At 40.7% G+C, this 72089-nt stretch overlaps 1 pseudogene across 1 annotated transcript; it reads left to right on the top strand.

Annotated features, from left to right (window-relative positions):
- The first annotated feature begins 23134 nt into the window (after nucleotides 1-23134).
- On the top strand, nucleotides 23135-36480 carry LOC311491979 (annotated as a pseudogene). The gene is made up of 2 exons: nucleotides 23135-24797; nucleotides 34092-36480. The product of its transcript is annotated as an uncharacterized misc_RNA (transcript).
- Nucleotides 36481-72089: the final 35609 nt, after the last annotated feature.

The raw sequence follows: 72089 nt of genomic DNA, 5'->3' as shown, positions 1-72089 counted from the left end.
AAATGACTTTCATGAGTTCAGAGGTTAAAATCAGTTATTTACTGAAACCTACTGGCCAGAGGTATTTACTGCAGTCAAACAGTTTTCATTGAGCTCAGTAAAACAGTCACTGGTTTCCTTTCTGTTAAAATTCTGCCTTGTTTTAAGTTCATGTTTTAAACATTTCCATTGTTTTGAACTGAATTGTATATTTATTGTAATGTTTCGGTTTTGCAAACAAAGCAAATGAAGCAACAAGTTTTTATTAAAATACCCTAAAAGTCAAGGCTGTGTGTTTATTGGAGGACTTGGGATTGTTAACTGTCTGTCTACAGCATTGCTACAGTCAACGCTCTGCCAGGGCAGCACAATCATTCTTTTAAAGTCTCTTTATATTTAGTTGAAAGTCATCTATCTGTCACCATGTGGGCAGTGTGTTTGTTGTTTGTGTGTGTGTAGAATGACAGTGTGAAAGTAAGAGTCTACTTCTCAACACATGTGTATCAGCCATAATCCAGATGTTTATTTGAATTTAAGCATTGACTCAGTTTCTATGACAACATGAGCTCTGGATGTTTGAATCCAATCAAAGAAAAGAGACTCATTTAGTTTAAAAGTTGTGAAATGTGTTGGAGGAACACTGTAAAAAGAGATCTGGTTGTATTCCCATATTTATCACACACTGACATTTGTTGTTTCTCTGCAGCAGCTCATAAACAGAGAGCTCCCCCTGGTGGTGAGAGGACACGACAAGTTCAGTGAGTCTGCAGCACAGATAACCTACAATGATGTGTTCATTATTCAGGGAGTTTGCAGGATCATATTGTCTCCTCATGGTCCAGTAGTAAATGGTTTGTTGTCTGGTACTGGTCCATGACCTGCTAAATGAGGACCTCTGATTTAAAGGCTCATTTGAGGCCAGAAGGTCAGAGTTTTTCTCCATCATCTGCTGCTTTGATAACGTAAACATCACATACTCAGAACTTGTGTTAGTTCACTGTCTCTTGAAGACGTTCCAGCACTCATCCAAGGCTTCTTCAGGTACAAATCTGATCTGTTGTGAAATGTGATGAAGACCACAAGAGGGCGCCTTCATCCTGCTAACCAGGGATGTAGTGGAGGTTAAAGCTCCTCAACTCACTTTGTCCACAGTTTGACTTCATCACATGTTATCAGGGAGATCAAACCACATTTAGAAGCTGTGAAATGATCTGGTGCATTCAAGTCCCGTGGGATAAAACACTTTTATAAATCTACTCATGTCCATATGTGTTTGGACACTGTTTCTGTTGTTTTACCTGTTGAAAAGAACATATTCAAGTTACAGTTCTATAATGAATCTGGGATTAAAGTGCAGACTCTCATCTTTAATTTGAGGATATTCACATACAAACTGGAGGAATTACAAGCCCAGTCCACGTCTTCAACATATCTACAATCTTCAGTTGCTGAGGACTAAACGTGTTCACCGTCAAACTTTATCCAATTCATCTGAAGTCTTTTCAATGTTTTTAAACATCAACAATGAACAGAAACACATGAGACTACCAAGGATATATATTTATTATATAGCTTAAAATTACAGGGAGCATGCACATTAATTAACATATGCAAATGTAATTTATGCCCATGCAGCGGAAGAGAAACAACAACATACAAACATATCAACTAGGGCTGGGCGATATGGACCAAAAGTATCCCGATATATTTAGGCTGAATATATACGATACGATATGGAGCTTGTGCCACTGCAGCTGCAGCTTGTGCCACTTTTTTAGGTGGTGAAAAAGATTTGTAGTGCTTCCACCCCTGGCTGTAACTTGTTTATGGCACAACCTACTGTATAACCAGGGGTCGCGTTAACCAAATATTTTCCCCCATTGACCGTTTTTTTTAAAACTGTGACGGAAAAATCTGAAGGCCAGCTGTCATTTTGACAGATTGCAATTCACACCCCTGACTACATGGTGACATTATTAATTGTCTCTTGTCTCAGCTAACGGCTACCAAAATGGAGGAATCGGATGAAAGCACGTTGCTAGGACTGATGAGTTTTTGTGCAAATTGTGCAAAATAAAAGAGTTTGGATACCACCGAAGCACTTCAACCCTACAGTGCCATCTAAGAGCTGTTAGCCTAGCAGTCCCGGTCCAAGTACGGACAAGACGTGTCGGTAGCCCAAACTTTTGTTTTCCCGCAGACGTTGTTGCGCCCCTCTTCTATGCATGAAAGGGGAGGGGCCTGTTCGCGGGGAGCAGTGCAGAGAGCTCCGGGTCAGCAGCTTGATAGAGCAAGGATCACAGGTCAAATCTGAACTATATCGATATCGATATGGTCTAATTCCATATCGCATTAAAAAATATATCGATATATTTTTTAATGCGATATGTCAGGGTCTGTTTGATCTTGATGGGTCTTTTCTTTGACAGACACTCAACATCTTGCTTAGTCTCTTTCCGTTTTGTTGAAATCCCTGAGCAGTCAAAAGTATAAAACAGAGACCCAGCAGTAGTGCGGCTACTGTTGATGCTATCAGTTGATGATATGTCCTCCTCCTCCTTCTAGTCTCTGGTCCTAGACTCAACGTTGGTCTCTGAGTTTGAGGTTGAGCAGCAGCTGCTGGAAAGAGAGAGGTAGAGAGAACATTAGAAGAGGACAAATGAAAAGTTTAATTATCAGGTTTCATTCTGAGAAAAGAACACCTTGGTGAGCAGACTGTTTATTAAAATAGTTCTATATACATAGTTTTACATACAAAATACTGTACATACACTGATCAGGCATAACATTATGACCACCTTCCTAATACTGTGTAGGTCTCCCTTGTTGTGACTCATCAGAGAATGGACATGGGCCTTCTGAGGCTGTCCTGTGATGTCTTCTTGATCAGTTTGGGATCTAGTGAATTTGGAGGCCATTTTTTTTGTTTGTTTGTTTTTTTTAGTTCCTAAAGCGTTTTTGTGTGTGTGTCTGTGTCAGGCTGCATCCTGCTGGGGATGTCTGCTGCCATCAAGGAGTGTCATTGCTATGGGGTGGGGGTGCCTGGTCTGGTCTAGGTGGGTGGTACATGTCTAAGTAACATCTACACCAATGAATGAATGCCAGGTCCAGAAGTTTCCCAGCAGAACACTGAGTCATAATGTTGTGGCTAATCGGTGTATATACAGTACTGTATCAACTTACCAGTGACACTGAGTTCAGATCTGCCAGATCTGAAGCCATAATCTGTGTTCACGTCACACTGGTACAGACCAGAGTCATCAGTCCTGAGTCTGGTCACATGGAGTCTGATTCGTCCTTCTCTGAGGACGTCTTTGTCTCCCTGGACTCGTCCTGAAAACTGTTCATCCTGAGACTCTGACGCCTCAGCACCTTCATGGAGACGATACAGGACAGAGACTTTCTTATCAGTTATCATGTAACAGAGGATGTCAAGTGAAGTGAAAGACATGTCAGGTTTGGTGGTGAAGGTCCACTCCAGGGTGATGTTGTGGTTCTCCTCTGCCTGATAGGAGCTCTGTGTCACATTCACTTCAAATGTTGCTGCTGAGGAGACAGAGAGAGAAAGAGAGGAGCAGACACAATGAGAACTGGAACATGGGAGTCTTTCAACTCCATCATTGAAGACTGAGAATTGATTTGGACTTCATCAAGTCAATTTCTAAACTGACCACAGACACATGAGTTGAGGATGATGAGCAGCAGGATCCTGCAGATCATCTTCTCCCTGTGAGAGGAGACAGAGGTGAAGAGTCATGAACACATGAGGTCAAAGGTCACTCTCTGCAGATACAACAAGGACAATCTACAGTCTGACTTCATTCAGTCGTTCCAACATCTGATCCTGTTCTTCATCCCGTTTGTTCCGAACCACCGACCAAAGAACTTTCTGACTAAACTCCATCAACTCCAACCGCTGCAGTGGAAGCAGTCACTAGAAAAACCTGCTGTTTGTTGAAGTTTTCTCTGATCAACAAATGTGTTTCTGTCACTGATGCACTAAAGAGAAATCTTCAAGTTCCAGATCAGGTTCTGTTCACCATGGATCAACAGTAAAAGTTTAAAAGAACATTTATTTACTGCATTTAAAAATAACATTTCAAACAGAGAGCATGTGAAATGTTGTATCTTCAAATAAAGTGTTTCTGTTTATTTCAACTATGAGAACATGAATAAAGCCTTTGTTTCATTATTGCTGCTGATCATTGTTAACTGTTAGAAGATAGAATTATTAGTCAAGTAGAACAATCAGAGCTCATAACCTCCATGGAAGAAGTTATTAAGAATAAAGTGGAACAGTGCACAGTTACCAACATAGAGAAGATTCATGACTGTTCACCTAAAAACAAACTAAGAAACTAAGAAATAACCCAACCCCAACCTACTAAGCACAAACACTCTGGCATCTGTCCAGAGATAATATCTGTCAGGACATGCAGCAGAGATTTTGTTTTCCACTCAAGGAGGAGTGAAAAAATCTCTTTTGCATGTCCTGACGAGCCCATGAACTCAGACTCCTGAAGGACTGTGCAGATCAACTCTGTGGGATTTTTCTGCACATCTTGACTTGAGCATTAGTCTGGAGAGAGTTCCGCTCCTGTGGAAAACATCCTGCGTGGTTCCAGTTCCCAAGACTGCGCGTCCCATTGAGCCGAACCACTTCAGGGCAGTAGTCCTGACTTCTCATCTGATGAAGACCATGGAGAGGATCATCCTGGGCCACTTCCGTCATCTGGTGAACGACAACATCCAGGCATAGGTGTGGAAGACGCTGTCATCTACCTGCTGCACAGATGTCTTTCTCACCTAGAGGACACCGGTAGCACTGTGAGAGTCATGTTCTTCGACTTCTCCAGTGCTTTCAACACCATCCAACCATCACTGCTCAGGGGGAAGCTGGAGGGAGCTGGAGTTGACAGTAGCCTGGCTGCATGGACCACTGACTACCTTTTCAACAGGCCGCAGTATGTGAGGCTTCGCGACTGTGTGTCTGATGTGGTAGTCTGCAGCACGGGGGCGCCGCAGGGTACTGTGCTCTCTCCCTTCCTCTTCACCCTGTACACATCAGACTTTCGACACGGACAGCTGCCACCTCCAGAAGTTTTTCTGACGATACGGCCATTGTCGGGCGTGTATCTCAGGGAAACGATCTGGAGTACCTGGAGGTCATCGCCAACTTTGTGGACTGGTGTGCTCTGAACCACCTGCACATCAACGCCAGCAAGACAAAGGAGGTGGTGATCGACTTCAGTAGGAAACCACATCTGACTGCACCGGTGAACATCCAGAGCTTGGACATTGAGGTCGTGGAGGAATACCTGGGTGTTAACAACAAACTGGACTGGACACACAACACAAACGCCCTGTACAACAAGGGCCAAAGTCGTCTCCACCTGCATAGATGACTGAGGTCCTTTGGAGTGTGCATGACAATGCTCAGGACTCTTTATGACTCTGTGGTGGCTTCTGGCATCCTGTATGCAGTTGTCTGCTGGAGCAGTGGAAGCTCAGAGAGGGACAGGAAGAGACTGAACAAGCTGGTCAGATGGACCGGCTCTGTCCTGGACTAGTCTCTGGACTCCATCGAGGAGGTGGGTGAGAGGAGGATGTTAGCCAAGCTGACATCAATCATGGACAACCCCTCTCACCCACTGCATCAGACTGTAGGAGACCTCAGCAGCTCCTTCAGCAGCAGACTGCTGCATCCACGCTGCAAGAAGGAACGCTACCGCAGGTCCTTCACCCCAGCTGCCATCAGGCTGTACAACACCAGCCTGAGTCTATAATAACTGTACTTTTGCACAAACCATTACCTCACCATCACATTTTTTTTTTCTTCAAAGTTTAAGCAGTTATTTATTTGTAAAGTTTATTCCACCACCACACTGTATATACAGAATGTCTTTATATTTCTATTTTTTTCTATATGTATTTTTCAGAGTATTGATATTTTTTGTATTGTATTTTTTTGGTAACTCTTTTCCCTGATGAAGTCGTCACTGTTTTCTGCACATATTTTTTGCCAAATTCCGTGCTACTGTGACAAGGAAATTTCCCATACGTGGGATTAATAAACATGTCTTATGTCTTCAGTTCATGTTTTCCACAGAGTGTAACAAGGACTTTGACTTGTTCCAGCAAAAGAAATGTAGCTTTGTAACTGAGACACTTCTGGTTTTCCTGCTTGGAAACTAACTTTCACACGTACCTTGACAGTGTGTTCAGCTCCTCTTGACTCGTCTGGTCATTTCTTCTTTCAGTCTACATTCTTTCTGCTCTGGATAGACGATGAAAACTATCACAACACCTCGTCTAAACCCACAGTGAACACAAAGTTTACTCAATAAAATAAAAACAGACTCACCAAAAGAGGAAAGACACAAAAATAGTTAAGGACAAACTGCTGTTGTCTCCATCATGTTACAGCCTCACAATTCTCCACACTTCTGTCCCTCATGTGAGTGTGACTGGTTTTAAAGTCGGAGTAGGAGGTTTCAGCAGTCGGGTTGAGCCAAAGCTCAGCCACGCCTACCGACTGTATTGTCATACCTGAAAAAACAATTATAAATACCTGCAGATTGTACTTTGAGTTATTGAGGTAACTCTCAGGAGAAGTGAAGAAACATTACAAATAAATCTGGGTCTGTAGTTATTAAATCAACATGGCTGTTATAGACAATAAAAGCAGCCAGTAGCGACAGCTGGGATAGGCTCCAGCAGACCCCCGTGGGGCGGCACAGTGGCGAGGTGGTTAGCACTGATGCCTCACAGCAAGAAGGTCACCGGTTCGAATCCATGGGCCGGCTGGCCTTTCTGTGTGGAGTTTGCATGTTCTCCCTGTGTCTGCGTGGGTTCTCTCAGCTTCCTCCCACCATCCAAAGACATGCTCATTAGGTTAATTGGTGATTCTAAATTGGCCGTAGGTGTGAATGTGAGTGTGAATGGTTGTCTGTCTCTGTGTGTGGCCCTGCGATGGACTGGCGACCTGTCCAGGGTGTACCCCTGCCTCTCGCCCGATGACAGCTGGGATAGGCTCCAGCAGACCCCCGTGACTCTTAACAGGACAAAACGGGTATAGAAGATGAAGATGCAGCCAGTAGCACACACATGAACGTCATTGGTAAAGGGAGGAAAAAATAGCGCCATTTTAAAACAGTAAACATTAAACTATAGTGGAAATGAACCGATTGAGTGAAGATGGACTAGGGAATAAATATAAATATGGGGCTTATTGCACAACAGGAGAGGTAGAAGCTGTTTTTTAATCTATTAGCTGTGGATTTGTTGACTTTGTGTCTCTTCCCAGAGGACAGAGTGGTGAACAGACTATATCCAGATGTGACTGGCTTTGTTTTGGCCCGTGTAGAAGACAGGGTGCAGCTGCCCTCTGTGACGCAGTATGGTGTTGCATGTTCAAGTGACTGGGATAAGGTTTATCTTGGTGCTACAGTGTACATGGAGCATAATTCAAAGACCCTTAGAGGATATAGGCTACAAGAAGCAGTGATGCACAGAAAGACTTGGAAGAAAAGTCAAATCTAGGTGAATACAATGAGACAGAATCAGTGAAAGCTGCATGGATTTGTCTTTGTTGCTGATGTAGACCTGATCCATTCTGCTCCTCACCCATTGTCAGCTAAAATAAACCATTCAGTATATACAGGTATGGATGGAAGAAAAAACTTAATCCTCCGTAGAGCCAGTTTACACTGTGAGCCACGTCTGAATTCAGCTTCTCCCACCTGCTTATTTTTAAAGTAAGCTACTTAGTAATGTCATCTTTTCTGTCTCTAATCGCTTCTGCTGCTTCTCACTCGGTATGTCCTGGACCCATGCAGGGTTCATACTCAGACAAAAAGGACTCCACCACCCCACCCTCTTAAATACACTAGCAGGAGAGTATATGCAGAAGGAGAGGGGAAAGGAAATCTTCCGTTTTACTTGTTTCCCAACAGTAGCGGGACTGGAATGTCAGCAGCTGCTGACTCACAATGGGCCTCATTCACGAACCGTTCTTAAGAACAAATTTGTTCTTAAGTCCTACTTACGAAGTTTTTACGAAGATTGTGGCATTCATGAATGTTTTCTTATCTTGCCTTTGTTCTTAGGTAAGAACAAATCCTACGAACACTCAGCAGTACTCTTACGCACATTTCAGTGCCGACATGTTGGCATGGTTGTGTTGTCTTCTTTTGTGCAGTTCATTAAAATACGATACTACGGTGATATTTCTGTCATATTTATTTATTAATTTATTCATTCTATTTCTTGGTTAATTTACAGAGCATTTTTTATTTTAAAACACACAACATCGCCATGAAGCGTGGTGTGCCTCTCCCCCCTGAGCCACCACACCGTGAAGATGTGCGTCCTGACGCATTGATGGGACCAGACTGCAGGCGCGCTATTCAAGTTCGGGAGCAATTAATTGCCCGTTTGTAAATAAAGTCACATTAATTACAGCTTGAATCCACCAGTCTGATTCACTTAAAAAATGAGGACGGACCAGTTTCTGTGCACATCTTTATTTCTTTAAATTTTCATTCATTTCTTTTAGTGTGTTGGATATGGTTGTTAGCGTTGAGGCAATTTTATCTAGAGTGTCCGCTATCCTTCGTTGATTGTTCAACACCGCTTCTGTGATCAGGCGTGGAGAGGCACGGGACCGAGTACGGGTGGAGGTATTGCTGCAGGATGGTTCTAGTTCTGTCGTTATTTGGCTCTGCGGGACTTCATCTGTGAATAAATAATAAATCAAGCCATTGTAGCGACACTCAGTCCAATACTAAGACGTATTTTGATCTTACACACACTATGACAAACTCCTGCCTTTAGGTCACACGTTTAAAATAACTTTCTTTCAGAAAATAAATAAATTACCTCCCGATTCCTCTGGAGTACCAGCAGCACAGGGAGGGGATGAAAGCGTTGCCTCGGGGCCAAGGTCTGTATCTAGACTCTCAGTCGATGGTACTCCTAAAAAGTAAGTGGGAGAAATTAAACTATCAATTAAATAAATGAATTTAAGAAAAGTGATTTAGAGTTTTCCCATATAGTCTAGCTACCTGAGAGTGCAGTCTCCCCGATGATGGCCCCGATGCGCTGGTCCATCTCAGACTGGTTTTGGGTCTCTGATGTTCCTCCTCCAGTCTGCTGCATCTCCCGTCGAAATTTTGCTATATTTTTCTTGGTTTCGGATTTTAGGTCAAACCATTTTTTTTTTAACTTCCTCTATTGTCCGTCCTTCTCCAGATACTGCTTCTACTGCGTGTGTGACTGCCTCCCATGCTTCCTTTTTGTGTGTGTTGGTGTAACTTGTACTGAGACTACTGAATATAATTTTTTTTCCTGCGGGTTATTTCCTGCAGCAGTACCTCCACCTCTGAATTACTAAAGTTTTTTTTTTCGCTTTGCCTGCTGCGCTCCAATTGACTTACGTTTTACTTTAGGCATTTTTATTGTAGTTTCCTCTGTTCGACATCTGTGTCAACTCACGGCCCTGCAGTCCCTTTTATGGGCATTGATGGGCGGTTACATATGCTAATCCTATGTTAATTAGACTCACCTGGCACGCGCTCTCAACTTACGAGGAAATGGCATTCATCAATTTAAGAACACAGCTGCGAACAATTCTGCGGCTTAAGAACACGTTGATGAATGCGACGTAGAGTTTTCTTAAGAATCTTCTTACGAACAGCTTAAGAGAGAATCTAAGAAGATTCTTAAGAAGATATTGGTGAATGAGGCCCATTGTGCTTAAGATAACAATTGTTCATACATGTGTTGTGTCCTCTACCACTGGTTGTGTTTATAATGCTAGAGGGTGAATTCAGGTTAACTAGGACAGCGTGAGAAAACAACAATCCACTTGTCCTTGAAAAGTCAAATCAATTGTTGCTGAGACCTTGCTGTGGAAGAACATCACGCAGTCACATGACATAACTGTGGTCTGTAGCTGAGGTGTGCTAGCACCTGAAATCCCCCGGACAACTCCAGTCTTATACTCACCAGAATCACCTGAAATGAAAACATGGAACATGAGCACACTTTGATCAATGTGGGAAGATTAGCTGCCTACCTCAAGAGGCAGTTGCACTGCGCATTCAAATCACAACCACAAACAATGAGGCCACAGCTGATTTGGCACTTGAACAGGTTTCATTCCACGAGACTTAAAAATGTTGAAAAGACTCCAAATGAAGTGGGTGAAGTTTGGTGGTGGACACGTTTAGTCCTCAGCAATTGAAGATAGTAGATATGGTGAAGACGTGGAGCTGATGATGATTTATGGGACATCTGACTGAACTGTACTCTCAGACCAGCGTTAGCTTTTAGTAGCACCACAGAGGACAAAAAGCCCCAGACATGATTATAAGAACAAGGGGGAGTCAACAGCCTCAACAAGGTAATTGCACTTTCTTCATGTAATATTTATCAATATTCATTCAGGTCAATGCATTGCATTCTTGTGTGAAATGAGAATTCATTTTTGAATGATTAGCTGTTTATTACTATTGTTGCAGGTCACCAGTGTATACAGCTGTAAACAGATTGCAGACCCCGTCAGGGACCAATGAGTTGTCACACACTCTGTCATGCACTGTTTTTCTGTGTTTATTATTTCATAAAGCAGGTCAAAGGTCAAAGAAGGAGTTCTTAAAATAAATGCTGCACTTTGTGAATTATATTTCTTTGCTCTCTTCTTTATAACAACAATCGCATTGCACGTCATCATCTGCATTACAGGGCGCCTGTGGCTCAGCAGGTAATTCAGACTCAGTCACCACCTTCAAATCTCAGCTCAAAACTTATTTATTCAGACAGGCCTACTCCATTCCATAGTCTCACTTCTATCTCCCATTCTATCTGTCATTTGTATGTAACTATATGTTCGATATGTATGCTTGTGTGTACTTTAATTGTGTTTTATTTTAAACTATTTTGTACGATGACCTTGAGTGTCGTGAAAGGCGCCTATAAATGAAATTTATTATTATTATTATTATTATTATTATTATTATAGCATGTTGTCCACGAATGGTTTGACAGAAAATGAATGAATGAAAGAGATGAACTTATCATCATGATAATGTCAAACAGATAAAACATTCGATACTGCAGCTACAAATATAAACTAGATAACAGTCATGTTGATTTAATAACTACAGACCCAGATCATTGTTACAGACTGACTGCTCTTAGAGATATTTATGTTGGTTTTGATAGAAAGACTGAGGCAGTGTTACAAGACTCACCCCATGCCGTTGCCAGCTAGACACAACTTGCCCGTGTTCCTCGCTGAAACATAGCCCCGGGGTAGCAGGTCTGAAGAAGGAGCCCGTTTCAGTATGACACAATAGTTCAGATTGAAGATCAGAGGTTTAGAAATGCAAGATTTAGCAATAACGAGATTTGATCCTATGTGACTGGCCTTGTGTTGAAGCTGGCCCGTGTAGAAGACAGGGTGCAGCTGCCCTCTGTGACACAGTATGGTGTTGTATGTGACTATGGACTGGCCAACAATTCAAATGAAAAGGTTTATCTTGGTGCTACAGTGTATACGGAGCATAATTCAAGGACCCTTAGATGATATAGGCTACAAGAAGCAGTGATGCACAGAAAGACTTGGAAGAAAAGTCAAATCTAGGTGAATACAATGAGACAGAATCAGTGAAAGCTGCATGGATTTGTCTTTGTTGCTGCTTATTTTTTAAAGTAAACTACTTAGTAACGTCATCTTTTCTGTCTCTAATTGCTGCTGCTGCTTCTCACTCGGTATGTCCTGGACCCATGCAGGGTTCATATCCAGACAAAACAGACTCCACCAGCCCACCCTCTTAAATACATTCGCAGGAGAGCTGCAGAAATCTGCATACACATGAAAGGGGGAAGGAAGTATGGTGTAGTGCAAAATGCTGTGGCTCTCAGACAGGGTCCACCTCTGTTTCACATAACACTTGATCTACAGTTAGTATGACTCATAGTGTACATAAACCAAGATTGTTTTCTGGTGAGACTGGGGGGCTGAGATTGGCCGTCCCCGCGGTCACTCCACCTTGCTTGCACACCTGTCTGCTAGTCTGCGGTCAGGAGTCCTTGTTAACCTGCTGTAAGTTGGGCGTTTGTCCTGCCTGGGTCACGTCAGCTAGAAGGATTGTAATATCAGAGGTTTCATTTTCATTAACCTTTGAATCGGTGTCCATGTGCGTATGTGCGTGCATGTGTGTATATGTGTGTTTGGTAATTAGGCGCCAGGATGTCTAAGAGAAGAAAAGTGGACATAAGAGACTTCTTTAGAAGTCAAAGTTACTCAAAGAAATGCGGTACAGTCATCCTGCAACACCTTCACTGGCTCCAACCAAGCAGCATATCCACTTCAAGATCCTCCTCATCATTTACAAAGCTCTCAATAATCTTGTAAATTCTATTAGTTTTATTGAAAGTGCTGATAAATAAAATGTATTATTATTATTGTTATTATTAAAAAAGGGGAAAATACATTATATAAAAATGTGATTTCACACATCCAAACTCATTCCTCATTTCCTCCATAACAGTATCATCAAAATTGATGATAGTTGCACCCCAAATTGTCCCACTGTCATGCACCTCCACCTCTGAAATCAAAATTTCATCCGTGATCCAGCTTAACTAGGACAGCATGAGAAAACAGGAATCCACTTGTCCTTGAAAAGTCAAATCAATTGTTGCTGAGACCTTGCTGTGGAAGAACATCACGCAGTCACATGACATGATTGTGGTATGTGGCTGAACAAAACATTCTAGCAGGACGTGGCGATACATGCCGGTGACTTTCTGACGTGGGTTTTCCCACGCAATCAGTGAGGGAGAATGTTGCAACCCATAAATAGGATTATCCTGTTGACTTTGTGTTCATTTTGGTTGCTGTGGGCTGCATTTCATTTGTGATTTTTGTATTATTAGACATTATTAGATTGTTAATTTAATTCTTTGATTTCTTTCGTGATTAAGAACAATTCTGTTTCATGTTTCATTCCTAACCTGTTGCTCTCTGGTGTTCCCCATTCTTGCTGATTTGGTGAGAAGAGTGGGTCTATCAGAGGATCTATCAAACACAGTATCTAAACAGAAGTTTAAGTCTCCTCCAACAAATGAAACCTAGGCGCGTGGGAGACCTGAAGAAAGACCTCCTGCATAAATAGATGAACGGCAAAATTAGGTGCAAAAATGTTCATAAAAGTCCAGGATTCTGAAAACATCTGCCGTTGTACCGTGATATATCCACCTGAAGGGTCAGGTACAGTTTTAGTAGCAACAAAGGGGATCGCTGTTCCTCTCGACTTTGAACTAAATGATGAAAAGAAAACTTGACCTACCCAACGCCTTTACAGCTTTTTATGCTCGCTGTCTGCTAGGTGTGTTTCTTGTAGGTAAACAATGTCAGGTTTTAATTTTTTGAGGTAAGTATAGACTCTTTTTCTTTTGATAGGGCTATTCACTCCTTTGACATTGTATGTTACAAATTTGAATGGACTTAGCGTGAGCTGAAATTGTTCTGAATAGTAACCAAACTATTATCCATTTTATACCAACCAATGCTACAATGGAGAAAAGATGTTCTAAGTATATGTCTCTCTGATAGGTATGGAATAAAGATACAAAACTAAACAAAACAAAATAAAAAAAATAAAAAAAAACAATAAAAAACATATACACCACTCTTCTTCTTCTAGTCACTATACTAAGGCTTGCTCTGGAGGTTACAGGCTGGATGTTGTAAAGCGTCTTGAGACAGTTTGTGTTGTTATTGACGCTATATAAATAAAACTGAATTGAAATTGTTATCTAGTTTATATTTGTAGCTGCATTATCGACTGTTTTACCTGTTTGATTCTATCATGATGATAATTATCAGTTCATTTCTTCTTATCAGTGTTGCTATGTTACGTCTGTCTGCACCTCCCTGGATGTGCAAGTGTTTTTGGATTGTGCTTAATCACCTTAACCAGCCACACCTAAGAAGACTGAATAAAGGGCCTTGTTGAAGAGGCGTAGCAGTAACACTATTTATGACTCGTTGCCTTTTTGTTTTCTTTGGAATTAAATAAACCCTTATTTTTCCTAACTCCACCATGCGTCTCTACTTTATGTTGCACCTCTCAAGCCAGGTCGTAACAGCAGCGTCAGAGAATATTTGACTCGTCTCTAAAACACAGTCCCTCCAGACGGCAGGCATTCACACTGATTCTACACAAAGATAAAGAGAAAGGATGTCAGTGTGCGTGTCTGTGCCCAACGTCGACGCATTCCTCACCTGCATGCAGGTAACCATCCTACAAGGACGTGCTGCATCTCGCTTGTGTGCTTGTTTCTGGCAGCCACACAGAGAAGGAACAAACATATTCAGCCAGAGTTCGTACAGAAAAGAAAGAAATGAGCTTTATTGACTAAGCAAAACTGTGGAAGAGTGTGAAAAAAAAAAAACAAATGTCAAATGTATGGATTAGGTGGGAAAGACTTTTACAGGTACTTACAGTTTTATGATTATTTTTGTAAAAAACCAAAAGGTTGTAACCCAGCAGATCCACCAGCGGTTATCCATATATTCATGGATGCATACAACTCTGGGAATATTAAAGGACTTATAAGCAAGTTATACCATGGCATCACCTCATTGAATAAGGACTCTACAGACTATGTGAAACATCGATGGGAAAAACAGTTGAACATCATGATAACAGAGGACATGTGGCTGAACGCATGGGAAACACAGTAAACTTCCACCAACTCCTGGGCTTGGAGAGACTTTTGTTGGGAAAGATTAATTAATTTTTTTTTATATAACTCCCAAACAGAAATCCAAAACAGACTGGCACACAACTAGCCTGCTGGAGAGAATGTGGAGAGGCCTCCGCTGATCAGGCCCATGTTTTTTTGGTCTTGCCTCTCCATCCAATGTATTATTGACAACTCCCTATCTTGGGAATATGCCAGATGGATTGAGTAAAGCTGATATGTACCTTCTTAGGGTCTTTCTGGCTGCGAGTGAAAAGGCCATCACAAAATGTTGGCTCCAGAAAAATGTCCCCACTACAGATACCTTTGTTAATATTGTAAAACAACTACATGCACTAGAGCAAATGACTTACTCAATCTGACTCCATAAAGATCTAGGTGAAAAACAATGGCAGCAATGGTAAGCTTATTTGGCCAATGAGTGAGACTGTATGCACGTAGTGTGTATGATATTTTGTCTTTTGGATATACTGATCACCCCTAGACTTTGAATATGAGTAATTGTTTAGTGTTTTGTATTTTGTTTGACCTTTTTGGACTAAAAGATGAAAATTTTCTTTAAAAAAAGAATCAGAACAGGTGGGAGAGCGAGAGTCATGCGTGGATCCCTGGTGGGAGCATAAACCATGACTATCAGCTTCAGGACAGAGGATGACGGTATGTGTTTCTCTTCTCTTCTCTGACTCTGAGTCTAACTTCTTCTTCCAGATCTGTGTCCTGTGTTAACCTGATGTTAAATGCTGAGCAGTAACAAAGTGTCTCTGTGTGTTTTTCTTTTGTTTTCCAGCTGCTAAGATCTTGACTGGTTTCTGATCATGCTGCTCATTGGTTCCATTAGAAATTAAAAACAGAAAAATGTTTTCAAATGTTTAATGTCAGTGTTTGAAATCTGATTAAACATGTTTTGAAGTATCTAAGCTGTGAATAAATGCACCATCTTTACAAAGAGGCAGAGTGGCGCCACCTTGTGACGGAACAGTTCAATAGATTGTCCTTGTTGTATCTGCAGTGAGTGACCTTTGACCTCATGTGTTCATGACTCTTCACCTCTGTCTCCTCTCACAGGGAGAAGATGATCTGCAGGATCCTGCTGCTCATCATCCTCAACTCATGTGTCTGTGGTCAGTTTAGAAATTGACTTGATGAAGTCCAAATCAATTCTCAGTCTTCAATGATGGAGTTGAAAGACTCCCATGTTCCAGTTCTCAGTGTGTCTGCTCCTCTCTTTCTCTCTCTGTCTCCTCAGCAGCAACATTTGAAGTGAATGTGACACAGAGCTCCTATCAGGCAGAGGAGAACCACAACATCACCCTGGAGTGGACCTTCACCACCAAACCTGACTCTTCCTACAAATATCTCTTTATCATCTGTAGCTTGATAACCAATCAGAAGGAGTTGGTTCTGTATCATGTACATGAAGGTGCTGAGGTGTCAGAGTCTCAGGATGAGCAGTTTTCAGGACGAGTCCAGGGAGACAAAGACGTCCTCAGAGAAGGACGAATCAGACTTCATGTGTCCAGACTCAGGACTGATGACTCTGGTCTGTACCAGTGTGAAGTGAAGACAGATTATGGCTCCAGCTCTGGCAGATGTGAACTCAACATCACTGGCAAACTGATACACCATTGTATATACACCCATCAGCCACAACATTAAAACCACTGACAGGAGAAGTAAATAACATTAACCATCTTGAGACCAGACACCCCCACCCCATAGCAATGACACTCCTTGATGGCAGCAGCCATCCCCAGCAGGATGCAGCCTGACACAGACACACACACAAAAACACTTTAGGAACAACTAAAAAAAAAAACATGAAGAACAGCACAAGGTGTTGACCTGGCCTCCAAATTCACTAGATCCCAAACTGATCAAGTATCTGTGGGATGATCCACAGAGGCCCCCCCCCTCAAAGGCCCCCACTAACAACACTGTGTTACCAGACACCACAGGACACCCTCAGAAGGCCCATGTCCATTCTCTGATGAGTCATATTTCTCTTCTGCTGGTTCCTCTTCCTTCAGAGGTGACTACATTAACCAATCAGTTACTGTTTGCCCAAGTTCAGACCAATCACATGCCATCGTTACCAGGCAAGGTATGGATTACACACTGCTCCACCAATGAGGTTTTGAACAGTGACATGATGATAATCTCTTAGATTTTTTCATCAGCATAGTTTTTAAATAGTTGAGTTCTTAGTGTCACTTTAATTTGCATTAACCTATCAGATTTCTGAGAAAGCTGAACAAGCTAAACCACACCGTGTCTCTCCTTCACATGTTCAGAGTCTCAGCTTAGCTTTTTAAAACCACACAGCTCATTGTGGTTTGAACACTGAATGTATTATAAAAATGAAACTAACATGAACTAAAACAGAACAACCAGGTTTTAAAAGTGAGCTTTTTGAAGAAATGTATCTGATCAGGGCATTATGACAAAAAAAAATGAACACCTCACACACCATCTACTCCACCTGGTCTCTGCCAGAGCTTCTTCTAATACGGACAGTCTTGCTCCATAACATTATGACCACCTTCCTAACACTGTGTAGGTCTCCCTTGTGGTGACTCATCAGAGAATGGACATGGTCCTTCTGAGAGTGTCCTGTGGTTCTTCATGTTTTCTTTTTAGTTGTTCCTAAAGTGTTTTTGTGTGTGTGTCTGTGTCAGGCTGCATCCTGTTGGGGATGGCTGCTGCCATCATCCTACTATCCTATCAAGTCAAAATGTGCACTGAAATTGTAAATAGACAAACGTTCTCAGCTAGTAACCTCCATTTTTTTGGTCATAATGTTGTGGCTGATGGGATACATTTCCTCAAAAAACTCACTTTTAAAACCTGGTTGTTCCGTTTTAGTTCATGTTAGTTTAATTTTTATAACGCATTCAGTGTTCAAACCACAATGAGCTGTGTTGTTTTAAAAACGAATCTGAGACTCTGAATGTGTGAAGGAGAGACATCGTGTGGTTTAGCTTCTTCAGCTTTCTCAGAAATCTGAAAGGTTAATGCAAATTAAAGTGACACTAAGAAACTGGACTTCCTCTTTAGGCTGAGTTTATATTGGAGGAGGATCATCATGCTGTTACTGCTGCTGTGAACACAGAGAGACAAGGTCAAGAGATTTTCAGGAAACCTTCATGACGGTGAGTTTTTCTTCAGTTTCAGTTTATTTTCTCCTTGTGTCTGTAATTCAGTGAATACAAACACAGAGCACAAGTTACTGAGACATTTTTATTTTATTAAGAATTTTCTGAAATCCTTATCCAGACTAAACTGAGTCTGTTAATACAACTGACATAATCACCAACACATGTCACTTATATGTGTCAATGCATTGGCACATTTTTCGCCTGTCAATTTAACACCATTTCCCATGGCAACAGCTGACAAAAACTCAGTGATTAGATAAACTAATTTAATATGATTTCCCAAAACATTATGTTTGAGGGCAGACCCTCAAGCCCAGTTTTGTATTTTTATTTTCAAAATAAAAGTACAAAAGCTTGTAACACCAACCAAAACCTAATAAAGAGGCCGTATAGAAGCTATGCCTTTCAAAAGAGAACTGAGTTGGAGGGCAGACCCCACACACAAGTTTAATAGAACTTAAGTCAGCAGCAGCAGCATTGGCTCAGTCAAAATTTCTTCTAACACATGACTAATTAATAATTAACACGTCTTCATAGAGGTTGATCCACAGTTTCATCAAATAAAGAGTGAATATAGTGTGAACAATCATGGGTTTTCAGTTGATCAGTTCATTTAACTTTAACTTAACATGCAACAAACTATAATACACTGATATTTATTTATTTTTTACAGTGATCCACCATGACATTACTGAAGGCTCTCCTGCCCCTCGCTGCTCTCCTCCTTCTGTCCGTCGTTCCCACAGAAGCTGAAGTGGTGAACTCGATAGCAGAGTGTGATGAATTCTTTCTTAACGATAATCCACCAAATATTACAGGAATCTTGGAGGGAGGGAAGATCCTGGACCAGAACAGATACAAACCTATTTGCCAGACTTTGAACAACATCAGAACCTTTGTGACGCTTTACGACATCGAGAACAGGATCCCAGTGTTTTCTGCTGCAAAGTTCAGAGGGAGTCATGGCAAAAAAAAGAAACTTTGGATGATTGAACCACAGGTGAGCTTTTTAACAAAGAAAATACCATAATACTAAAGTATTTGTAGATGTTTTTTGACAAGTCTCATTTTATTTGACATCAGTTAAAAGTTGTTAATCAGTTGAAAATACATGAAATAAACTGTTATGATGCTGCAGTGCATTGCCTCAGTGTCAGTTACTCTACCTGACTTTTTGGACATTGTTGAGACCAAATTATTGTCTAAACTCTCAATCTGAATTTACTTTGAAAATGAAGCAAAAGCACCAAAAAATAGTCTTGTTTACTTCCTAAGGATAATTATGTGGAACCAAATACTAACTTTACTTTGAATCTACTTTGATGTAACCTTGTATGAAACAGTAATTTAGTTTTTAATTGTTACAGCTTGAGGATCCAAATGACAGCTACAACATGACACCAGCAAAAGATACGCAAACCTACAACCACCAGGCTGTGGACACTGACTACGAAGAGGGTTTAAAGCAAGGTTTTAACAGAGGCCATTTGTTACCAAGCTCTTATGGATTCGATGTAAATGAAATAAAATCCACCTTTACCCTGACCAACATTGTTCCACAAAACAGAAAATTCAACAAGGGAACCTGGGGCAACTTGGAACAATGCATCAAATGTGTTATGGAGAAATACTGCATCAACAACAATAACAAAATAGAAGGTTTTGTAGTAATCGGAGCACGGCCCAGCACCAACAATACCCTCAACAACAGGGTTAATATTCCCTCCATGCTCTGGTCAGCGTTCTGCTGCTACAACAAAGAGAACAGATGGTTAGCAAGTGCACACTGGGGCGAGAACAGGAAAATTAAAGAGAAATATCTGCAGCCTAAGACTCTGGAGGAGCTCCACAAGGAACTGGGAGTAAAAGTGTTTCCTGGACCAGAATGTCCTCTCGACACAACTATCAAACAGGTTGACCCAGAACTTATAAGTGACTGCAACTGCCCAAAGTAGGTGTACGACTACTACTGGTGTGACTATCAAATGATTCCGAGGTCAAAGCAGCAATGACATCAGAACAGCTTACAGATGCATTAACATGTCAATATATAGCTTGTGCAGACGCCGCTGTTACTCTCCCTAGTACATCTCTTCCTTTCAGCTTTCAGCTCCTCATCAAACTCCATCAAACTCACCTCCTTCTCCAACCTCTAACCCTCCTTTTCCTCCCTCTAACACAATTCTCTCTCCGTCACCAGAATGTCCTTTCCTACTACCAGTAACAGAATAACAGCTAGCTCTGCTTTGTGCTGACCTATTTGTATATCCGTAATCTAAAACACACTTGTGTCTTTGTGTGATCAGTTGAAATCTGTATTTTATCCTGAAATAAAAGTGGCACAAGGAAAACCCACGTCTCAGAGTGTCTTACTTCTCAATATACATCTCCAATAGAAAACACCAGCTTTGTTAAAAATGGGAGTTTCACACATATCAACATCTAGACTGATGGGAAAGTTGGGACATTGTCATCAACTAATAAAAAGACTTCTTTGTATTGCTTCAGGTGCTTTATTCATTTATTTAAACGTGTTCAAATCCTCTTAGTTTCACCCTCCATGACTTTAAAAACGTTGTATTGACAGAAGAAAGACACAAAGACAACAGCAGCTTGTGGTCAACATGTGTCTTTTCTCTTTAGGTGAGAAACTTCTCACTTCACCCACTTGTTTTCTGTGTTATTTCTTTACTGTTTGAGAGAAGAGTGATCAGGTCCTAGAGTTGGTGTTGTCGTCTGTACTGAGAGAACTGGAGGTTCAGACAAAGTGTCCTGATAGTTTTCAGAGTTTGTTCAGAACAGAGAGAAGAAATAAGAAGACGGCAAAAAGAAAAAACAAACGCCACTGAAATGAAGTATAGCAGCAGTAGTAGCTCCGCTGTCTCTCTGTGTTGTAGTTCTGATTGCTTCCAAAATTAAGGCAGAGAGAAAACTAAAAAGAGAAAATAGAAAATCTCAGTAGCTGTATAGATGCTTAGTGTGTCAGAGAGACAGTGCAGGGAGGTCAAACATAGGCCAGTTCAGTTTTCAATAGAAGTAACTGATATAACAGTTTCTCTCCACTAGGGGTCGCACTGGTTTAGTCAGAGAATCAGACACAACACAACACCCAGAACTAAACAGCAGATATCAGCAATAGCTCGTCTGTTTTCCTTCTTCAGAGAGTTCAGGTTGTTCATAAAATGTTTTCATAAAAGGAAAGTTAATTAAATGTAAACATTGTCATAATGTTCTTGTTCTTCTTTGCACTAAAACAAAGAGAAACATCTGGAGTTGTGATTATTTACAGGTTATTATGTTATTATGTTAGTGGCCCCCTTGAGGTCACATTGAACTGTGGCCCCTGAACTAAAATGAATCTGACAGCCTTGCACTAGTGTGTGTGGAGGACCTCTCTACATTAGAACTATAGTCACAGACCTGAGACTACTCTCCTTTGTTTCCATATTTGTCTGTGTTAAATAATGTTCCTGTTACTCTGAGTCAGAGTTTAAATGATTTCTTCCATCATTAATAACTGATGTCAGTGTAAATGATTCTTCTAAAGTCTCTTTAGATTTAGTCCAAAGACTCTAAACTGTCACCAGCTCCACTTCTTCTGATGTGACTCGTCATGTTTCTTCATCTAAAGCTCCATCCAGATGTTAACAGCTTTTATCACTGATGTCTTTCCTAATGTACAGTATATTATAGTTACTATTTATTCATTACAGACTGATGCTGCTGTTGTTATTGTTCATCATAAATTGCTCTATGACATGTAAATAAAACAGTTGAACCTTAAACCTATAACTTTTCTTTTTAGTTTCGAATGGTGACATGATATTAATTCCACATTTCCACCACATTCATTTTCCATTGATTAAAAGTCCATGTAATCAAACAGCACTTCAGTCAGACTAAGAGCAGAGAAACAAACTAATAGCTGTTGTTGAGGCTCCTTAAGCTGCTAGATACAGTATATGATGTTGAATCAGCGAGTTTGACTCTTGTTCATCCAGAGTGGTCACAGCATGGACCAGTGGGTCTGAATATTCAAAACACCAGATTAGATGGTGGAGTCTTTGACGTCACTGCTCCTCTTGTCTAGTCTGAACTATCCTGTCACAGCAGAGTAAATGTTTCAGGAAGTAGCTGCAGCAGAGAGTTTACCACTGACAGAACGACTGTATCAGAAGTGTCACCTCCTAAAATGATGGTTGTGATCATTGTTGGTGTTTGTGTCCGTGTAGAATCACAGTGTGAATGGAGGAACAAACTATCAACAGAACACATGAAATGTTAGCTCTTATCAACTAAAACGAATGGAAGCAGTAACAATAAAAACCTCCTGTTCATTTTTCTCCAGAAACGTGTGTCAGAACAATTGATCCTAATTTGTCTTTCAGGCTGCTGACCAGGAAATAACCACAGTCCCTCCTTCTTTGTCATGAGTTTAGATTTCTGATGCAACCGTTGAACCAAGTTCAAACAGCTACTTCCTCTTCTGAAACATTTTTACATCTGAAACATTTTTACTGTTGTGAAGTGAAGCAGTTCCTCCATGCAGCTACGAACAAGTAAGTAGGCTCTAACCGTTTGTATTCAATGTAGATTATTTACATGACTGATGACTGGTCGTTCATTCAGATCAGGAAATTAGATCAAATCAAAAGATTTCACATTCGCTCTTTAAACGTAAAAATCTGAAAACTGACTGACCCATGAAAAAAACATGGATTTAACCTCTAGTATCAAAGTCTTCAGATCGTCCAGTAATGATCTTCAGTATTTTAGTTGCAGCGTCATAATCAGTGAGTTACTTTGTTTTCAAGTTCAATCTGAATCAACCGTTGACTGACCAATAGCCTTCTAATGACTAAAATAAAAGCTGATTATAACTGATCTTTATAGGGATATGAATTAATGAGCAGTAAACGATCATCCAGTAGAATTAGTGTGTAACTGTATGAATTTTATTCTGATTTGTTTTGTAGACTGTTTCTCTTCCTGGAATAAGTCAAAGACTGATAACCACTTCCTCTTCCTGGAGCAGCTCCACTCATATATCCTCATGTTTCCTTGTTCCCTCCCCTTTAGATCTCTACATTGAAGATGGGTGTAACCAGCATATGGTGAAGTGTGAGAGCTGACAGGCTCCATTCACTGTAGAATCACATGTTGTTCAGATCAGAGCTCAGATTAGTTTCACTTCTAGCAAACAGAAACTCACACAGTCGTCTACACTGAGAGGTGAAATGGAGCAGAAAGGAGTTCAGCTGGACAGAGAAACCTTCTCTTGTTCCATCTGTCTGGATCTACTGAAGGATCCTGTGACTATTCCCTGTGGACACAGCTACTGCATGAACTGTATTAAAAGCCACTGGGATGGGGAAGACCAGAAGGGAATCTACAGCTGCCCTCAGTGCAGGAAGACTTTCACACCGAGGCCTGTCCTGGAGAAAAACACCATGTTAGCAGAGTTAGTGGAGCAGATGAAGAAGACTGGACTCCAAGCTGCTCCAGCTGATCACTGCTATGCTGGACCTGAAGATGTGGCCTGTGATGTCTGCACTGGGAGGAAGCTGAAAGCCTTCAAGTCCTGTCTGGTCTGTCTGGCCTCTTACTGTGAGAAACACCTCCAACCTCACTATGATGCAGTTCCATTAAAGAAACACAAGCTGGTGGAGCCCTCCAAGAAGCTCCAGGAGAACATCTGCTCTCATCATGATGAGGTGATGAAGATTTTCTGTCGTACTGATCAGCAGAGTATCTGTTATCTCTGTTTAATGGAGGAACATAAAGGACATGAAACAGTCCCAGTTGCAGCAGAAAGGACTGAGAAGCAGAAGGAGGTGGAGGTGATGTTACAAAAAATCCTGCATGGAATCCAGGAGAGAAAGAAAGATGTGGAGCTGCTTGGACAGGAGCTGAAGGCCATCAATGGCTCTGCTGATAAAACAGTGGAGGACAGTCAGGAGATCTTCACTGAGATGATCCGTCTCATCCAGAAAACAAGCTCTGATGTGACGCAGCTGGTCAGATCCAAGCAGAAAACTGAAAAGAGTCGAGTCAAAGATCTTCAGGAGAAGCTGGAGCAGGAGATCACTGAGCTGGAGAGGAAAGGCTCCGAGCTGAAGCAGCTCTTAAACACAGAGGATCACAACCAGTTTCTACACAACTACCCCTCATTGCCACCACCTAGTGAGTCTACACACTCATCCAGCATCAAGATTCGTCCTCTGAGAAACTTTGATGATGTAAAAGCAGCTGTGACAAAGACCAGAGAGAAACTACAGGACATTCTGAGAGAGACATGGACAAACATCTCACTGACAGTGACTGAAGTGGATGTTTTACTGTCACAACCAGAGCCAAAGACCAGAGATGAATTCTTGAAATATTCACGTGAAATCACACTGGATCAGCAAACACAAAGCTGTTATTATCTGAGGGGAACAGAAAAGTAACATTAATGAATCAGCAACAGTCTTATTCTGATCATCCAGAAAGATTCACTGTTTCTCCTCAGGTCCTGAGTAGAGAGAGTCTGACTGGACGTTGTTACTGGGAGGTAGAGTGGAGAAGAGGAGGAGTTGGTGTAGCAGTCGCATACAAGAATATCAGCAGAGCAGGGTGGTCAAAAGAATGTTTATTTGGAGGCAATGACAAATCTTGGTCATTACGTTGTGACACAAACAGTTACACATTTCACTTCAACAAATTCTCAACTCCCATCTCAGGTCCTGTTTCCTCCAGAGTAGGAGTGTACCTGGATCACAGAGCAGGTATTCTGTCTTTCTACAGCGTCTCTGAAACCATGACTCTCCTCCACAGAATCCAGACCAAATTCACTCATCCTCTCTATGCTGGCCTTCGGTTACTTGATTTTGGAGTTACTGCTGAGTTGATTTAAGTCAAATAGACAGAAGTCACTTCAGGGACAGTTGGTTAAAATGTGTCTTTTAGTCTCCAGGTGATTTAGTCTCCATCGTTGTAGCTGAGAGCTCCTTGTTCTTCACTGCACAAAGATCAGCTGTCAATCACACTTTCTGGGCTCTACTTTGACGTCTCCTGGTTTGTTGTTTGCTTGATGTTGGACTTTGTTTGGGTGGCACTCCTTCCTGTTTAGCCACGGAGGCTCTCACTGCTCACCATGACTTTCATTCAGCTAAACTGACATTTGTCCACATGAAAATCTAAACTTGTCTGTGCTCTGAACGTCTCATGAATATTTGTGTTGATGTGTTTGTATGTTGTTGTTTCTCTTCCGCTGCATGGGCCTCAACAGAGAAATCAGCAGACCTTCCTTTATCACAGAGATTTAGTTCTGACTTTGGAAAGAAAGAAATCTACAATTACATCTCCATTGATGGGTTTGGAGACCACATGTTGTTGTTGTTCAAATGGATGAACAGACGAGCTCATGTCAACTGTAGTGATCATGATCATCATCAATCAGGACATCAGTCATTATTTGATTGTACATAGCTGATATTCTGAGTCCAAGTGTGGATGAAGTGAATCTGTGAATCATGAAATCACTGAACAAGAGTCATTTATCAGACTTTACTGATTTAATGGGAGAACAAACTGAAACTTCACATGATGAATAAAGCTGCTGTTTGTCACACATGAAGAAATGACCGTCTCCTGTCTTTATTCCAGGATCTCAAATAAAGCCCATGGAGAATGTGGAGCTAATATGAGAGTATAACTGAGACAGTTTTCCTCCTGAAACACCACAAAGTACAGAGTTGATGTTTACAGCAGAAGAATGTTTGTCAGTCAGTCAACTCTCTTCAATGAAACAGCTCAGTCACAGAGAAATGAGCAGCCTTTCTGTCACGTGGTGATTTTTACAACCCAGATTTAGTTCTTGATCTCGGTCGATAAACAGGTTTAATTCTACGAGACTTAAAATGTTGAAAAGACTCCAAATGAAGTGGGAGAAGTTTGGTGGTGAACACGTTTAGTCCTCAGCAAACTGAAGATAGTAGATATGATGAAGATGTGGACTTGATGATGATTTATGGGACGTCTGACTGAACTGTACTCTCAGACGAGCGTTAGCTTTGAAAAACATCCTACCAATTAAGTCGTCATGTGCATCATATGAAATGATTTACACACTCAGAACAATGAGCAGCCACACATGTGGTGACTATTGAGCAGTTTAGGAGGTTAGGGGCTTTGCTCAAGTGGAGGAAAGGTGTTGGAATTATAAGCATTTTATACATAGTCCTTGATTTTCAGCAGGGACTTAAAAGCTCTTTCATGGACAGATGTGAGATATTCCTTCATTAGTTCTTCATCAGTTAAGCAGATAAAATGACTGAGTTATCTCCCAGTGTGTTACTTGATTTGGAAATTGTTGCTGCAAAGTCAGAAGATGTGTTTAAAGGAGCTCCAGTGAAACTGGGCTTGTAATTCCTCCAGTTTGTATGTGAATATCCTCAAATTAAAGCTGAGAGTCTGCACTTTAATCCCAGATTCATTATAGAACTGTAACTTGAATATGTTCTGATCAACAGGTAAAACAACAGAAACAGTGTCCAAACACATATGGAGTGGATTTCTAAAAGTAGCGTTTTATCCCACAGGACTTGAACGCACCAGATCATTTCACAGCTTCTAAATGTGGTTTGATCTCCCTGATAACATGTGATGAAGTCAAACTGTGTACAAACTGAGTTGAGGAGCTTTAACCTCCACTACATCCCTGGTTAGCAGGATGAAGGCGCCCTCTTGTGGTCTTCATCACATTTCAGAACAGATCAGATTTGTACCTGAAGAAGCCTTGGATGAGTGCTGGAACGTCTTCAAGAGACAGTGAACTAACACAAGTTATGAATATGTGATGTTTACGTTATCAAAGGAGCAGATGATGGAGAAAAACTCTGACCTTCTGGCCTCAAATGAGCCTTTAAATCAGAGGTCCTCATTTAGCAGGTCATGGACCAGTACCAGACAACAAACCATTTACTACTGGACCATGAGGAGACAATATGATCCTGCAAACTCCCTGAATAATGAACACATCATTGTAGGTTATCTGTGCTGCAGACTCACTGAACTTGTCGTGTCCTCTCACCACCAGGGGGAGCTCTCTGTTTATGAGCTGCTGCAGAGAAACAACAAATGTCAGTGTGTGATAAATATGGGAATACCATCAGAATCAATCAGCTAAATATAAAGAGACTTTAAAAGAATGATTGTGCTGCCCTGGCAGAGTGTTGACTGTAGCAATGCTGTAGACAGACAGTTAACAATCCCAAGTCCTCCAATAAACACCCAGCCTTGACTTTTATGGTATTATAATAAAGACTCGTTGCTTCCTTTGCTTTGTTTGGAAAATTGAAACATTACAAAAAATATACAGTTCACTTTTTGTCACATTTAGTTCACTTAATTCATTCATTCATTAAAACAATGTAAACGTTTAAAACATGCCTTCAAAAACAAAACACATAATACAATTATAGACACATTAGTTCCAGATACTTCGTTTCCAAGGCAGAAGTTTATCAGAAAAGAAATCAGTGACTGTTGTACTCTGAGCTCAATGAAAACTGTTTGACTGCAGTAAATACCTCTGGCCAGTAGGTGTCAGTAAATAACTGATTTTAACCTCTGAACTCATAAAGGTCACTTTTCAACTTGTTTAACTTAAAGACAGAACACTGACAAACTGAGTAATATGACTATTTAATACAGGAAAATATGGAGGTTAAATATCTCAATAAAGTTAATTTCGAAGGCAAGAGCTGCTGCTGCTGCTGCTATAAATATATCATGAAACATCAGAGCTGCTGCTTCATGTACACGATGCAGGACTGTGACTTTCTGATCAGTTGTCAGTTCTCCTCTGCCTGATAGGAGCTCTGTGTCATATTCACTTCAAATGTTGCTGCTGAGGAGACAGAGAGAAAAAGAGAGGAGCAGACACACTGAGAACTGGAACATGGGAGTCTTTCAACTCCATCATTGAAGACTGAGAATTGATTTGGACTTCATTTTCTAAACTGACCACAGACACATGAGTTGAAGATGATGAGCAGCAGGACCCTGCAGATCATCTTCAGGTGAAGAGTCATGAACACATGAGGCTGAAGGTCACTCTCTGCAGATACAACAAGTACAATCTATTGCACTGTTCTGTCACAAGGTGGCGCCACTTTTATTGGATAGGCAAAGGGGAAGCTTTCCATGCAAGGTGTCAGGACCCATTTCATAAAAATGACCAGAACTGAAAGACAGAATTGCATTTCTAAATGTATTTTCCGAAAACATTTCTACTTCTATTCTCAGAATACATTTCTAAATTTATTATCCTCTAAAGTTGACTTTAAATATGTTTGTATGGCTCTTACTGTTTTGTTATTATCTTTAGCAGAACATTGAAGTTGAAATCTCAGTGTTCTTTCCATTTTCCTCCATAAAATGTGCAACAGCCCAGATGGCTTTAGTTCTCCAGTCATCTGTGTATAAAGATTTTTTCTTCCTAGTGGTACCATTACTTTATGAGTGGCACTCAGTGGGTTGCCAAAATAGAGTTGTGAAGGTGAATAACTGGTTCAGGATCATTTCTGCATTTTTTTTTTTTTATTACTGAGGAAGCACCACTTGCAAGAGTAGATGATCGCTGCATGTGCCTCATCTACTCTTGCATTCAGGAAACCATCAGCTTTATGTGGCATCACAGCCAGGTGGAGCAATGAACTAGAATGACTTCCTGGCTCAGCTCAGCTCAGATCATTTCAACAATAGTTTTTATGCATCTTCTCCAGACTGGAGGAATCCTTAAATGAAAGGTCAGCTGATAGAAGCTGCTTGGTTCCGGCCTATACTGATGCTCCTGACATTTAACAGAGGTAGTATCAGCAGAACTCTTCTGTTCATCCCAGTTTTCTCTATGACAAGAATGTGTTTCTGTCACAAGGAGCGAGAACTATTCAATAGTGACTAAAATATTTTGGCAGTTCTGAAACCAGTTAGTCTTGAAGCTGCACCTCTCAGACACACCCTGTGAAGTGTTGTGTAATGTAAAAAAAAAAAAAAAAAACTATCAGAACAATTGATCCTCATTTATCTTTTATAGCTCTGATTGGAAAATAAACACAGTCCCTCCTCATTCACTTTTGAACCAAGTTCAATCCTGCAGCTCCTCTGAAACATTGTTTTGCTGTTGTGTAGTGAAGCAGTTCTTTCCACGAGCTTCTCCATCCATATTTGCTTGGATCGATCACAGAAGTAAAGTAGCTGCTGTGTATTTGTAGTAAAACACAGATTATTGGCTGCTGCACTAAAAAGGGAAACAACAATGTCCCCATGAAAGCTCCACAGTTGATATTCGATATTGTTGTTGGTTTTCATAACTGTGCTCAAACAAAAACCTAAATGTGTTGTTGAACATTTTCTTTCCACCAGTCTGAAAGAAGACAAGTTATACAGTAGAGGCAGAAGAGAGCAAATAAGTCAGTTTTCAGAGAGCAAATCTGAAAACTGAGTTGACCCATGAAAAAACATGGATTGAACCTCTAGTGTCTCCTTAAAGTCTTCAGGTCTTCCAATAATGCTCTTCTTCAGTATGTTAGCTGCAGCTTCAGTATCAGTGAGTTACTTTGTTTTCATGTTCAGTCTGAATCAATAGTCGACTGACCAATAGACTTCTAATGACTAAAATAAAAGCTGATTATAACTTAAGTTTTTTCAAGGGACTGAATTAATCAGCATTAAAAGCTCATCCAGTAGAATTAGTGTGCAACTGTAACATGCCTGTGGCATCTATGACTATGAATGATGTGGATTTTATTCTGATTTGTTTTGTAGGTCTGCTCCTCTTTCTGGAATAAATCAAAATCTGATAACTCCTCCCCCTTTTTTGAGCAGCCAGTCAGTCAATCAACTGTCTCCAGTGGACAGGTCTTCTAGATATGGGCCTTCTCCAGCTACTCCTCTTCTTTCATCTGCCCAGTTGGTGAGTGTCAGCTTCCCTTTGTCAGTGTTCACTAGAAGTTAAGAGGAACGTTTGGCCTGTTTAAGTTGAAGTGTCTTATTCTTCTATTGATCCCATTGTTGTTTCTTTATGAAGTAATTTGGAGCTGTTGTAAGAGAGCAGGTGTTATAAAGATGATTTCTATTATCGTTGATTTCAAAGTGAGAGTTTGAACAAACTGTTGCTTTGCAGTGAATGTAATCATTTCATATTTGGTTAGAAAAGAGTACCAACACCAATAGAACATGGTCCTTAATGAGGAAAATAAGAATAAACACTTGAGTGATTCCTTTAATTCATACACAGATCGACCATAACATTATGACGTTATGATTATCTGGGTATCATGGCTCCTGTCAGTGTGTGAGATATATCAGACAGCAAAAGAACATTTTGTCCTCAAAGAAGATGTTAGAAGCAGGAATAATGGACAAGTGTAAGGATTAGAACGCCCCTGACAAGGACCAAACTGTGATGACTACACAGCATTTTGGTCACATTGGTCAGATGACACAGAGGTCATCTTCTGGAACATTTTGACGACAATGTGAGAGTATGAGGAAATGTGAGAGTATGAGGATTCCCCGTTGGCCATGAACACAATGCCAAGTGAGTGCAACAAGCTGCTGATATGACACATAGTCTACCTGCAAAGTTTTACCAGCAATGGAAGCAACAACCAGAGTCAGTAACAAGCTAGGTCTGTGGCTGCACCAATCCCAACAATCCTCTCTTCAAACTGGGCATCTTAAGAATTACAGACACCAACTCATGCATGTAACACAGCCACACATGTGCAGGATAGAGCTAAATCTTCCGCATAACAGAATCATTTGTCCTGCATCATGCGTTCTGGTCCCGCATGTGGCACAGACCGAACAAAGGAAAAATATTTTTCACACACTCTATCTCTCTCTCTCACCATTTGGTTTTCCGTTACATTAATTTAATTCAATTTTTATTTATATAGCGTCAATAACAATACAAATCGTCTCAAGACGCTTTACAAAAACCCGGCCTGAAACCCCCAGAGCAAGCCTGAAGGCAACGGTGGCAAGGAAAAACTCCCTTTTAACAGGAAGAAACCTCGAGCAGAACCCAGCTCATATGGAGGGACCCATCTGCCTAAGGCCAGCCGGGTACAGACAGAAGAAAGAGAGAAGAGAACAGCAAAGAGAGAAGAGAAGAGAACAGCAAGATAAACATACATCTGTCATAGATACACATATCTGACTAAAGCGTACATGTGGAATCTTATGATACAAACTGATGATGTTACATGACAGTTTGAAAATGTAAGAGGAATCATAGGAAGGTTAGAAGTATACATTGTGTTTTCATTTATTGTCTTTTGAATAAGTGTTTTTGAATATACAGTGCAGCTTAGTATTTGCACCCCTCACAATTTCTGCATGAAAATAATCAGCGGATTTTCACAGAAGTCTTGACAGAAGACAAAGAGAACCCTATCAAACAAATGAAACAAAAATATGTTTTTGTGTTTGTTTATTCAAAATGAATAAACAAAAAAATGAATTATTTGTACCAATCTGTGAGGTGCAAAACACTTGTTTCCAGTATCTGCTGCGACCTCCTTCTGCAGCAATAACCGCAGCTATAGTTTCTGGTAACTGCTGATCTGTCCTCTACAACAGCTCGGAGGAATTTTAGCCCATTCCTCAGAATAGAACCACTTCAGTTCTGAGATGTTGGTGGGTTTCCTCACATGAACTGCTTGCTTCAGGTCCTTCCACAACATTTCTATTAGATTAAGGTCAGGACTTTGTCTTGGCCGGACAGGACTCAGTTTTCTCTTCAGACTCAGCTCGTGGAGAGATGTCCTGACATTTTAACAATCATACTGATAATAACTATATCGGCTCCTACTAAACCCAACACAAGTGATACCCCGCGTGAGGCACAGTACTGTAAGCAATTATTCTTAATGTCCTCAAGTTGATTAACACAAAGAAATCTGACTCTGTGTTTAGACTGACAAAGGATTTCTATATTCAAGACCATCCATCACAGGATTTGACATCCAGAAATATTTTGTGCATTTTTGTGAACATTTAGAATATATAGAGAGAACTAGACAATTCCCCTGCGGGAAATCGCGAGAGTGATGCAGTGGCCGCAGCAGTCTGCGATACCATGCTATATTGCTGCGACAGTACGATGCTACGATGCTATGATGATGCTACTATGCCAAGATGCTACTACAATGCTATGATGCTAAGATACTAAGATGCTATGATACTAAGATGCTACAAAGCTAAGATACTATGTTGCTACGATGCTAAGATGCTACAATGCAATTATACTAAGATGCTATGATGCTTTAATGATCACCTGTTCATATAGTCATAATATAATCCTGGTGAAAATATTTGCGACTTACGTTGCAAATAATTTCATGTTTGACTACAAAAAGTAATGGTCAGGTCAAGACAGGTATGAAAGTATTCGCGACTTACGTCGCGAATGTCTTTACTAAGTAGCATGTCTTTACTACCATGAGCAGCAGCTATAACAAAAAGCACAACTCAAATAGTCATTTAAGGCCTGGTTCCTTCTGACTGGATGGGTGTGAGTTTGATGTCATGCAGGGTACAACAAACCAAACAGGATGAGGAGGATGCAGTAGGCCTGGCTGAGAGAGAGAGACACTGAGAAGGGTCGTCCTTTACGCCCTTCTACAAACTGAAGGGCAGGTACAGGCGGCAGACCCCTCCCAGCTCCACCTGAAAGCCAGCATCAAATAAGGAAGAGAGTGGGAGGGATCTCACTAGGATCCCCAGACAAAGAACGAGCAAATCGTAACAATTGATCGTTAATCATAATAATTTTAACAATAAAACTCATTACTCCTACCTGAGCAATAGTTGAACAGTTTACGGCACAGTCTTACAGTTAGATAAACAATAATATTAAACTTAACACATCCAGGCTGTAACAAGGAATCAGCGATGAAGTGAAGACCTTCAAATTGTCCTGCGAGTCCAGCTCTTTGTCTCATGTTGGACGTCACTGCAGTCTGTCTGGATCAGCTGGAGGAAAACTATAGGCAGACAAATAGACATGTCAAATAATGTTATGTAACATACTTAATATAACTCTTATGAGTGTTCAACAGCTCATTATTTATTTAATTAAAAACATCATATTATATTAAATTACTCCAATGATATAGATATACTGTCATTAATGTTGTTGCAAGCCATAAATGTTTCCTACTTTATGTGGTGGAATAATATATTTTTCAGTTTGACACAGTTTCATTTAAAAATATCTTCCCTTTAAATTGTAAAACTTCAACATTATTACTGTGATAAGCACCCGCTAGCAAGGCGGCGAATTAGCCGGCGGCTAACCCCACTAGCCTCCGCGTTAGCTCACGGCTAACTGCCGCGGCTAATTCTTGTTTAACTCCCGCGGGTCCGCGGTTAAATCCCGGTTAGCTAGCGGTTAAATCCCGGTTAGCTCGCGGTTAGCTCGAGGCTAGCTCGCGGTTAGCTCGAGGCTAACTCCGCGGTTGAGTCCGCGGCGGTTAGCTAGCGGCTAGCTAGCTCCGTTAGCTCCGCTAGCTTGCTAACATACATGAGCTATGCTGGAAGGCTAGTCGTCGGCTAAATCACTGGGCGGCTAGTAGTTAGCGTCTGTTACCAGTTGAGCTATTCACTGACCTAATAAGATGAAGGAAACGGGTCAGGGATGTTGTGTCACGAGTTTCAGCAAAGCAGCCAGATATAATTTGTGTTTAAAATAAAGGAAAAGGTCATAATGTCAGGTTCTGGCCCCCTACAGTACTGCAGTAATGGTTTGGGGGGTTTTAATGTTTTGGCAGATACTGTTTTCCACTGAGAGCTCTTTTCCCGCCTCTGGTCCCCTTCTGCTGCGTGTGTAAGCTGCTTATTCACTTAACGTTCTTATTCACGCCAAATCTCACCAAAATGAACAACACTGTTTATAGAGATAACTACTGATATAATTCTAAGACATTTGGTAATGATGGGAATTTGACTCCAGAGAGTGAGGGGTAAAGAGTCACCATATGTCAACAATCAGTTTTTATGTCCAGATCAACATCTGACTGCAAAACACCAGAAAGGTTTTTAGCAGTAAAACTTCACGAACAAACAATGTATGCCTCATCTAGTAATAAGTCAAAGTCTGATAACCACTCCCTCTTCTTGGAGCAGTTCCACTCATATTTCCTCATGTTTCCTTGTTCCCTGCCCTTCAGATCTCTACATTGAAGATGGGTGTAACCAGCATGTGGTGAAATGTGAGAGCTGACAGGCTCCATTCACTGTGGAATCACATGTTCAGATCAGAGATCAAACCAGTTTCACTTCTAGCAAACAGAAACTCACACAGTCACCAACACTGAGAGGTGAAATGGAGCAGAAAGGAGTTCAGCTGGACAGAAAAACCTTCTCTTGTTCCATCTGTCTGAATCTACTGAAAGATCCTGTGGCTACTGCCTGTGGACACAGCTACTGCATGAACTGTATTAAAAGCCACTGGGATGGAGAAGACCAGAAGGGAATCTACAGCTGCCCTCAGTGCAGGAAGACTTTCATACCGAGGCCTGTCCTGGAGAAAAACACCATGTTAGCAGAGTTAGTGGAGCAGCTGAAGCAGACTGGACTCCAAGCTGCTCCAGCTGATCACTGCTATGCTGGACCTGAAGATGTGGCCTGTGATGTCTGCACTGGGAGGAAGCTGAAAGCCTTCAAGTCCTGTCCGATCTGTCTGGCCTGTTACTGTGAGAAACACCTCCAACCTCACTATGATGCAGCTCCATTACAGAAACACAAGCTGGTGGAGCACTCCAAGAAGCTCCAGGAGAACATCTGCTCTCGTCATGATGAGGTGATGAAGATTTTCTGTCGTACTGATCAGCAGAGTATCTGTTATCTCTGTTTAATGGATGAACATAAAGGCCATGAAACAGTCCCAGCTGCAGCAGAAAGGACTGAGAATCAGAAAGAGGTGCAGGTGATGCTACAAAAAATCCTGCATGGAATCCAGGAGAGAAAGAAAGATGTGGAGCTGCTTGGACAGGAGCTGAAGGCCATCAATGGCTCGGCTGATAAAACAGTGGAGGACAGTCAAGAGATCTTCACTGAGATGATCCGTCTCATCCAGAAAACAAGCTCTGATGTGGAGCAGCTGGTCAGATCCCAGCAGGAAACTGAAAAGAGTCGAGTCAAAGATCTTCAGGAGAAGCTGGAGCAGGAGATGACTGAGCTGGAGAGGAAAGGCTCCGAGCTGAAGCAGCTCTTAAACACAGAGGATCACAACCAGTTTCTACACAACTACCCCTCACTGCCACCACCCAGTGAGTCTACACACTCATCCAGCATCAAGATTCGTCCTCTGAGGAACTTTGATGATGTGAAAGCAGCTGTGACAGAGACCAGAGAGAAACTACAGGACATTCTGAGAGAGACATGGACAAACATCTCACTGACAGTGACTGAAGTGGATGTTTTACTGCCACAACCAGAGCCAAAGACCAGAGATGAATTCTTGAAATATTCATGTGAAATCCCACTGGATCCAAACACAGCAAACACATGGCTGTTATTATCTGAGGACAACAGAAAAGTAACATTAATGAATCAACAACAGTCTTATTCTGATCATCCAGACAGATTTACTGATTATTGTCAGGTCCTGAGTAGAGAGAGTCTGACTGGACGTTGTTACTGGGAGGTGGAGTGGAGAGGAGAAGAAGTTGATGTAGCAGTCACATACAAGAATATCAGCAGAGCAGGAAGCTCAGATGAATGCTCATTTGGATCAAATGACAAATCTTGGTCATTATATTGTTACACAAATAGCTATGTATTTTACTACAACAAAGTCTCAAGTGTCGTCTCAGGTCCTGATTCCTCCAGAGTAGGAGTGTACCTGGATCACAGAGCAGGTATTCTGTCTTTCTACAGCGTCTCTGAAACCATGACTCTCCTCCACAGAGTCCAGACCACATTCACTCAGCCTCTCTATGCTGGACTTCACCCTCTTGGTTCTGGAGTCACTGCTGAGTTGATTTAAGTCAAATAGACAGAAGTCACTTTAGGGACAGTTGGTTAAAATGTGTCTTTTAGTCTCCAGGTGATTTGGTGTCCATCGTTGTAGCTGAGAGCTAATTGTTCTTCACTGCACAGAGATCAGCTGTCAATCACACTTTCTGGGCGGCACTTTGACGTCTCCTGGCTTATTGTTTGCTTGATGCTGGACTTTGTTTGAGTGGCGCTCCTTCCTGTGTCTGTTTAGCCACGGAGGCTCTCCCTGCTCAACATGACTTTGATTCAGCTAAACTGATATTTGTCCACATGAAAATCTAAACTTGTCTGTGCTCTGAACGTCTCATGAATATTTGTGTTGATGTGTTTGTATGTTGTTGTTTCTCTGTTCTGACAGTTAAGAATTCTGACTTTTGAAATAAATAAATCTACAATTACATCTCCATTGATTGGTTTGTTGTTGAAATGGATGAACAGACGAGCTCATGTCAACTGTAGTGATCATGATCATCATCAATCAGGACATCAGTCATTATTTGATTGTACATAGCTGATATTCTGAGTTCAACTTACTGATTGTGTGGATGAAGTCAATCTGTGAATCATGAAATCACTGAACAAGAGTCATTTATCAGACTTTACTGATTTAATGGGAGAACAAACTGAAGCTTCACATGATGAATAAAGCTGCTGTTTCTTACACATGAAGAAATTACCGTCTCTTGTCTTTATTCCAGAATCTCAAACAAAGCCCGTGGAGAAAATGTGGAGCTAATATGAAAGTATAACTGAGGCAGTTTTCCTCCTGAAACACCACAAAGTACAGAGTTGATGTTTAAAGCAGAAGAATGTTTGTCAGTCAGTCAACTCTCTTCACAAGACTCACAGATTGACCGTATGGTAGTCCACAACTGTGGAGATGAAAATAAATCTCAAAGTGAGGGAAAACAAACACTGAAATTACAGCTATGAAAAGTGAGATATTATGTTGAGGCTGGATGGAGTCATTAGAAGAAGAGACTGCTGGAAGTTTTTGAATGAGCTAAGGGACTATCTGCGTTTTGTCATGCAACATTTGGACATGCAGTCATAACACTCATATCACATGAAAAGAAGAAAGTAAACCCCTACATTCATAACACCTTTAAAATGGTTCAGACTACAATCAGGGTTCCAGATTTGCTGCCAGTCTTCAGATCTTCCTTCAAGTTGTCTTAATTTAACCTCTGGGTCAGAGCTACTGCTCTCTAAGGTCTTCAGAAAAAAAAACAACGGAAGCTCTTTAGAAAACAAAGATGATTTCATTAATTTTGAAGCTCTCACACTTTAAAGGCCAGAAGGTCAGAGTGGGTCAGTAGTTACAGATTGTGCTTTTGTGCAGAAGCTCTTTAGAAAACAAAAATGATTTCATTCTGTTTTTCTCCATCATCTGCTGCTTTGATAACGTAAACATCACATATTCAAAACTTGTGTTAGTTCACTGTCTTTTGAAGATGTTCCAGCAGTCTTTCTTCTGTCAATACAACAACGTTTTTAAAGTCATGGAGGGTGAAACTAAGTGGATTTGAACACGTTTAAATAAATGAATAAAGCACCTGAAGCAATACAAAGAAGTCTTTTTATTAGTTGATGACAATGTCCCAACTTTCCCATCAGCTGGTGTTTTCTACTGGAGATGTATACTGAGAAGTAAGACACTCTGAGACGTGGGTTTTCCTTGTGCCACTTTTATTTCTGGATTAAATACAGATTTCAACTGATCACACAAAGACCCAAGTGTGTTTTCCATTATTACCATTTGAATTTACTGTCGATGTTTATTTTAGATTACGGATATACAAATAGGTCAGCACAAAGCAGAGCTAGCTGTTATTCTGTTACTGGTAGTAGGAAAGGACATTCTGGCGACGGAGAGAGAATTGTGTTAGAGGGAGGAAAAGGGGGGTTAGAGGTTGGAGAAGGAGGTGAGTTTGAGGGAGTTTGATGAGGAGCTGAAAGCTGAAAGGAAGAGATGTACTTGGGAGAGTAACGGCGGCGTCTGCACGAGCTATATATTGACATGTTGCAAGGCAAATGGAGGCAAGTGGTTTGTGTTTGACAGTCACAGTAACACGTAGGGTGGTGGTGTCTAGAGTGTGACTAGGAGCAGAAACATTAACCAGAAAAAAGCAGAAGCAGAAAGAACCAGCAAAAAGTATTATAAGTGGTGGTAGCTGGACTGAATGTGGAAGTAGAAGACGCAGATGCTGTAGGTGGCGGGCAGTTGCATGTACGGTTAAGGTCTTTGTAAAACTTGTTAAGGTCTTTGTAAAACTTATTAACATTTGTGTGGAGAGGACATTCTGATCTAGGAAACACTTCAAATGTTTTTCCCAGTTCGTTGTGGAGCTCCTCCAGAGTCTTAGTCTCCAGGTATTTTTCTGTAGGTTCAGTGTTGTTGCCCCAGTGTGCACTTGCTAACCATTTCTTCTCTTTGCTGCTGTAGCAGCAGAATGCTGACCAGAGCATGGAAGGAATATTAACCCTGTTGTTGAGGGTGTTGCTGGTGCTGGGCCGTGCGCCAATTACGACAAAACCTTCTATTTTATTATTGTTGTTGATGCAGTATTTATCCATAACACATTTGATGCATTGTTCCATGTAGTTCCAGCTTTTCTGGTTTAAGTTTTTGATTTGTGGAACAATGTTGGTCAGGGTGAAGGTGGAATTTATTTCAGTTTGATCATATCCATAAGAGCTTGGTAACAAATGGCCTTTGTCATAATTGTTGTTGTCATTGTAGTCGATGAACCCAGCCTGGTGGTTGTAGGTTTTCTGTTTGTCTACTAACACCATGTTGTTGTTTCTGTCATCTGGGTTCTCAAGCTGTAACAATTAAAAACTAAATGACTGTTTCATACAAGGTTACATCAAAGTAGATTCAAAGTAAAGTTAGTATTTGGTTCCATAATTATCCTTAGGAAGTAAACAAGACTATTTTTTGGTGCTTTTGCTTCATTTTCAAAGTAAATTCAGATTGAGAGTTTAGACAATAATTTGGTCTCAACAATGTCCAAAGAGTCAGGTAGAGTAACTGACACTGTGGCAATGCACTGCAGCGTGATAACAGTTTATTTCATGTATTTTCAACTGATTAACAACTTTTAACTGATGTCAAATAAAATGAGACTTGTCAAAAAACATCTACAAATACTTTAGTATTAAGGTATTTTCTTTGTTAAAAAGCTCACCTGTGGTTCAATCATCCATGGGGGGGGCTTAGGTCTGTTGCCATGACTCCCTCTGTACTTTGCAGCAGAAAACACTGGGATCCTGTTCCTGGTGTCGTAAAGCGTCACAAAGGTTCTGATGTTGTTCAAAGTCTGGCAAATAGGTTTGTATCTGTTCTGGTTCAGGATGTTCCCTCCCTCCAAGATTCTTGGGATATTTGGTGGATTATTGTTAAGAGAGAATCCTTCACAGTCTGCTATCGAGTTCACCACTTTAGTTTCTGTGGGAACGACGGACAGAAGGAGGAGAGCAGCGAGGGGCAGGAGAGCCTTCAGTAATGTCATGGTGGATCACTGTAAAAAATAAAATAAAAATCAGTGTATTATAGTTTATTGCATGTCAAGTTAAAGTTAAATGAACTGATCAACTGAAAACCCATGATTGTTCACACTATATTCACTCTTTATTTGATGAAACTGTGGATCAACCTCTATGAAGACGTGTTAATTATTAATTACTAGTCATGTGTTAGAAGAGAAAAGACAAATCTAATAAAACACATTTAAAGTTTGATAGATGGATAGATTCATCCTGAAAAAAATGTTAATTGTTAAACAACTTAGAACTTAAAACTATACTTAGAATTTCAGAAAATTCTTAATAAAATAAAAATGTCTCAGTAACTTGTGCTCTGTGTTTGTATTCACTGAATTACAGACACAAGGAGAAAATAAACTGAAACTGAAGAAAAACTCACCGTCGTGAAGGTTTCCTGAAAATCTCTTGAGCTTGTCTCTCTGTGTTCACAGCAGCAGTAACTGCATGATGGTCCTCCTCCAATATAAACACACCCCAAAGAGGAAGTCCAGATTTTTATCAGCATAGTTTTTGTGTGTGAGTTCTTATTATCAATTTAATTTCCATCAACCTTTCAGATTCCTGAGAAAACTGACAAAGCTAAACCACATCCAGCTTCTCCTTCAGACATTCAGTCACAGCTTCCTTTTTAAAACAACATTGAATGTGTTGAAAACTTGAAACTAGCATGAACTAGAATAGAACAACCAGGTTTTTCTATTTACAATTTTAGTGCACATTTTGACTTGTTAGGACAAATGGGATACGGATATCTAAAAATGTAGTTTAGCCTCGACTCAAGTCTTCACTCGTTCATACACCGATCAGCCACAACATTATTACCACTGACAGGAGAAGTGAATAACATTGACCATCTTGTGACACTTTTGGACCTGGCATTCATTGGTGTTGATGTTACTTAGACATGTAGCACCCACCTAGACCAGACCAGGCACCCCCACCCCATAGTAATGACACTCCTTGATGGCAGCAGCCATCCCCAGCAGGATGCAGCCTGACACAGGCACACAAAATTCAAAAACAAACAAAAAAAAAAACATAAAGAACAGCACAAGGTGTTGACCTGGCTTCCAAATTTACTAGATGTAGTACCGACACTCTTTTACTAAGTCACATTGTTGGAACATGTTCAGAATGTGTCTGGGCATCGTCTACTTGAAATAAACTAAAGATGTCCCATAAATCATCATCAAGTCCACGTCTTCACCATATCTACTATCTTCAGTTGCTGAGGACTAAACGTGTCCACCACCAAACTTCACCCACTTCATTTGGAGTCTTTTCAATGTTTTTAAGTCTCGTGGAATGAAACCTGTTTATCAGCTGAGATCAAAAACTAAATCTGGGTTGTAAAAATCACCAAGTGACAGAAAGTCTGTTAACGGTGCTGCTGTTGCTGTGTATGTTTCTGCTTATGTGGCGGTGCGAGCATGGGATGATTCAAGGCAGTATTGATAATTAATTAATTGTTGCCAGACCACGCCACCCTGGAAATTTTGCCCAGGGACTTCTTTGAATGGGCCAACCACAAGTCGGAAGGCACTCAGGTCCGTTAGCAAGTGAGGCAGAGATGGCAGTTCAATGGTACAAAAGTATACAAAGTTAAGTATAAGTTTAAGTATACAAAAGTATACTCAAATCACTCATGGGACATAAAAGGGGGACAACCAGGGCTGAGACCTACTGTGACAGATGGGTCCAAAGGAAAGTGGATCCTAGGTAAACCACACGTGAAGCAAACAAACAAAAGTGAAACAAGGCAAACACAATATAAAGGGGTCACCACCACCGGGACACCAATCCACCACCGTAGGCTCAGGACCTGAATGGGGAACACCAGAGAGCAACAGGTTAGGAATGAAACATGAAACAGAATTAATCACGAACGAAATCAAAGAATTAAATTCACGATCTAATAATGAAACACAATACAAAAATCAACATAATCACAAATGAAATGCAACCCACAACAACCAAAATGAACACAAAGCTAACAGGATAATCCTATTTATGGGTTGCAACAAACTAATTACTGCAAAAGAAAATAAAAAATGTACCATAAGGGACAAACAAACACAAAAATGACCAAAGCTAGGTCTCACACGTACACACACACTGATAAGACGTGGCTGGCTACAACAACAAAAGAAAACCCTTCAGCAAGCAAGAGGGAGACAGGTGCTCTCTGCTTGCCTTATATGGCATTCTCGCCCAGTGATTGGGTGGGACAACCACACGGCTGAAAGTCACCAGCACCCATGTTCTTCCACAGCAAGGTCTCAGCAACAATTGATTTGACTTTTCAGGGACAAGTGGATTGTTGTTTTCTCACGCTGTCCCAGTTAACCTGAATTCACCCTGTAAGACGATAAAGTACTTTCTAAACACAACCGCAGTCAAGAAGGTGTGTGTGCCTCACCAGAAAACAATCTTGGTTTGTGTACACTATGAGTCATACTAACTGTAGATCAAGTGTTATGTGAAACAGAGGTGGACCCTGTCTGAGAGCCATGGCATACTCCTCTACACCGCATTTCCTTCCCCCTCTCATGTACATGCAGACTTCTGCAGCTCACCTGCGAGTGTAATAAAGAGGGTGGGGTGGTGGAGTCCCTTTTGTCTGGGTATGAACCCTGCATGGGTCCAGGACATACCGAGTGAGAAGCAGCAGCAGCAATTAGAGACAGAAAAGATGACATTACTAAGTAGTTTACTTTAAAAATAAGGAGGTGGGAGAAGCTGAATTCAGAAGTGGCTCACAGTGTAAACTGGCTCTACAGAGGAATTTTTTTTTTCCATCCATACCTGTATATAGTGAATGGTTTATTTTAGCTGACACTGGTTGAGGAGCAGGATGGATCAGGTCTACATCAACAACAAAGACAAATCCATGCAGCTTTCATTTGATTCTGTCTCATTGTATTCACCTAGATTTGACTTTTCTTCCAAGTCTTTCTGTGCATCACTGCTTCTTGTAGCCTATATCATCTAAGGGTCTTTGAATTATGCTCCATGTACACTGTAGCACCAAGATAAACCTTTTCATTTGAATTGTTGACCAGCCCAGTCTGCCTGCAGGTGGGTGTATTTTACACGAACTAGAACGTGGAGCTAAGATACAACAAATCATCTTGAAGATCAGTTATCAAATCATTTACTGATAGAGATTCAGAGATCGAATATTTAACTGGACACATTTCATGTGTCAGAAACGATTCAAACTGCCTCAAGAAGCTTTGCAGAAGCCAGAGCTTGAAAACACAGAGGACATCTGTAGCTCTGTGTGTGCAGGGAGTCAGAGAGACACACCTTGTGATACACCTTTGCATAACACAGCAGGTTATAAACCTAGTGTACCAGGGTGTCTTTGATCAGTGCTATATTATAGTCAGAGGTGGTTACTATGGGAATTACATAGCAACAGCAACCCTAACCCCCCAGTCCTCCTGCAGAGTCCTGATTCTAAACACAATGAGCATATTTTCCCAGTTAAAGGTTCAAGTTCAGGACGGTGTCTGGGTCCAGAACCTAGTGTTTCTAAAAGGCTGCTGAACTACAGTAGAAAGCAGCGTCTTCCCACAGATCTCTTTCAGAGAGTTAGTCCGTCAGATCACCTTCCTGAACATGAAGCTGATTTTATATGAATGTGTTTGAAGTTTGATCCAGAACAGTTTCTATGAACAACAACGAGGACCAACAGTAACAGACCAGCTAGAAAAGTCTTTCCCCACGTCTAAAAGAGAGCTGGTTGTGTTGTCTTACGGTCGACCCTTTGGACCTTTTGGTCGACCTGTGTTGGATTTCCTTGGCTTCAAAAGTAAAATTTAAACAAAGAGCAGAGAAAGAAATACACACAGAGACACTTGGTAATGACTCAGCAACTTTAACAACAGGTTGACGTGACACAGGACTCCAGACTAAACTGACAGAGCAGAGAGAGAGTAGAAAGGTGAAGTCTTTGTGAGTTGTTGTGTTCACTGCTCCTTTCTCTTAAGTTGAATTCAGTCACAGCAGATGAAATGTGAGCAGCAAGAGAAACTCTGACTAGAGAGCTGCAGCTGTGAAGCAGGAAAACTCCAGAGATCAGATATCATTATCTAGATTATCTCATCATCTGTTGCATTTTAGCATTGGTTCTTGTTGTCATGTGTTCTCTTTAGATGCTGCAGTACCTTTAAACAACTGATAACTAATAGGATCAAATCTGAGTTGCCTTGTTATGCTGCTAAATCTTACATCTCTAAACCTCTGATCTTCAAACTGAACTATTGTGTCATACTGAAACGGGGCCTAAACTGGGTCGGGGGCCACGTTCCCCACTATCCTTCCAGTTTTTAATAATGCGTTGGACAGTTTATATTTAATTAACTTTCCCTTTATGAAAACATTTTATGAACAACCTGAAATCTGAAAAGGAAAACAGACGTGCTATTGCTGATATCTGCTGTTTAGTTCTGGGTGTTGTGTTATGTCTGCTCCTCTGACTAAACCAGTGCGACCCCTAGTGGAGAGAAACAGTTATATCAGTTACTTCTATTGAAAGTTGCACAGACTGTTGTTTGACGTTTGACCTCCCTGCACTGTCTCTCTGAGACACTAAGCATCTATACAACTATTGAGATTTTCTTTTTTCTCTTTTTAATTTTCGTAGTGCTCTCAGTGAGTCAGTCTGTCAGATCACCTTCCTGGACATCAGTCTGATTTCTATCAACACGTCTATTCTTCATTTCAGTGGCGTTTCTCTTTTCTTTTTGCCGTCTGCTTATTTCTTCTCTCTGTTCTGAATAAACTCTGAAAACTATCAGGACACTTCGTCTAAACCTCCAGTTCTCTCAGTACAGATGACAACACCAACTCTAGGACCTGATCATTTTTCTCTCAAACAGTAAAGAAATAACACAGAAAACAAGTGAGTGAAGTGAGAAGTTTCTCACCTAAAGAGAAAAGACACATGTTGACCTGCTGTTGTATTTGTGTCTTTCTTCTGTCAATACAACAACGTTTTTAAAGTCATGGAGGGTGAAACTAAGTGAATTTGAACACGTTTAAATAAATGATTAAAGCACCTGAAGCAATACAAAGAAGTCTTTTTATTAGTTGATGACAATGTCCCAACTTTCCCATCAGTCTAGATGTTGATATGTGTGAAACTCCCATTTTTAACAAAGCTGGTGTTTTCTATTGGAGATGTATATTGAGAAGTAAGACACTCTGAGACGTGGGTTTTCCTTGTGCCACTTTTATTTCAGGATAAAATACAGATTTCAACTGATCACACAAAGACACAAGTGTGTTTTAGATGACGGATATACAAATAGGTCAGCACAAAGCAGAGCTAGCTGTTATTCTGTTACTGGTAGTAGGAAAGGACATTCTGGTGACAGAGAGAGAATTGTGTTAGAGGGAGGAAAAGGAGGGTTAGAGGTTGGAGAAGGAGGTGAGTTTGATGGAGTTTGATGAGGAGCTGAAAGCTGAAAGGAAGAGATGTACTAGGGAGAGTAACGGTGGCGTCTGCACGAGCTATATATTGGCATGTTAATGTATCTGTAAGCTGTTTAGATGACATTTCTGCTGTAATCTCAGAATCATTTGATAGTCACAGCAGGAGTCGTACACCTACTTTGGGCATGTGCAGTTTTTGCTATTTTTAAACTCTGAGTAAAACTCAGTAACAGTTGTGTCGAGAGGACATTCTGGTCCAGGAAACACTTTTCCTCCCAGTTTATTGTGGAGCTCATCCAGAGTCTTAGTCTGCAGGTATTGTTCTTCAGGTTCAGTGTTCTTGCCCCAGTGTGCACTTGCTAACCATTTCTTCTTGTTGCTGCTGTAGCAGCAGAATGCTGACCAGAGCATGGAAGGAATATTAACCCTCTTGGTGTTGAAGGTGTTGCTGGGCTGTGCTCCAATTACTACAAAACCTTCTTTATTATTATTGCTGTCGATGATGCAGTATTTCTCCATAACACATTTGATGCATTGTTCCATGTTGTTCCAGCTTCCGCTGTTGAATTTTTTGTTTTGCGGAACAATGTTGGTCAGGGTATTGGTGGATGTTATTTCATCTTGATTAAATCCATAAGAGCTTGGTAACAAATGGCCTTTGTCATAATCTTGCTCCTCTTTGTAGTCGGTGAACACAGCCTGGTGCTTGAAGGTTATCTTTTTGTTTTCTGGTGTCATGTTGTCATCTAGGTTCTCAAGCTGTAACAATTAAAAACTAAATTATTGTTTCATACAAGGTTACATCAAAGTACATTCAAAGTAAATATAGTATTAGGTTCCACATAATTATCCTTAGGAAGTAAACAAGACTATTTTTTGGTGCTTTTGCTTCATTTTCAAAGTAAATTCAGATTGAGAGTTTAGACAATAATTTGGTCTCAACAATGTCCAAAGAGTCAGGTAGAGTAACTGACACTGTGGCAATGCACTGCAGCATCATAACAGTTTATTTCATGTATTTTCAACTGATTAACAACTTTTAACTGATGTCAGATAAAATGAGACTTGTCAAAAAACATCCACAAATACTTTAGTAAAAAGCTCACCTGTGGTTCAGTCATCCAACGCCTAGGTCTTTCGCCTTCATAACTACCTCTGTACTTTGCAGCAGAAAACACTGGGATCTTGTTCTTGGTGTCGTAAAGCGTCACAAAGGTTTCGATGTTGTTCAAAGTCTGGCAAATAAGTTTGTATCTGTTCTGGTCCAGGATGTTGCCTCTCTCCAAGATTCCTGTAATATTTGGTGGATTATTGTTAAGAAAGAATTGGTCACAGTCTGCCATCGACTTCACCACTTTAGTTTCTGTTGGAACGACGGACAGAAGGAGGAGAGCAGCGAGGGGGAGGAGAGCCTTCAGTAATGTCATGGTGGATCACTGTAAAAAATAAAATAAATATCAGTGTATTATAGTTTGTTGCATGTCATGTTAAAGTTAAATGAACTGATCAACTGAAAACCCATGATTGTTCACACTATATTCACTCTTTATTTGATGAAACTGTGGATCAACCTCTATGAAGACGTGTTAATTATTAATTACTAGTCATGTGTTAGAAGAGAAAAGACAAATCTAATAAAACACATTTAAAGTTTGATAGATGGATAGATTCATCCTGACAGAAAATGTTAGTTGTCTTTGTTAAATAGCTTGACTGATTTTCATCTATTTTGGTTCAACTTTACAAAAATAATAAGTTAAACTAGTGACGTCAGTTGTATTATCAGACTCAGTTTAGTCTGTGTCCACATGACTTTGTAAAATAAAACTATACTTAAAATTTCAGAAAATTCTTAATAAAATAAAAATGTCTCAGTAACTTGTGCTCTGTGTTTGTATTCATTGAATTACAGACACAAGGAGAAAATAAACTGAAACTGAAGAAAAACTCACCGTCGTGAAGGTTTCCTGAAAATCTCTTGACCTTGTCTCTCTGTGTTCACAGCAGCAGTAACAGCATGATGGACCTCCTCCAATATAAACTCAGCCTGAAGAGGAAGTCCAGTTTTTTATCAGCATAGTTTGTAAGTATTTGATTTCTTAGTATCAGTTTAATTTACATTAATCTTTTAGATTCCTGAGAAAGCTGAAGAAGCTAAACCACACCGTGCCTCTCCTACGAATGGAGTCTCAGCTTAGCTTTTTAAAACAATACAACTCATTGTAGTTTGAACACTGAATTAATTGAAAATATGAAACTAGCATGAACTAGTACACCCTGTGTATATAATATATATTCTTCTATCTCTATTTCTTGTACATTTATATATACTAATATGCTAATTTGTACATTTTGCTTATACTATTTTATTTTATTTTATCTTATTTAATTCTTAAGAGTATTACAGCTACTGTGACCAAGCAATTTCCCTTGAGGATGAATAAAGTTTATCTAAGTCTAAGTCTAAGTCTAACTAAAATAGAATAACCAGGTATTAAAAATTAGTTTTTTGAAGAAATGTATCCGATCATCCGCAGTATTATAACAAAAAAATAAATAAAAATAAGGTCAGTAAAACGTTTGTCTATTTACAATTTTAGTGCACATTTTGACTTGTTAGGTCAAGTAGAATGATGGCAGCAGCCATCCCCAGTAGGATGCAGCCTGACACAGACACACACACAAAAACACTTTAGGAACAACTAAAAAAAAAACAAAAAAAACATGAAGAACAGCACAAGGTGTTGACCTGGCCTCCAAATTCACTAGATCCCAAATTGATCAAGTATCTGTGGGATGATCCACAGAGACCCCTCCCCTCAAAGACCCCCACTAACAACATTAGGTAGCCAGACACCACAGGACACCCTCAGAAGGCCCATGTACATTTTATGAGTCATAACAAGGGAGACCTACACAATATTTGGAAGGTGGTCATAATGTTATGCCTGATCGGTGTATATACAGTATTTTAATAAACAGTCTGTTATGACTCATGCATAGGTCTGATGTAATATGTACCACCGTTGTCTTCTGTGGACATCCAGGTCTTTATATTTTGTATTTTGTATAACAGTAAAGATCACAGTTATTCATAATAGACATGCAAATACTTTATTATCAAGTATCCATAAAGGAAACTGTGTATTACTGTAAATGCAGGATTGAAATTTGAAGTGAAGTACACCTGCTGTGTACTGCAAGTACTAATAATCATTTGTCATGATGATTGTCTCAAAACTGGTCAGCATTTAAAAGAAGAACAAGAAGATTCTGTGAAAGCCTATTTTAAAGAGAGGAAGATGAAACAGCAAACTCTGTGGCTGTTTATTTGGGTTTTCTGTGGAACCAGGAACTTTCCATCACAGTGAAGCCCATATATGGAAGTCTGTCGAATCCAGGCCGACTGGTCCTTTCTGTGTGGAGTTTGCATGTTCCCCCTGTGTCTCCGTGGGTTCTCTTCAGGTACTCCAGCTTCTTCCCACCGTCCAAAGCCATGCTGGTTAGGTTCATTGGTGATTCTGAATTGGCCGTAGGCGTGAGTGACCGTGACCCATCAGAGGACAAGCAGTTATAGAAGATGAATGAATGAAAAAACGTTGTCAGACAGCCTAAGGTTTCTAGTTCCGGACCAACCTGGATGATCCCTTCATGTTCTCACACTCTGGTCCACTCTGAAGACTGCAGCTTGATCACCACCCTCCATTTGTCTGCTTAACCTGGTCTAGGTCCTCATGTCCACCCCACACACCATCTACTCCACCTCGTCTCTGCCAGAGATTCTTCTAATACGGACGGTCTTGCTCCATAACATTACAACCACCTTCCTAATATTGTGAAGGTCTCCCTTGTGGTGACGCATGACAGAACGGACATGGGCCTTCTGAGGGTGTCCTGTGGTGTCTGATCAACAGGATGTTGTTAGTGGGGAGGCTTTGAGGGGAGGGGCCTCTGTGAATCATCCCACAGATACTTGATCAGTTTGGGATCTAGTGAATTTGGAGGCCAGGTCAACACCTTGTGCTGTTCTTCATGTTTTGTTCTGTCCAGTTCATCCCAAACCAGCTCGATGAGGTTTATTGCATGGCGCTGCAGAATGCTGTGGTTGCCGTTTTGGTTCAGGATGCCTCTCACTCTGTACAAGTCACCAACCCTGGATCCAGCAAAAACAGCCCCAGACCATCACACTTCCTCCTCCATGTTTGACAGTTGATGTCACACACTGTGGAACCATCCTCTCGCCTACTAGATGGCGTACAAAGATCCTGCGTGATGAACCGAAGATTTGAAATTTTGATTCATCAGTCCATAATACCTTCTTCCAGTCTTCAGTAGTCCAATGGCGGTGTTTCATGGCCCAGGTGAGCCTCTTTGTCTTAGTCTGACATCTTAGCAATGGCTTTCTTGCTGCAACTCATCCTGTCAAACCTGCAGCTCGAAGTCTTCTCTTCACAGTTGAAACTGGGACTTGCTTACTACGACTACTATTAAGCTGTGCTTGAAGCTGTTAACTCTCAGAAACTTGTCCTCTGATTCAGTTGTGTCTTTGGGTCTGCCAGACCTCTTCCTGTCAGAGTTTCCCCCAGTTTATGAGTGCCTTTTGATGGTGAAGAAAACTGTACTCACTGACACCTTGACTTTCTTTGCAATTTCCCTGTAGGAAAGACCTACATTTTTAAGTGTTACGATGGTCTGTCTCTCTTCCATTGTTAATTGCCTTTTTCTCGCTATTTTTGTAGCAACACACTACTTTCTTCAGTACAATACTGTTCACCTGATACTCATGAGGGTCTGGTACCACAGTGTGTTCCAACACTGCTTTTATGCAGACAGAGGGGGTTGTAAGTAACCAAGAAAAGTTGGAACCCCTTGGAGGAATTAGTAGCACCAGCTTTCAAGGCTGATTCAACCTTCATTTCTGAAGAACAGCTTTAAATTGTTAACCCACTTCGTGTTCCCTGAAAGAGGCCTTTTTGTATAATTCTGAAATGTACATTATTTTTCAGTTTTGGGTAACCAAACCTTTTTTTTTAACCTCTGGCTGTTTACCTTTGTACCATTTCAAGCTATTTATTGGACTTGCACGACTTGAATTGCAATAAATAACTGGAAAAAATAGGGTGTTTTAAAACTTTTGACCGGTAGTGTAGATAAACTTTAACCTTAATTTTTTTGTCATAATGTTTGCCACAATCTGCTGAGTTGTTTTAAAAAGGAAGTTGAGACTCTGAACATGTGAAGGAGAGGCACAGTGCGCTTTAGCTTCTTCAGCTTTCTTAGGAATCTGAAAGGTTAATGCAAATTAAACTGACACTAAGAATTAAAATACTTATAATCTATGCTGATAAAAAAATTTTAAGAGATTATCATCATGTCACTGTTCAAAACCTCATTGGTGGAGTAGTCTGCAATTCATACCGTTACCTGGTAAATATGACATGTGATTGGTCTGAACGTGAGCAAACAGTAACTGATTGGTTAATGTGGTCACCTCTGAAGGAAGAGGACGCAGCAGAAGAGAAATATGACTCATCAGAGAATGGACATGGGCCTTCTGAGGGTGTCCTGTGGTGTCTGGAAACACAATGTTGTTAGTGGAGGCCTTTGAGGGGAGGGGCCTCTGTGGATCATCCCACAGATACTTGATCAGTTTGGGATCTAGTGAATTTGGAGGCCAGGTCAACATGTTGTGCTGTTCTTCATGTTTTTGAGTTGTTCCTAAAGCATTTTTGTGGCTGCATCCTGCCGGGGATGGTTGCTGTCATCATTGCTATGGGGTGGGGGTGCCTGGTCTGGTCTAGGTGGGTGCTACATGTCTAAGTAACATCTACACCAATGAATGCCAGGTCCAAAAGTTTCCCAGCAGAACACTGAATTGTCACAAGATGGTCAGTGTTAGTTTTTCTCCTGTCAGTGGTTTTAATGTTGTGGCTGATCGGTGTATATACAGTACTGTATCAACTTACCAGTGACGTTGAGTTCACATCTGCCAGAGCTGGAGCCATAATCTGTTTTCACTTCACACTGGTACAGACCAGAGTCATCAGTCCTGAGTCTGGACACATGAAGTCTGATTCGTCCTTCTCTGAGGACGTCTTTGTCTCCCTGGACTCGTCCTGAAAACTGTTCATCCTGAGACTCTGACACCTCAACACCTTCATGTACATGATACAGAACCAACTCCTTCTGATTGGTTAACAAGCTACAGACGAAAAAAGATATTTGTAGGGAGAGTCAGGTTTGGTGGAGAAGGTCCACTCCAGGGTGATGTTGTGGTTCTCCTCTGCCTGATAGGAGCTCTGTGTCACATTCACTTCAAATGTTGCTGCTGAGGAGACAGAGAGAGAAAGAGAGGAGCAGACACACTGAGAACTGGAACATGGGAGTCTTTCAACTCCATCATTGAAGACTGAGAATTGATTTGGACTTCATCAAGTCAATTTCTAAACTGACCACAGACACATGAGTTGAGGATGATGAGCAGCAGGATCCTGCAGATCATCTTCTCCCTGTGAGAGGAGACAGAGGTGAAGAGTCATGAACACATGAGGTCAAAGGTCACTCTCTGCAGATACAACAAGGACTAGCTATTGAACTGTTCTGTCACAAGGTGGCGCCACTCTGCCTCTTTGTAAAGATGGTGCATTTATTCACAGCTTAGATACTTCAAAACGTGTTTAATCAGATTTCAAACATTTGAAAACATTTTTCTTTTTTCAATTTCTAATGGAACCAATGAGCAGCATGATCAGAAACCAGTCAAGATCTTAGCAGCTGGAAAACAAAAGAAAAACACACAGAGACACTTTGTTACTGCTCAGCATTTAACAACAGGTTAACACAGGACACAGATCTGGAAGAAGAAGTTAGACTCAGAGTCAGAGAAGAGAAGAGAAACACATACCATCATCCTCTGTCCTGAAGCTGATAGTCATGGTTTATACTCCCACCAGGGATCCACGCATGACTCTCGCTCTCCCACCTGTTTTGATTCTTTTTTTAAAGAAAATTTTCATCTTTTAGTACAAAAAGGTAAAACAAAAGACAAACACTAAACAATTAAAAAATATTCATGGTCTGGGGATAATCAGTATATCCAAAAGACAAAATATCATACACACTAAGTGCATGCAGTCTCACTCATTGGCTCACTCAAGTTTGCCATTGCTGCCATTGTTTTTCACCTAGATCTTTATGGAGTCAGATTGAGTAAGTCATTTGCTCTAGTGCATGTAGTTGTTTTACAATATTAACAAAGGTATCTGTAGTGGGGGCATTTTTCTGGAGCCAACATTTTGTGATGGCCTTTTCACTCGCAGCCAGCAAGACCCTAAGAAGGTACATATCAGCTTTACTCAATCCATCTGGCATATTCCCAAGATAGAGAGTTGTCAATAATACATTCATAGTGAAACATAGAACCTTTGAAATATTTTTTTCCACTTCCCTCCCGAAAGACTGGATGGAGGGGCAAGACCAAAAAACATGGGCCTGATCAGTGGAGGCCTCTCCACATTCTCTCCAGCAGGCTAGTTGTGTGCCAGTCTATTTGGGAGTTATAAAAAACAAAAACAAAAAAAACAAATTAATCTTTTCCAGCAAAAGTCTCTCCAAGCCCAGGAGTTGGTGGAAGTTGACTGTGTTCCCATGCGTTCAGCCACATGTCCTCTGTTATCATGATGTTCAACTCTTTTTCCCATCGATGTTTCACATAGTCTGTAGAGTCCTTATTCAATGAGGTGATGCCATGGTATAACTTGCTCATAAGTCCTTTAATATTCCCAGCGTTGTATGCATCCATGAATATATGAATAACCGCTGGTGGATCTGCTGGGTTACAACGTTTCGGCTTTTTACAAAAATAATCACAAAACTGTAAGTACCTGTAAAAGTCTTTCCCACCTAATCCATACATTTGACATGAGTTGATAAAGCTGTTCAGCTCCCATCCTTTAATAATATGGATACAGCAGTAACACCATAATAGGTCCATTGTTTATATATATGATCTAGTGATGCTCATCTAAGAAGTTTTATCTATTTTTGGAGTTCAGATTTTTTAACCACCAGAAGTTGGCACATCCGGGGAATAAACCTGACTGAACAATCATATTCAATCAAAAGTCCCACTTCACAGTCTAGCAGTGGTGATAATTTGTCAGCCAAGTGTGTCAGGTGTGACCACTGCTTGACTGTTTTGTCAGCTGGGATATGAGATCTGTCCACTGGGATGAAATCCCCAGAGTACGCTTTCGGGAGCTGAATGTGATGCTGGGCGGGTATGCCTCTAATTTGAAGACCGTGTGTGGTGTTACTTGGTATGATATTGACAGCTGTCATTGTGCTTAGCTTTAATTGCACGGGTGACACGTTCACATGAAGTTCTTTGAGCAAATCTTCTTCTCTTTTTTTTGAACGTTATTGCCCATATAAAACTTTGCAGGCAATTTAAGCATTACAAATCAATGCGAACACACACACAAAACTAAAAAAAAAAAAAGGTTCACCTTGTAATACATCACATTCAACACATATTGGTTACATATTCACACAGTATGTCTACAGTATTTAGTACAGTATTAGTGTAAGTTCATGCCTAGAATGACTGGGGTCCATCGTCTTATGAACAGCGATACTTTCAACTGTAATATAGCTGTCATATTTTCCATTATATGAACTTGTTTAACTTTTTCTATCCATTGATCTTTTGTAGGGGCACAGGGCTGCATCCAATTAACAGTGATCATTTTTTTGGCAGTCATTAGCAAAATATATAACATGTAACATTGGTCCTTAGAAAGCAAGTCCTCAGGTACTTTCTCCAGTATAAAAATTAAAGGGTCCAGTGGGATATCAATCCCAAAAATGTTGTCTAATTCTTCTTTAATGTCTTTCCAGTATGTCTGTATCACCGAACAGTCCCAGAATATGTGGGTATGATCACCCACCATGCCACAGTTCCTCCAGCAAACATTGGGGGCATTGTTTTTAAACCTTGCCACCTTAAGGGGTGTTCTAAAGATTCTCAGTTTCATCTTCCAGTCAAATTCTTTCCACATCTGACTTCCAATCCCTTTATGACTCGCTATACATATATTTTCCCAGGTATCATCATCTATCATTGTATTGAGTTCTAATTCCCATTCACTCTTAATATGATAGGTGTTATCTGATGTGTCTTTCAGTAGACTTTTATAAATACGTGATACCTGATGCTTTGTTGATACCAACTGTTGGGAAACATGTATAAAGTACCTTTCAACCTCTGTTGGATCTCTCTTAAGACTATCCCAGTCTGTGTGCTTAGCGAGGTAGTGTCGTATTTGTAAATATCTATACAAGTCATTTGGGGGCAAGTCAAATTTCTCTTGGAGTTGCGAAAATGATCGTAGTGTGTTGTTTTCAAACAACTGGCTAACAATGACCAGGCCCTTTTCCGCCCATCTTCTATACGCTAAGTCTGTGGGAGAAAATCGAGGTTTCCAAGAATGGGCAATGCCCTTGACAGAGGCAAAGACCCTTTTAATTGCTTCTGTACACTGTTCCAGACCTTTAATGTGTGTTTGACCCAGATATTATTTATTTTTATCTTCCTCTGAGTCTGCTGACTAAGAAAAGGAAGAGTAGATAGTGATATCCCTGTCAACGAGTTTTGTTCAATAGATACCCATCCAGTTTCCTCATCTTTGGTCATCCATACCACTATAGCTCTAAGTTGGGCTGCCCAGTAATACATTTTGAGATTAGGTAAACCCAGGCCCCCCTTTTCTTTACTAGCCATCAATATTTTTAGGCGTATTCTTGGTCTCTTATTTTGCCAAATAAATGTTGATATACGTTTTTCAAGAAGCTTTAGTGCCGATTGTGGAACCTGAATTGGCAGAGATTGAAATAAGAATAGGAGTCTAGGTAGAATATTCATTCTTACGGACTCTATTCGGCCAAAAAGAGACAGAGGCAGCACGTCCCATCTACTTATGTCTTGGTTGATCTCTTTGACTAGCTTGTTATAATTAGAGGAGTAAAGCTGTACTGGTTTTGGTGTCAGGATGACCCCTAGATATCTAAATCCCTGCCCGGATCTCCTAAAGGATACCAATCCATCTAATTGCTGGGGCCATTGGCCACTTATCATCATTGCTTCTGATTTGTTGGTATTAACCTTATATCCTGACACTTCACTTTATTTATTTAGGACATTCAAGAGTTCAGGGATAGAATCCATGGGGCGTTCTATGAATAACAAAATATCATCCGCAAATAGAGCTATTTTGTGTTGAATCATTCCCTCATCAGGAATGCCCAGTATGAGTGGATTTGACCTTATTAATTCCGCCAGTGGTTCTATGCTTAAAGCAAATAAACAGGGAGACAAAGAGTCTCCCTGGCGAGTGCCGCGTCCCAATGGAAAAAAGTTAGAGCAGTGGCCATTCACTCTAACTCTAGATTTGGGTTCTTTATAAAATAGACATATCCAGTTAATAAGAGTATCATTAAAGCCCATGCACCTAAGAGTCTGTTGTAGGAAAGACCAATCAACCCTGTCAAATGCCTTCTCAGCATCTAAGCTGAGAAGCATTGAAGGGGTGGTCCTCCTAGCTGCAATGACTGCAGATTTAGTGCCCTCCTGATGTTGTCCGAGCCTTGTCTATTGTTGATAAAACCAGTTTGGTCTGGTTTTACTAGTTTGTGTATAACTTTTTGGATTCTTTTTGCTAGAATTTTGAGGTCAACACAAAGAAGGCTAATTGGACGATAGGATGTACATTGTGTTGGATCTTTGTTTTCTTTATGTATGACACTTATAATTGCTTCTGACCATGATCTAGGAGGTTCTCCCTTCTCTAGTGCATAGTTGTAAACTTTACACAGTATTGGGGTCAGGTCATCTATGAATGTTTTGTAATATTCTCCTGAGAAACCATCGGTTCCTGGAGATTTGTTATTTTTAAGTTTTAAAATATTGTCTCTGATTTCTTTCTCTGTAATTGGTAAAGACACCACATCCGCCTCTTCTGGTGTGAGTTTTGCCAATTTGATGGACCTAAAAAAAGAATCCAACTTATCCTTTTTATGTGGACCTAATTGCTCTTCATATAATTTTCTATAGTACGTGGCAAAAGCCTCTGCAATGTCTGTGGGCTGTGTTAGAATTTCCTCACTATCTGGGCTTTTGATTTTATGAACTGTCCTATTACTTTGTGCTTTCCGTAGTTGAAAGGCCAATAGACGGCTTGCTTTGTTCCCCATTTCGTAGTATTTCCTATTTATGAATCTCAAAGCTCCCTCTGTTTTGTAAGTTAGTAGGTCATCCAGTGTTTTTCTTGTCTCTTTCAGTGTATCCAATACTTCTTTTTTCTTAGATTGCTGATGTTCTGTTTCTAATTGCTTGATGTTTTTCTCTAGCTCATTCTGCTCACTTAACCTTTGCTTTTTCAGTCTAGAGGAAATGGCAATAATACAGCCCCTCATCACAGCCTTAGACCCCTCCCACAGGATTGTTGGAGAGATGGTATCATCCTCATTTATCTTAAAATAATGTGTTAATTCCTTGTGCATTTCTTGTTTAATCAAGTCATTACTTAACAATGAAACATTAAGTCTCCAGTACTTAAATGATTTTGTTTGCCCTATGTTTATCTTTAAGGTGACTGGAGCATGGTCTGATATGGTAATTGGCTCTATATTACACTCAGTGACCCTATAAAGATCCGGACCTGGCATTAGCAGCATGTCCAACCTAGAGTAGCTGCCATGTACCTGTGACATAAAAGTAAAGTCCTTCTCTTTGGGGTGTAAGCGCCGCCATACATCTACCAAGCCAAGTTCACTCATCATCGCCTGTAATGTAGAGGACTTTCTAGATACTGGGCCCACTCCTGCAGGTAGCCTGTCCATATTTTGTCTAAGCACACAATTGAAATCCCCTCCTATTAACACCACTCCTTCCATTGTGTCTGCCAATAAAGTTGCTATGTCTTTGAAAAAGACAGCAGTGTCCTCGTTTGGAGCATATAGATTGAGTAGAGTTACTTTTGTGCCACTAATATCTCCCTTTACAAGAACGTATCTACCATTTTTATCTCTAACTGTGTCTGTATGATTGAAGTATACTGATTTATTAAAGAGGATGGCCACGCCTCGTTTTCTCCCGTTTTCGAAAGAAGAACTGAATACCAGATCCACCCATTCTCTTCTAAGTTTTAAATGCTCTTTTTCTGACAGATGAGTTTCTTGGAGCATGGCTATAGAACATTGTAATTTCTTGAGTTGGCTCAGTATTTTTTTCCTTTTAACTGGATTCCCTAATCCCTTTACATTATAACTAATACAGTTTAAACTGTTCATGCCTATCCTTATGCTTTCTTATATCACCCATTCTTGACATTTAGACATACTTATTAACATAGTTATACCAATAACCCAACTAGTGATAATTTCAAGGTGGTAGTAACAAACAAAACATAACACAGAACCTTTAACAATATGAACACTAAACTTCCAAATACCCAAATGGTTTGCTATAGGCCTACAACAAGGTAAGAGAACAATGGCCTCTACACTAAGCAAACCACATCCCGATGAAGCTTGGGCAGAGGATGGTGACAATTCCTCTGTGGGATTCGCACAAAGTGCCTTGGCTGCTGTCGTCCAGGTTGTGGAACGGTTGCTGCTCAGTATGCACGTATACTCACAGTTCCGCTGATCTCTGTCCAATAAGGAAAATAAAAAGGAGAAATAATCCTAACGTTTGATGTATCCAGAGGGGGGAAAAAAGTCTTGGCGTTGACATCACTTCTTAGTTATAACGGGCCGTGTCCGCGGAAGGAATCCCTCCCGCTGCGCCTTCCCCGCTTCTCTCGCCCACGACATTTCCACCTGTAGCTAGACATCTCGTCCTCCATCTGTGATCTTTCGTCGATCTTTGGATGTATGTTGTACTCAGCCAGGACTGGGAGGGCCTCCTTAAGCGTAGGGTAGATCTGATCTCCTTTTTCCGTTGTCAGTTTTAGTTGTGCCGGATAGAGGCATTTGGCTTTAACGTTCTTCTCTTTTAATTGTTTGATGGTCTCTCGCACTTGTGCCCTCCTCCTTTGCAATTCCGGAGAGTAGTCGTGGTCAAAGTATATTTGTTTGTCTTTATACATTAATTTTTGGCTCCATGCTTGTCGCAAGATTTTGTCTTTGACTGAGTAATCCACAAATCTGACGATCAGAGACCTCGGAGTAGCATTGGGGTCTTTCGGCTTGGCCGCCAGGGAGCGGTGTGCTCTTTCTATTTGCATATTCACGTCTGGCATTGGTTTAAGTACAGATTGAATCATCTCCGCGACAAACTTCTTAACATCTTTTCCTTCACTACCCTCCGGCACCCGATAAATTCTCAGATTATTGCGCCTTGTTCTGTTTTGCAAGTCTTCACATCTAGCTGTTAGATCTCTCTCTCGGTGTAGCAGATAACGTATGGCTCTCTCATACCTTCTTCCATCGTCTTCAGTAGCACTTATACGATCTTCCGCCTCTTTGGTTCTTTTCTCTAGTTTGGTCATTTCCCCTTTCAGTTCTTCCATTGATGTTTCCAGCTTCGTAAGGGACATTTTCGTTTGATTATGTCCCTCACGGTTTTCTGCCCTTAGCTTTTCTAGCTCGGCTAATATTTTGGCTCCTGAGCTAGCATTATCTGTAGCCTCCTGTTGATTTAGCTTCGAACTATCATTTTTCTCTTTTGAGGTCTCTGGTTTCGTCGCAGTCCTGCCTCTAGCAGATGTTGCCATTATCAATCTGTGATGTAGTACCAAGTTTTAAGTTTAATTAGGTTATTTACTATTAAGTTAGACGGAGCTCAACTTCAAGGTTGCTTTTCAACGCATGACGTCACCGGAAGTCAGCAAATCTTCTTCAATAAAGGTGGAGTCACTCTGGGTGTCAAGCAAGGCATAGGTGAGTACCTCTCCATGCGGCTCTCCTATTGATGACAAAGACACAGGAACAATATTACAGGTGGAGGAGGAACTTTGAGTCACGGCATGGGACAATACATTGTGGGTTTCCTGGCCATGGTCTTCTGCAGGAGAGAGATTTTGTTCCCAGGATACCACAAACTGATTTCTTTCTTCCTCATGCAGGCAGGTTGGATGACACTGGCCACATTCGCCACACGTGTCACCTTTTGCAGTACCTTTTAATATGACCTTTCCACAGGCAGCCAAAGCAAAGTTGGTTTTCCAGAAGGAATGCTCTTTTGTCTTCCATAGGTTTCCCTGCAAAGGTAGGGCATTTAGCTATTCTGCGCATTTTATCCTCACAGACATGGCAGGGTGCTTTTGGCCTGAAATACACTATATTACCAAAAGTATTCGCTCACCCATTCAAATGATCAGAATCAGGTGTTCTAATCACTTGGCCTGGCCCCAGGTGTATAAATTCAAGCACTCAGGCATGCAGACTGTGAAACAAGACATTTGTGAAAGAATGGGCCGCTCTCAGGAGCTCAGTGAATTCCAGCGTGGAACTGTCATAGGATGCCACTTGTGCAACAAATCCAGTCGTGAAATTTCCTCGCTCCTAAATATTCCACAGTCAACTGTCAGCTCTATTATAACAAAATGGAAGCGTTTGGGAAAAACAGCAACTCAGCCACGAAGTGGTAGGCCACGTAAAGTGACGGAGAGGGGTCAGCGGATGCTGAAGCGCATAGTGCAAAGAGGTCGCCGACTTTCTGCACAGTCAATTGCTACAGAGCTACAAACTTCATGTGACCTTCAGATTAGCCCAAGTACAGTACGCAGAGAGCTTCATGGAATGGGTTTCCATGGCCGAGCAGCTGCAGCCAAGCCACACATCACCAAGTGCAATGCAAGGCGTCGGATGCAATGGTGTAAAGCACGCCGCCACTGGCCTCTAGAGCAGTGGAGACGCGTTCTCTGGAGTGATGAATCACGCTTTACCATCTGGCAATCTGATGGACGAGTCTGGGTTTGGAGGTTGCCAGGAGAACGGTACATTTCAGATTGCATTGTGCCAACTGTGAAATTTGGTGGAGGAGGAATTATGGTATGGGGTTGTTTTTCAGGAGCTGGGCTTGGCCCCTTAGTTCCAGTGAAAGGAACATTGAATGCTTCAGGATACCAAAACATTTTGGACAATTCCATGCTCCCAACCTTGTGGGAACAGTTTGGAGCGGGCCCCTTCCTCTTCCAACATGACTGTGCACCAGTGCACAAAGCAAGGTCCATAAAGACGTGGATGACAGAGTCTGGTGTGGATGAACTTGACTGGCCTGCACAGAGTCCTGACCTGAACCCGATAGAACACCTTTGGGATGAATTAGAGCGGAGACTGAGAGCCAGGCCTTCTCGACCAACATCAGTGTGTGACCTCACCAATGCGCTTTTGGAAGAATGGTCAAAAATTCCTATAAACACTCTCCTCAACCTTGTGGACAGTCTTCCCAGAAGAGTTGAAGCTGTAATAGCTGCAAAAGGTGGACCGACATCATATTGAATTCTATGAGTTAGGAATGGGATGGCACTTCAGTTCATGGAATGAGTAAAGGCAGGTGAGCGAATACTTTTGGTAATATAGTGTACGTTGTTTTATGCATAGCAGCAGAGGAGTTATTAGACGAGATACTGCTTTTCAGTGTGTTTGCCTTCTTAAGCAATCTATCATCCATAGTTTTGGGGTGCAGCAGAAATGAAGAAGTAATGGAGTCGCATACTACTCAGGCTTCTCTTTGTATGAAATCTGTGAACTGTGCGAAATTTAGATAATCACCGGATGCATCCAACTGGCCTGTGACGATTCTGTTCCACTGGAGCACGATCCAGTCAGGTAGTTTTCCAGGTAGAATTCTTGGCTGATGCTAAAATTGGGCGCTCGGTGGCAGCAAAGAACCTTGCTGTCATTTACAGTCATGAACACATGAGGTCAAAGGTCACTCTTTGCAGATACAACAAGGACAATCTACAGTCTGACTTCATTCAGTCGTTCCAACATCTGATCCTGTTCTTCATCCTGTTTGTTCCAAACCACCGACCAAAGAGCTTTCTGACTAAACTCCATCAACTCCAACCGCTGCAGTGGAAGCAGTCACTAGAAAAACCTGCTGTTTGTTGAAGTTTTCTCTGATCAACAAATGTGTTTCTGTCACTGATGCACTAAAGAGAAATCTTCAAGTTCCAGATCAGGTTCTGTTCACCATGGATCAACAGTAAAAGTTTAAAAGAACATTTATTTACTGCATTTAAAAATAACATTTCAAACAGAGAGCATGTGAAATGTTGTATCTTCAAATAAAGTGTTTCTGTTTATTTCAACTATGAGAACATGAATAAAGCCTTTGTTTCATTATTGCTGCTGATCATTGTTAACTGTTAGAAGATAGAATTATTAGTCAAGTAGAACAATCAGAGCTCATAACCTCCATGGAAGAAGTTATTAAGAATAAAGTGGAACAGTGCTCAGTTACCAACATAGAGAAGATTCATGATTCCTGCATCTTTCATGCAAACAACCCAGCCCCCAACCTGCCAAACCATAGAGACTCTGGCATCCGTCCAGAGACAGTATCTGTCATGACAGTCTGGTGTCATTTTTCTCTTTCACTGCTGGTTCCTCCTCTTCAGTGGTGAGGTCATTTAGTTTGACATTCACCAATCAGTTACTGTTTCCTCAAGTCCAGACCAATCACATGTTGTATTTACCAGGTACAGGTATGAATTACAGACTGCTCCACCAATGAGGTTTGTCACATGATAGTCACATGATAATAATCTCTTCTTTCCTTCATTTAACTAAATAATAATAACATCCTCCATCAAAAGGTGAAACAATCTCTTCATTTTATCAGTTGAAGGTCAAGGATGGTTTAGGACGGTGTCTGGGTCCAGAACCTTGTGTTTCTAAAAGGCTGGTGAACTACAGTAGAAGTTCACCAGCGTGTTATTATGAAAATTACATAAAATATAACACAAAGATACATCAGAGCTGTTACTGCTGGTACTATCAGTTTAGGATATGTTATGCTTTTTCCTTCAGTCTCTGGTTCTGGACTCAACGTTGGTTTCTGAGTTGGAGGCTGATCAGCAGCTGCTGGAAAGAACATCAAAATATTAGTTGAAACTTTTCATGTCCAAAATGTAAACAAATGTACCTGATGGTGTATATTATATTATATTATATTATATTATATTATATTATCTAGATTTTATCAAGTCTAGTTTAACTGCTCATTCCGTGGAACAGTGATCATCATTTTTATAAAGGACTTCTAGTAACTTCTACTTTGTCAATTTACCAGTGACGTTGAGTTCACATCTGCCAGAGCTGGAGCCATAATCTGTCTCCACTTCACACTGGTACAGACCAGAGTCATCAGTCCTGAGTCTGGACACATGAAGTCTGATTCGTCCTTCTCTGAGGACGTCTTTGTCTCCCTGGACTCGTCCTGAAAACTGTTCATCCTGAGACTCTGACACCTCAACACCTTTATGTACATCATACAGAACCAACTCCGTCTGATTGGTTAACAAGCTACAGAAGATAAAGAGAGAGCTGTAGGAAGAGTCAGGTTTGGTGTTGAAGGTCCACTCCAGGGTGATGTTGTGGTTCTCCTCTGCCTGATAGGAGCTCTGTGTCACATTCACTTCAAATGTTGCTGCTGAGGAGACAGAGAGAGAAAGAGAGGAGCAGACACACTGAGAACTGGAACATGGGAGTCTTTCAACTCCATCATTGAAGACTGACAATTGATTTGGACTTGATCAAGTCAATTTCTAAACTGACCACAGACACATGAGTTGAGGATGATGAGCAGCAGGATCCTGCAGATCATCTTCTCCCTGTGAGAGGAGACAGAGGTGAAGAGTCATGAACACATGAGGTCAAAGGTCACTCTCTGCAGATACAACAAGGACAATCTACAGTCTGACTTCATTCAGTCGTTCCAACATCTGATCCTGTTCTTCATCCTGTTTGTTCCAAACCACCGACCAAAGAACTTTCTGACTAAACTCCATCAACTCCAACCGCTGCAGTGGAAGCAGTCACTAGAAAAACTTACCAGATCAGGATCAGGATCAACGGTAAAAGTAAAAGAAGAGAATAAATTTATTTTCTTCATTTAAAAATAAAATTGAACCCTCTACAGCACAGCTTTGCCTTTGGGCAACAGAATTTTTTTTAGCCCCATGCCCAGTACATGTCAATTTAAATGATGACAACCAAACAGATTGTTGTAAAAACTTTCAGTCCAGTAAAATGTCAGATCCACTGTGAAGCATGATTTGAAGGCGGGACACACAGTCACAGGAGGACCTGGTGTGAGAAGAAGGTAAGAACATAATAATCATATTTAATGACTGTAAATAAAAAACATGTGTGTGTATGAAGTTTGTTAGAGGGTTTTTGTCAGATTTTATGAAGAATCTTTTATTTTGCATGTTCAGAAATTCAGATCTTCTTTTCGATGCCTCAGTCCAACTTGTGCCATAAACATATACATCTTGAAACTGCTAACGTCGTTTTTGAACGTAATCATATATTATTTCATGTATTTTTTGAACAAAACTAGTTGTAAATGCATTAATATTTATATTCATACTAAATTTGACTTCTTTTAAAACATTTTGTCAGAAAAATGAATGACCCATTCCAAATCAGGATGTCCACTTGGACGACACATCACACTGGCCAACAATGTGTGACAACAAGAGAAGATGCAGGGTTCCTGGGTGCACAGGGACACTAAAAGTGTAACGTGCACATCTGTTTCACAGCACAGAATAACTATTTTCTGAAGTTTCACATTGAGTGACAGCAATGTCTAACATGAGAATAAACATGGCATGAGGATGGATATAGAAAGCTAAGCCTGAATTAAGTTAGATATGTAAGTGTGTTATAAATTCTTTGTTTCGCGATTTGTGGACATTTTTAGAAGATTTTCTGATGTTTTTATTGCTCTCCAAAAGTTGCTAATAATAACTAATATATGATTACGTACAAAAACAACATTAGCAGAGTCTTTTTACAGCTAGTTTTGTTCAAAAAATACATGAAATAATATATGATTACGTTCAAAAACGACGTTAGCAGTTTCAAGATGTATATGTTTATGGCACAAGTTGGACTGAGGCAACGAAAAGAAGATCTGAATTTCTGAACATGCAAAATAAAAAATACTTCATAAAATCTGACAAAAACCAACTTCATATACACACATGTATTTTTTTATTTACAGTCATTTTAAAAATGATTCTTATGTTCTTACCTTCTTTTCACACCATGTCCTCCTGTGAATCAGTCCTTTTATTTTCTCAGCTAAAGGTCCAGGTTGGTTTAGGACGGTGTCTGGGTCCAGAACCTAGTGTTTCTAAAAGGCTGCTGAACTACAGTAGAAAGCAGCTCCTGAATGCATCCAACCAGGAAGCTCCTTTAGTCTGTTGGTGCATTAAAACTAGCCTGGTCGTCACCATCCTACGTTTCCGCCTGAAATTTGATTTCGGTCTGCACCTCAGTCTGGCCAAACTGCCCTTCTAAGCTTCGCGTTTGATCGGACCAATCAGCGAACAGTTGAGTGATGACGCGAAACTCGCATGCCGAGTTGCTTGTAGTCCAGCGAAGCTTGTAGTTCCACAGCATGGAATGGCAACGGAGGAAGAGATGCTAGAAGCCATCCGCGAAGTTGTCTCAACTCTCGAGAGCATCACGGAATTAAAACCAGAACAAGAGGCTTGTCTTGTCAATTTTATAAATGGCACGGACGTCGTAGCTCTCCTTCCAACTGGCTTTGGGAAAAGTTTGATTTATTTAACTGGAGGCGGAAGTGGTAAGCGTAAGAGCCTGAACTCCGGCGCACAATATACGTTATTACCAAACGTTGCTGATTGGTTAAGGGAACTCCAATGATTTTAAACCTCAAAATAAGCATCCGCCCATTACGGAGACAGATTCCTATTACATTGGGCCAGACTAACGTGCAGACCGAAATCAAATTTCGGGCGGAAACGTAGGATGGTAACGACCAGGCTACATTAAAACACCTTCCTGGACATAAAGCTAAATGAATGTAAAAATAGGAACTTGTGAGTTCTGATCTGAAAGAGGATTTCAAGTCCTTCTTACTGCAACAAAGAAAAACTCATCTGTCCAACAACCTTCTCTGCATTGTTGTTTCAGTTCATGTTTTCCACAGAGTGTAACAAGGACTTTGACTTGTTCCAGCAAAAGAAATGTAGCTTTGGAACTGAGACACTTCTGGTTTTCCTGCTTGGAAACTAAGTTTCACACGTACCTTGACAGTGTGTTCAGCTCCTCTTGACTCGTCTGGTTATTTCTTCTTTCAGTCTACATTCTTTCTGCTCCGGATAGACGATGAAAACTATCACAACACCTCGTCTAAACCCACAGTGAACACAAAACATCCAGTTGTGGGGCACATGGTAAAACAAAACTGACTCATCAAAAGAGGAAAGACTCAAAAGTAGTTGTAGCTGAAGTTGTAGTAGTAGGACAAACTGCTGTTGTCTCCACCATGTTACAGCCTCTCATTCCTCCCTCTACCGTCCAACAAGTGAGAGTGCTTTATATACTGTGCGTCAAAAATGAGCTGCACCCATGTGAGCATACCGGAACAACCAGTTATAAACACTGCAGATTATAACTTGACCAGACTGAGGTAACAATCCAGCCAACTCTATAATTACACATGTATGGGTACAGAGCAAAGGAATGCAGTTTAGCATCTAACCAGAAGTTCAATAGGCAGTAACTGCACATGGCATAAATATTATGGTATATAAGTAGTATAGCAAGGTTGATTTTTTTTTTTTTTACACCATATGGACAATATTTACAGATCAAAACCTTTGTGCAGGTGAGACCATATGGTGAATGGGCAGGATATGCATAATGATTGAATGAAGTACTATGAACATATTATACAGATGGATTTGTTTGTTAAATGTGAGTATAACTATAAACGTAAACTATGACATAATTTACAATACAGGAAAGGGATGTGAGTGAGTTGGTGTGTAGGGGTCAGTAGGGGGAAGTGGGGGCCAGGGGTCAGCGGGGGTCTGACTTCAGTAAGGTCACAGCTCTGGGGAAAAAGCTATTCCTCAATCTGCAGGTCCTTGAGCATGACACTGATAGCACTTCTTCTGGACGTCCTCAATGGCAGGGAGTGGAGTTCCTGTGATGCACTACTGTACCTCCGGCCTGAGGGTAGGAATATAAGGAGTACCCACCTGGGGGGTGGGTGGGGTCCATGGTAATTGACTCTATTGACCCCCCCCCCCCCCCCCCCCCCCCCAACACACACACACACTTTTAAAATTGCTGCTCCACCCCTGCATTCAACAGTAATCCCCTAGAACAAAACACCTAAACCACCTATCACCAGTAAATTCCTGCCCTGTCACGCTTGTGCAGAGACAGCAAGGCTGGTTTTCAGTGAAACAGAAAGACATAAAGCTGATAACATCTCATCTTGCATTGTATTGCATTATAAATTATCACAACTTCATTGTCCAACTAGGGAGCAGAGGTTGAAAAATTTGGACGCAGGTCTGTAAATTAAAGAACAAGTGTCATCTTCAGCCTCTCAGTATCATATTTATTCTGATCAATCTTGATGCAGTTATAAACCTGGTACGAGTCGATGACACAAACATCAGCTTCTGTTCACCTGCTGGACTTTATTTGATATGAAGTTAAATGAGAACGCAGAGAATAATATAGAGTTGTCTCTGAAACACAATCCCTCCAGACTCCTCCATTCACACTGTGATTCTACACAGACACAAAGAGGAAGAAAAGATGTCAGTCTGTGTTTCTGTGTCTAACGTCTACATATTCCTCCAGCATTAGAGACACAACCTGCATACACACTGGCTGCAGATAACATCGTCATTTGGAGAGCAGTAAAATACTGAACCAACAAGTTCTGTGTCTAAGAGGAAATGCAAGCAAGGCATGCACTTGTGTGCTTGTTTAGCGTAAAAGAGAATTAATATCCTTGATGACAATTTCCAGTTTGACAACAACATCAACTCTATGACTTGATAATTCTTCTTTCATACCAGAACAACTAGTTATAAATGCCTGCAGATTGCAACATGACCTGGCTGAGGTAACTGTCAAGTGTCATGTTTTCTGTCACATTTTAGTTTCTTGGGTTTGTATATTGTATTTTGTTAATTTCTTGATTTTTCATAGTTATGGTTTAGTGTTTAGTTTTTCAGTTTTCTGTTTCCTGTTTTATTTTGTTAAATTCTTGATTTCCTGTGGTGTTCAGTGTTTTCCTTTTGATTAGCTCATTGGTTTCACCTTGTCTTGTTGATTTGCTTCACCTGTGTCTCATCACCCCTTTGTTCCTCGTGTTTGTATATATCTGTCATGCCACAGTTTCATGCCACGTCATAGTTTTTTGTTTTTTTGTTTTTTTTAGTGGCTTTGGTTTTTGGATTTCCTGCCACCTTGGCAGCGCCTTTGGTTTGTTAGCTTTGTCTTTTGTTAATTAATAACCTTTTTTTTGTCTACTCCTGCCTTTAAGTCCTGCGTTTGGATCCAAAACTCCCAACCCCTGTTACCCTACTTGACATCAAGAGAGTAAAGCAAAAACGATGAAAAGAGAGCTGTGTCTGTAGTCATTGAATCAACATGGCTGTTATCTATGATGTTTGTGGTTGAAGTCCAGACTGTTTTACCTGTTATCATGATACTTATCTGTGCATCTCTTCTTCTAAGACTCTGATATTCAATAAGAGATAATAGGAAAATGTCTAGAAACAAAATGAAGACAGTTCATAACTAATATTAACAGATGTCTGTGTTATTGCTGTTTACTGCATGACAGAACAATCATCAGGACATTCAGTCAATTAAAAACATGTCATTCAGCAATGTCCTGAATCCACTAAGTGGGTGTTTGCTGGCTGAAAATACACCAATTAATAAGTATGGAATGCTCTAGTGAATGCAGGTATTTCTTTGAAGTAGGAGCGTCACCAACATATCTTTCCGCATGCTTTAAAAAAAAAACAATCACAACACCTCATCTAAAGCAGCCGCGGAATCTGGTACAAAGATTAAATCAAAGTTTCAGCTTTTTAAGAACTCAACTTTCAATGTTTGAAAATGTTTTTAATGGTGGACAATAAACTAATCCACCTGGAGATCACAGACACATTAGAAACTCTGAGATGAGAGCTGCAGAGAGCTCATTTAGGAAAACATTGGTGTCAAATAATACCTTTACATTATACAATTTCCTCAGATTAATTGCAGTTATTGAACTTCATTGACACACACTTTATATTCAGTTATTGTATTGATTGTTCAGCCAGATATCAAATGTGGCCACTTTTCTCTTTCTCTTTCTGTAGGAGGTTGAATATCTTCTAATTCTTGAATATCAGGGCCTTATAAGGACAGATAAAAGTTGACATAGACACAAAATGAAGCTAGTTCTTTATGGAGAAAACTGGAGCTGTTGTAATAAGACACATGTAGATGATTTTTCCCCACAGCTGTCTCACCACTGAACTCTACGCTCTAACCCCACTACGCTGCTGAATCCCTCCAGAACTCGTATCCTCCTGCCACCCTTGGACTACTGACTCTTTACTGACACTTATATAACCTACTGTACATATCTGCCTGTACATGCCCTGGACTAAAATCTGAAGGATCCATGTGAGTAGAGCTGTTGCCATGGTATCTCATTTAGTAGTGATGTGCCAGTAACACATCAGGTGTTTCCTTGTGAGTGTGATTTATTAATTTCACAATCCATGTTCAGAGCTGCTCACCTAAGAAACTTTAAACACATCCAAGAAGAAAAACAGGTCTGTTTGGAGTGCTGCAAGGTGTCCAAGAAGAAACCTGGTGGAGAAAGTTGGAGAGTCAGCAGCTTTGTGTTAATTATCTTATAGCTCCACCATCTGGTCAAGTGGTGTCATTTCAGTTTGTAGCCAGAAAAAAAGACTGCAGCATTTAACACTACTACTACTACTACTACTACTACTACTACTACTACTACTACTGCTACTACTACTACTACTACTACTGCTACTACTACTACTACTACTCATAATAATATTAATAATAATAGCTGTAGCACTTTTCTTGATATTTCTGAAGGAATTCTTCCTCTTGTATCTCACAACTATTTAATTAATTACATTAAAAAAAATTATACAAAACTCTGCATTATCTTCTCATACTGTATTTTCCAGTTGTTTCCAGAGTCAGCAAAAATATTATTTCTTGACAGTAACAGACTGAACTGAATCTTTCTAATAAATAAGTTATTATCCATGATTAGTAAAATATTGGTTCAAATGTCCCTTTAAATCAGAGGTCCTCATTTAGCAGGTCATGGACCAGTACCAGACAACAAACCATTTACTACTGGACCATGAGGAGACAATATGATCCTGCAAACTCCCTGAATAATGAACACATCATTGTAAACTATACTGCCAAAAGTATTCACTCACTCATCCAAATAACTGAATTCAGGTGTTCCAATCACTTCCATGTCCACAGGTGTATAAAATCAATCACCTATTCATGCAGACTGCTTCTACAAACATTTGTGAAAGAATGGGTCGCTCTCAGGTGCTCAGTGAATTCCAGCGTGGTACTGTGATAGGATGCCACCTGTGCAACAAGTCCAGTCATGAAACTCTCTACTAAATATTCCACAGTCAACTGTCAGTGGTATTATAACAAAGTGGAAGTGATTGGGAATGGCAGCGACTCAGCCAGGAAGTGGGGTCAGTGGATGCTGAGGTTCATAGTGTACAGAGGTCGCCAACTTTCTGCAGAGTCAGTCGCTTCAGACTTCCAAACTTCATTTGGCCTTCAGATTAGCTCAAGAACAGTAGTGAGCTTCATGGAACGGGTTTCTATGGCCGAGCAGCTGCGTCCAAGCCATACATCACCAACACAATGCAAAGCGTCAGATGCAGTGGTGTAAAGCACACCACCACTGGACTCTCGAGCAGTGGAGAGGTTTTCTCTGGAGAGACGAATCCCGCTTCTTCATCTGACAATCTGATGGATGAATCTGGGTTTGGCGGCAGAACGATACTAGTCTGACTACACTGTGCCAAGTGTGAAGTTTGGTGGAGGGGGGATTATGGTGGGAAGCTGTTATAGCTGCAAAGGGTTAGCCGACGTCATATTAAACCCTATGGATTAAGAATGGGATGTCACTTAATTTCATACGAGTGTAAAGGCAGATGAGCGAATACTAGTGTAGGTTATCTGTGCTGCAGACTCACTGAACGTGTCGTGTCCTCTCACCACCAGGGGGAGCTCTCTGTTTATGAGATGCTGCTACAGGTAGTTTAGAATTAAAGTCATTGTAGTGGCCGTTTGTGACCAAACTTAACAAAACTAAACTTAGGAAATTAAACTTACATTAAACACTTAAACGGCAACTTCTGGCACCCTGGGCAGGTAATGTACGCAGGCAAGAAACAATGTCCAAGCTTAAATTCAATTTCATGGCTGGTTTATTGATTCCAGCAGAGCAAACATTTCTCAGCATCTCTCGCGCTGGTAAAAAACCATGTGCCCACCACCCAGGTGCATACAGGCCTCCTTCCTACTTCCTACCTATATACTCACACACACACCTTTACCTGTGCTCACCACTGCCCCCAGGTGTCTAAACCAAAATGAATTATTAGACTGGTCACATTAAACTAAACATAAATCAAAACAATTAACTAAACAAATAACTAGCAAAATAATATTAGCAAAATATATTACTAATGGGAGCAAATCATAATAATAATAAACAAATGAATTAACAAATTACCACCACTAAAGTAAACTAAATGTAGCTCCAACAGTCATGCTATGATTTAAAACTGCAAATACACAAATACGTTTTCCCAGTTTGAAATCTTATAAGTGGTGATGTGAAAACTGTTGTTGTTTGTAAAAATTGGTGGCACCCTGAAACCCCATCTTCCTCTTATTGTTTCACCTTCAATTTGACCAAACATTTGTTGTTACACTGCCCAGGACTGAAAGTGAGACTTGATCACACAAACAAAAACTACACTGGTGAGATTATAAGAACTGAACTTGAATCTCTCATTCACATGTCAATTGTTCTATTTGATGTAAAATACAGAGCTCATGACAGACAATGGTGTTTGTTTCTCTGCTCTTAGTCTGACTGAAGTGCTGTTTGATTACATGGGCTTTTAATCAATGGAAAATGAATGTGGTGGAAATGTGGGATTAATATCATGTCACCATTCAAAACTAAAATAAAGTTAGTCACCATTCATTCATTCATCTTCTATACCCGTTTAGTCCTGTTAAGGGTCACGGGGGTCTGCTGGAGCCTATCCCAGCTGTCATCGGGCGAGAGGCAGGGGTACACCCTGGACAGGTCTCCAGTCCATCGCAGGGCCACACACAGAGACAGACAACAATTCACACTCACACGCACACCTACGGACAATTTAGAATCACCAATTAACCTAACCAGCATGTCTTTGGATGGTGGGAGGAAGCCAGAGTACCTGGAGAGAACCCACGCAGACACAGGGAGAACATGCAAACTCCACACAGAAAGGCCAGCTGGCCCATGGATTCGAACCGGTGACCTTCTTGCTGTAAGGCATCAGTGCTAACCACCTCGCCACTGTGCCACCCCGTCACCATTCAAAACTCCAGAAAAAAAGTTATAGGTTTAAAGATGAACTGTTTTATTTACAAGTCATAGAACAATTTATGATGAACAGTAACAACAGCAGCATCATTCTGCAATAAATAAATAGTAACTATAATCCACTGTACATTAGGAAAGACATCAGTGATGATAAAAGGTGTTAACATCTGGATGGAGCTTTAGATGAAGAAACATGACGAGTCACATCAGAAGAAGTGGAGCTGGTGACAGTTTAGAGTCTTTGGATTAAATCTAAAGAGACTTTAGAAGAATCATTTACACTGACATCAGTTATTAATGATGGAAGAAATCATTTAAACTCTGACTCAGAGTAACAGGAACATCATACACTGACAAATATGGAAGAAAGTGACTGGAGGAGAAGAGTCTTAGGTTTTTAACAAAAGCTCTGATGTCTTTTTTTG

This window comes from Chelon labrosus (genome assembly GCF_963514085.1).
Source record: "Chelon labrosus genome assembly, chromosome: 1".
Classification (NCBI taxonomy): Eukaryota; Metazoa; Chordata; class Actinopteri; order Mugiliformes; family Mugilidae; genus Chelon; species Chelon labrosus.
This window is presented reverse-complemented; position numbering and strand designations above follow the sequence as displayed.